Source organism: Calypte anna, chromosome 1 (genome assembly GCF_003957555.1).
Source record: "Calypte anna isolate BGI_N300 chromosome 1, bCalAnn1_v1.p, whole genome shotgun sequence".
Classification (NCBI taxonomy): Eukaryota; Metazoa; Chordata; class Aves; order Apodiformes; family Trochilidae; genus Calypte; species Calypte anna.
In genome coordinates, this window is record NC_044244.1 from 54,679,459 (window position 1) to 54,740,406 (window position 60,948).

General features: G+C 43.1%; 3 protein-coding genes across 3 annotated transcripts; 1 reads left to right on the forward strand and 2 right to left on the reverse strand.

Annotated features, from left to right (window-relative positions):
* Positions 1-13,376: 13,376 nt before the first annotated feature.
* On the reverse strand, positions 13,377-13,943 carry ASCL4 (achaete-scute family bHLH transcription factor 4). The gene has a single exon (XM_008505135.1). It carries the CDS (start codon positions 13,941-13,943, stop codon positions 13,377-13,379), a length of 567 nt encoding a protein of 188 aa, XP_008503357.1.
* An 8,360-nt stretch (positions 13,944-22,303) lies between these two features.
* Positions 22,304-37,966, forward strand: PRDM4 (PR/SET domain 4). Its single transcript, XM_030448944.1, is given in 11 exon segments — positions 22,304-22,342; positions 22,345-22,498; positions 23,137-23,322; positions 25,078-25,872; positions 28,008-28,157; positions 29,368-29,486; positions 30,219-30,304; positions 31,457-31,584; positions 32,123-32,437; positions 35,256-35,424; positions 36,789-37,966. Coding segments are annotated over 11 exon segments (2,448 nt in total). The 3' UTR covers positions 37,096-37,966.
* Positions 37,967-38,546: 580 nt separating this feature from the next.
* On the reverse strand, positions 38,547-58,459 carry PWP1 (PWP1 homolog, endonuclein). Its single transcript, XM_030448952.1, has 15 exons — positions 58,190-58,459; positions 58,020-58,078; positions 55,076-55,230; positions 54,612-54,697; positions 52,562-52,658; positions 50,919-51,029; positions 50,043-50,170; positions 48,644-48,717; positions 46,484-46,580; positions 45,564-45,625; positions 43,739-43,850; positions 42,693-42,783; positions 41,467-41,588; positions 40,906-41,011; positions 38,547-40,176 (listed from the first exon to the last, which is right to left on the reverse strand). The coding sequence occupies exons 1-15, from the start codon at positions 58,253-58,255 to the stop codon at positions 40,061-40,063; spliced, it is 1,482 nt and encodes a 493-aa protein (XP_030304812.1). The 5' UTR covers positions 58,256-58,459; the 3' UTR covers positions 38,547-40,060.
* Positions 58,460-60,948: the final 2,489 nt, after the last annotated feature.

Sequence of the window (60,948 nt, forward strand, 5' to 3'; positions counted from 1 at the left end):
AGTACAGAAACCCACCCAGAGAAGGGGTCTGAGGGGAAAAGGGGAGCTGCAGCACCTCTAAGGCAGAGAGCCAGGCCATGGAGGGGCAAGCAGGGAGGGAGTGAGATCCTTGCTCACAGGCACACGGTGTGCCAGGAGCTGCATGCTGCTCTGAAGAGGGCTTGTCCTTTCTGTTCCCACCCTCCCTTCCCAGCTCCAAAAATCCCATTAGTTCAGGAGACATGCAGGCTTCTGTCTGCTGTTCCTGCCAGACCCCACGAGCAGTTCCTTTAATGGTCAGTGGATGAGGCAGAAGTTTTATCTTGATTGAGAAACATGAAGCCGTGTTTATGAGACAAATATTCGTTTCCTTGTTTCTTGGGTAGGAATTCAAACTATTTGATGATTATCAATAGCAGCCAAGAGCACCACTGCTGTGTCTTTTCCTGTGTTCCTCTGGCAGAAAGTGAATCCTCCATCACAAACCAGTGTCTGGAGAGAAAAGTCATAAGACTGAGGCACTCAAGAACACCTCTTGAGAGCAGCTTTCAGCACTCTTACTCACCATGGACTTGCACCAAGTCGCTTCATCTTCCAATGTCTTGGTGCCCTATCTGCTCATTTCCAGATATCACTTCCTTTACTCTCACTTTTTAATTGGTCTTTTCTATTAAAATACAAAGTTCTGATTCTGTACCTCTGCAGGGCATGACCCAGATGTCCATGCTCAGTGCCAGCCCTGCAGGCACGCAGCAGCCCTCTGTGCCTGTCTTCCTTTGCAGCTTGTGGTACCACTGGAGGGGCTGGTCCATTTGTGTGATAATCTAAACTGAAAGCAGAAGAGCTTGTAAGCTGTTCAGAGTTTCAAGTAGTCACTTCAAAACTTAGAAAAGCTTTTTATAGTCCTCTGGCTACAAAGCGGAGCTTCTGAGTGAGCTCCTAACCTTGCGTTCAGTGCCAGTGAGGCACCTAAATTCCTCTGTGCTGTAAGGATACAGGATCTAGACTTGTGTGAAATGCTAAATGTGCCACCTTGCTTTTGCTTCCTGCATGCATTCATATGCTGAGGGACAGAAGCTAAGAGAGCATCACTTTGCTCAAGCTGATATTTGGGTCCCACTGTCTTCATCATGAGGAGGGTGAAAACACAACCTCTGGTTCCCAACATACAAAACCCCACTGAGCAACTCTGTCTAGGGGCAGCTTTGACTTCTCTTTGCAAGAGGAGACAGCATGCTAGGAGGATAAAGCTTTGAGAGGTTGAGACATGGACAAGAAGTGCTAGGAGGGCAGTCTACGAGACCCAAATTGTCCTCTGTCACCTGCAGTGACATGCAATGCCCAGGAGATGAGCAAGCTGACAGGGAAAGTCACTGTCATCCAAGAAAGTTCTGACTGAGCACCCAGGCTGTGCTGCTGCCTGAAAAAGCAGCCATGAGGCAAGTAGATCAGTGAGGGAGAAATTTGAGCTCATAGCCAAGTTATTCCTAATATTAATGCCACCCACAGAAGCAAGGAAGTCTTCTAGGGGTCTTCCCAACATAATTCTACAAGGCTGTCTCAGCAAAGACCAGTGTCACTTGGAGCAGGACATTCAGTAGAAGGGTCTAGGGCACTCCTGGAGGATTTGTGTCCACCTTTATCTAGATTCCAGATATGTTCTAGCAAGTTAAAGTTTTTGGACATCTTCAGTTGTGCAGACAGCCAGCAAAGGCTCTTGGAAGAGTTCTCCTGAATATCCCGGTGTGAGGCCAGACTTACCCCTGTCTCCTTGGCCTACAAGACTAACGTCTAGTGTGGAGGAGTGGTGACTAGATTGGATGCTGAGGTTTAAAATGATAATTTGATACAATTAAAAAATATAAACTGTAAGAGAAAATAATCCAGTGGCAGCTCCTGGCTGGTTCCAGCTCGCTCTACATAAAGGGATTCAATTTGTGCCCAAGGTAGCCTTAAGCAGGGATGTTTCCACCAATGGCCTAAATCATCTCCCTCTTGCAACCCTCTGGTGATAGAGATTTCCAGGGCAAGCTGGGGTGCCATGGGGTGATTTTATACCAGCAGATTTTTGTTCTTTCTTTCTGATAATGCGTATTTGACTCATCCAGACTTCACATCAAATTCAGGTTCAGTTGGGAAGGTGGAAAAGAATGGTGGACCAGAGAAAGGACAGCATTTTACTGACATTTTCAGCAGCAAACATTTCATCAATGTGTATCAGCACATGGGGTTTCACTTTGCTTCACTTTGTGAGGAACTTTAAAAAATCTGGAGATCAAACCAAAGCAGTGCATTTCAAGGGAAGAAAACATTTCAGGGAGGCCTTTGGTTCCAGTGGGAAGACAAAACAAAACCCAAACCCTTGTGGATCAACCGGAAATGATTTTCTTCTCCAGCTATTCCTGTTTACCAGGGAAATGAGAAATCAATATTGCACCGTAAGGAAGGAGAAGGGAGGCCCTGAGTCAGCTGCTGTGTGAGGGCAAGAAGACACCTCCATCATCTCCCCAGCAGGTAGGACCCCCCCCATGATGGTTCTCCCTCACAACAGTGTCCCCTCAGCTCTGCCTTCCTCCCATCACCAGAGAAGGCCTGGGCTCCATGGCACCCCCAGGGATGAGAGCCTGGATCCAGTTTGTTTTGTGTTCCACCCACCTCTCACAGCGCCCGGCGGACCCACCTCCCCCTCTCCCCTACTTTGGTGACTCAGCCAAAGAATTTTAATCTCCGTGGTCTGTCTGTAGTTGTAAAATATAATACCAATGGACTTGGGCTTGTTTATCCCAAAAGCCATGAAACTGTTGTCAGAAGAAACCGATACGTACTACTGAGGGGAAAAAAAACCCGTGCTCCTCCTGGGGAGGATTTGACTGGAAGGCGGCACTTCAAATGGAAATTTCCCTGTTTGAAGTGGATCTGGTTTTCATCTCTACACCTCTCTTTTCTTCTGCACGGCGGTAGCGAGGACCCACAGGTTGATTCAGTGAGGGGGTAAAAAGGTTTCCAGCACCTGGCTGCAGGTGCTCTCAAATGGTCCTGGGAGCCCTGGAGAAATGGTGGCTTGGGATGGAGGGGCTCATAAGGCCCAGTTTGGGAAGCACCTCAGCCTCTGCCCTTCTACTCCATGTCTGCAACCCCATGTCTGTAAAATGGTTTCCAGCACCTGGCTGCAGGTGCCCTCAGATGGTCCTGGGAGCCCTGGAGAAATGTTGGCTTGGGATGGGGGGGCTCATAAGGCCCAGTTTGGGAAGCACCTCAGCTTCTGCCCTTCTACCCCATATCTGCAACCCAGGAACCCTCCACATCTGACCAGCACTGAGCACGGGGGAATCTGCTGCCCAGGCAAACACTGAGCATTTGGTAGGCACTCCTGATCGAATCACAAGGTCTTCCCCTTCCTTCAAAGACATCTGAAGCCTAAAAGAAGCAGATCAAACATGTACATTTCAACTGAGATTAATTATACATTCGCAACTGGAGGGAAAAAAAAAAAAAAAAAAAAAAAAGCCATTAAGGTTTGACTGCATTAACTATGCCCGTGGGGGTCCTTCTTTGTCTTTGCATGTGATGATACTTCATGAGATACTAGTTCTGGTTCCACCAGATCTCTAGAAAACCCTTAGAGGCTTCAGGAAACTCTGCAAATGCACTTCAGGAGGAGGCAGACAAGGAGAAGGGAAGTGTCGGCACCGCTTCCTTGAAGCACTGGAGCAGCCTTTGTTGAGTGGCTGGAGGCTACTTCTTGGCTCTTGGATTTCAAACAGGTATAATTATCACTTGGATAGGGTTCAGGACTCAGAGGGAGCCGCCAAACCTTTCATGAGAGGTTTGTCCCACTGAATCTAGGATTAAAAAACTAGAAAGGAAGGAGGGGTACAATTTAACCATGTAGGTGTTGTCTCTCATCCATAATGCGCTAGGTAGAATATACTCATAGCACTCTCCAATATCCAGTCTTATGCAATCTTTCCCTTTGGAGCACTTGTGCTGTATATTTCTATATATAACCTGGCTGAAACCAAGAAGTACTGGAAATTTCTCTATAAAATCTAGTCTTCCAAGAGTTCCTTCCCATCAGAAAAAAAATAGCATATGATCTTCCAGGGATCTCACTGACTTTCCAGTGCTTCTGAGCTTTTTTACTTTACCTTATGAAGTGCCTTTCCTTAAACCACTCCAAGTAAATCCTAAATCAAATGGATTTTTAGTTGCAGTTTTCATTGTGTGAATGCATTAAACCTTCAGATCTGCCAAGGCGCTCTCCTAATCATTGCAATCAAATCACTGTCATGCTTTCAGTATTAAAAGTTAGGGCCAACTGCGAAGAGGTGAATGTTTTCAGGAGGAAAAAAAAAAAATCAATTTTGCCTCCATTTTGCAGGCATAGTCCAATACAAATACATTTTCATGGTGTATTCAACTGTATCCTTTCAAACTGAAAATGGCCTTCAGAATTATTTACATCATAAACATCGTCTTATATCAAGGGTTGGACTTGATGATCTCTGAGGTCCCTTCCAACCCAGCCAATTCTATGATTCTATGATTCTATATGTAAAAATTCAGGTATAAAATACAGCATCCCAATGATTCCTGGACACTAGTTGTTGCTGCCATTGTCATGCTGGAGTGACACATTATTCTAGATGTCCTTCTGCCATGCCCCATGGTGCTCCGTGGCATTTGCCCCGTGCACATCTGTTCCCACACTTGCATTCTGGACTTGATTGCTAAACTCTTACTTTATCCTTTGCAATTAAAAACAGTGAAGAAAACTTTCCTAGAGGTGCTCTTCTTACCACATGCTTCAGCCACAGAAAGTTTGGCCAGAGACCCCACTTTAGACTTCCTTCTTGGGAAAAAAATCCCTGACACTGCGCATGTGCTCTTAGTGCAGCCTTCCTAGTAGGCCTACAGGGATGAAACCTTGGGATCCTTTCCCAAGATGTGCATTTGCCCCGTGCACATCTGTTCCCACACTTGCATTCTGGACTTGATTGCTAAACTCTTACTTTATCCTTTGCAATTAAAAACAGTGAAGAAAACTTTCCTAGAGGTGCTCTTCTTACCACATGCTTCAGCCACAGAAAGTTTGGCCAGAGACCCCACTTTAGACTTCCTTCTTGGGAAAAAAATCCCTGACACTGCGCATGTGCTCTTAGTGCAGCCTTCCTAGTAGGCCTACAGGGATGAAACCTTGGGATCCTTTCCCAAGGAATGTCAACAGGCAGCTCCTTTAAGTCAGTCTAAACTCTTTTTTTTCCAACTGTTCCTATCCAGCTGCTATCTGCAAAAGCCTGCTCCACATGCTGCCACACTGCCCTCTTGCTCTCACCTGATCCTCATTCTGCATGACCATCTCCTGCCCAGCCACAACTCCTGGTATCCATCACTATAATTACACAATAGCTTTAGGAGGTTTTGTGGTCATGACTAGGTGATGAAATTACCTAAAGTATGACTATTTTTTTTTCATCAACGATGCAAATGTGAAATATGCTTTTTAAGACAACGATTTCAGTAAATTCCAGTAGTTCACAGAAAACAACTAATCATAAAAATGGCTTACAAAAAAAAAATTTAAAACATTTAAATGCAACAATTTTTTTTCAGTCAGAAAGCCAGCATATTTCATTCATCTCTGGAGACAGTTATAATTGCATGATGATGGCATCACCACCGTTTTTCTTGCCCTTTCAACACAAGCTCCCCAAGCACAGGCAGATACAACTTGTCACCCTTACAAAGCTTGCTTTGAGCAAAAATCAAGCCAGCTGGTAACTGAGTGACCTTCTCAGACAGGGTACTGTAAACAACATTTAATACCCTTATGCTTTATGGGCTTGTTAACATAAATGGAACTTCTGAAGCTTTCATAGCACTGCAAAATGCAAAGCTGTGGAGCATGCCACACACAAACAGAGGCAAAGGCCCTGCAATTGAGCAGCTTATCATGCCAGCATCCTGCAGGTGCTCAGCTTTGATCTGTCCTGACAGTGCCACCACTGCTTGCAAGGGGCATGGGTGCTGTGAACTAGGGGTTCAGCATTACCCAGCCACGTTGGGAGTGTATGGCTGGAGCACTGCAGGCAGTGATGGTGGAACTGGAGAAGGCTTTTCCTGGCTTTTTGCCTGGCATCAGCAACAGTTTGGATTAGTTGGCAGGAAGGTGCTAATGGCAAGGAGGATGCTGGTGGCATCATTGGCGAAACAGACTGACAGAGGGTTTCTTTGTCCCCTTGTTGTACCTATAAGGTATGAGAATGGGGTGGGTTAGGATGGAATAGAGTAGCGTAGATTAGAGTAGAGTAGAGTGGAGTAGGGAGTAGAGTAGGATGGAGTGGAGTAGAATAGGGAGTAGTAGGAGGAGTGGAGTGGAATAGAAATAGAAATAGGGATAGAATAGAATAGAATAGAATAGAATAGAATAGAATAGAATAGAATAGAATAGAATAGAATAGAACAGAATAGGTGCAGGTGCCAGCTCTGCAATATCAGAGCTGGGTAAGGTCCAAGGGAGATTTCTCCATGAGTGCAGAGGACTCGGGCACCCTATGAGGAGAGGCTGAGAGAGCTGGGGCTGTTCAGCCTGGAGAAGAGGAGGCTCAGAGGAGACCTCATCACTCTCTACAACTACCTGAAAGGAGGTTGTAACCGGGTGGACGTTGGTCTCTTTTGCCAGATGACTTTCAACAAGACAAGAGGGCATGGTCTTAACTTGTGCCAGGGGAAGTTCAGGTTAGATATTAGAAAGAATTTCTTTACAGAGAGGGTGATCAGGCATTGGAATGGGCTGCCCAGGGAAGTAGTGGATTCTCCATCCCTGGAGATATTTAAAAAGAGACTGGATGTGGCACTCAGTGCCATGGTCTGGCAACCGCAACGGTGGTAAAAGGGTTGGACTTGATGATCTCTGAGGTCCCTTCCAACCCAGCCAATTCTATGATTCTATGATTCTATGATTCATACAGGGGACAAGAACCCAGTAAGATCCCAGCAGCACCACAGCTGCAACCAGCTCCTGGTGAAGTGGAATGGAGGCAGCCTGGTGAGATATTCCAGTGCAATGGAGCAGCATCTCCTGGTGTTCCCAGCACAGAGGCCAGAGGAGGGCCATGCTGTTGTTGAAACAGAGGGAAAATGTGGAGTGAATTGATCAGGTTTTATCACTTGGCTCCTGACTGCAGGTGGGCTGAGCTCTGTGATCATCTCCTTGGCTCCCCAGCTAAAGCACAGCCTGTTCATAACTGCTCAGCACTTTGATAAGAAGTATGCCTGGAGGTATTTTAAAATGATGAACAAGAAAAGATGAATGAGAAGAGATGGGAGGCAGATAAATGTGGTGTGTTTGAGGCAGACAGACTCACTCACCATAATGCAAATGCTGTGGTCTCAGCCATTTCTGCACAATGGCTGGTGGTAAAATCATAATTCTTCTTTTCTGAATGTGCTGGGTTGTTGGGGGTTTGATGTTGGTTTAGTTTTGGGTTTTTTTCAGTTTTGCTTATTAAAGAGTTCCCTGCCCACCTCCTGCCATGCTGCTGGGAGGCATCTTCATCAACAGCTGTATGTAGTGTGATTAACAAGATGTGTATTAACAAGATGAGATACTAAAATCAGGCTGCTGTATGAGAAGGACAGAACATACACAGCCAGGAGATGTCCTTTACCTTCTCCTTGACAGGAGAGAGAGAAGAATAATGATGACTTATGGAGAATGACAGAATGTAAAGAAAGTGGGCATTATCACCATCATGTAAGTGAGCAAAGCCTCCAAGAGGCAAAGCTGAGGCCTCCCTAAACTCACGGCATCCCTGGGCTAAAAGTGCAAAGCTAGCCCTCCAAGGGCAGAAGCACTCCTCCCTCTCAGTGGAGGTTAAATATGGCAGAAGGAGGGAGGGAGCAGACTCTAAGCATTGTTTCCATTGGAAAGCAGAAAAAAAAATGCTAAAGGACTTTGTCTGAGATTTTCAAAGTGAAGGATTGCATGAGGCTCCTGGTCTCCTCAGGAAACACAAACCATCAGGGCTCTGCTCCAGCACTGGGTAGTTGGTAGCCTGACCTTTCCAGCAGGTACCCGTGCACTTACCATGTTCCTTAGGGAAGAATAGTTCTTGTATAAGCTACGACAAATAAAGAGAAAGCAATCAAACCAACCTATTCTTGTGGGGTTTTTGTCTGAAGTGTATCCAAGAAACTCAGTCTCTGCACATCTCTAGCTAGGAAGTTATTCTAACCCACTCCTGAGTTGGGTTTTAGTTGTTGCTCACTTAATTTTTCAACTTAGTTACCAACTGGGCAAATGTTTTTTTTCTTCTAAGGTTGCACCTCACTGTCAGTCTAGAGTTCTCAATCTTTATTCTCACTCTCAGCCCAGGCCTGATGGAGGCAACTATCCATTCCCTTCAAATACTCAGGTACCTTCCATGGTGCTGGCCATACCCTGCGTGCACGTTGCATGCTCAGGACAAGTTCTGGCAACAAGTGTGATAACCAAGTTAATTTGATTTCAATTAGAGATTTGTACATGTAAAGGCCCTGTGGTAAGCCCCCAGTGGAGGAGAGTGCTACATCACTGCAAATATCACCTTGTGTCTTTTCCTGGGCTCACTTTTTGACTTGGCTTTTTTAATTGAATTTTTTTTTTTTTTTTTTTTTTTGAGTAATAGAAGGGGGCAAGGCTACTGAAGTGTGAATGCTAAAACACGACCTGTTAAATCCTTTCTTTGAGAGGTAGTTTCCACCTGAACATCCACCTAACCAAGCATCTCTTTCTCAGAGTGAAGCAACAGCCCTTCTCCCAGCTTGCCATCATTGCTTCTCTAGGAGCCCACAGCTGGGTGCTGAGTCCCAGACTCACCAGGTAGCTCAGACCTCAGGCTCAGAGGCCTGATCATGCAGCATGGGTATCCTTAGGCAGGGAAAAGGCCACACCAATGACAAAAAGACATGTTTTTTTCACTCCTGAAAAGCACTACCAGTCTCTTGCACAGCACACTAAATGAACGTGCTGGTCCCTACAGTCTTCCCAGGTTCTTGCCTCATGGTAGCTGCCTCATAACATATTCAGCCAGCTCTGGAGCATCTTCTGAGCAGTGCCACCTTATTAGCCTGCTGTGAATTCCATGTTTGGCACTCTGTGTTACATTCCCCAGCATCCTAGCATGACCACCCTGTGTTGGATCCACCATTAGATCCATCAAATAGAGATACACTGAGATACGGAGAGAGAAAAATCTGACTTTACAAACACCTTCACTCCTCTAATTTTTTCTCCCAGCAGGGGCAACATGAAGAATTTTCCATCTGCCGTTGGCATCACTTGACAGGCTCTCTTCCAAAGCTTTTGGATCTTGTGTTGCCTCCTTCCCAAGCACGCTGGTGACAAATATTTTCAAAGATGGCATCCTGGCCTGTATCTGGAACAGCGTCGCCAGCAGGTCCAGGGAAGTGATTCTGCCCCTGTACTCAGCCCTGGTGAGGCCACACCTCGAGTCCTGTGTCCAGTTCTGGACCCCTCAGTTTAGGAAGGATATCGAGGTCCTGGAGCAGGTCCAAAGGAGGGCAACCAGGCTGGTGAAGGGACTTGAGCACAGACCCTATGAGGAGAGGCTGAGGGAGCTGGGGCTGTTCAGCCTGGAGAAGAGGAGGCTCAGGGGAGACCTCATCACTCTCTACAACTCCCTGAAAGGAGGGTGTAGCCAGGGGGGGGTTGGTCTCTTTTCCCAGACGACTTTCAACAAGACAAGAGGGCATGGACTTAAGTTGTGCCAGGGGAAGTTTAGGTTGGATATTAGAAAGAATTTCTTTACGGAGAGGGTGATCAGACACTGGAATGGGCTGCCCAGGGAAGTAGTGGATTCTCCATCCCTGGAGATATTTAAAAAGAGACTGGATGTGGCACTCAGTGCCATGGTCTGGGAACCGCAACGGTGGTTCAAGGGTTGGACTCGATGATCTCTGAGGTCCCTTCCAACCCAGCCAATTCTATGATTCTATGATTCTATGATTTTTCTGTGGACATTCCTTGTTCACTTATTCCAGTGAGATAAACTGGCCCTGATTGTTTTACTACCTAAACATGACTTTTCTACAGTGCCCTCTGGCTTTCTTTGGCCATGTTATTGACACTGGGTAATATAACATAAAAGGAGTGTGGATGGGCTTTTACAAAGAAATCAGCTACATAGCTATTAAAGGATTAAAACCAATTCCGTGGCCAGGATTACACATCTCTAAAATGCTGATAATATCAAGGAGCAAATGGATTTGTAATTTAATGGCAGAAGAGGGAGGACTTCAGGTGTGTGGGTTTTTCCCACATTTGATAGAAAGAAAATGCCCACATTTGGTGTGCAGGAGTTTGATAAAGCTGTAGCAGGGGTGCCTATGGATATCAGTGTTCCTGTACACAGTAACTGTGCCACATGGAAAGAATTCTTCTGGTCAACATTTTTATTTAAACTTTAATTCTTAGGGTGACAACCTGGATCATTTTCTGCTTTCAGAGTCTGGTAATGATACACTTTAGAAGCTTTGAAGAAAACCTTTGTCTAGACAGAAACAGCTTAAGAAAGCTTTTGAAAGGTAGCATTCACTTGAAACACTTGTTGATGCCTTTAGGATGCACCGATCTGTATTTGGGAAATCCTGAGCTGTTTTCTACTTCCAATGTGCTGAAAGTGTGCAAGAGGGTTGTATGACAACAGGAACTATCAGAAATAAAATGTACACCTTTCCTATGAGTCATTCAACCTGTGACAGATTTTCCCCAAAGACAGAATTTCCTTCTCATTGAGAAATGAATCTTCCCAGGAGGTAACAACCATTCTGATAATTTTTTTATTTCCAGTGGGTTGGTTTGATTTGGGTCTTTATTGTCATTAGATGTGTATTAGCTGCTTTTCATCTTCAAATCACTTTACAAACAACTATGTGCTTCACAGAGTTCACTTCAGGTACTCTGAGGAAATGTATATTTTTCATAGTAACAAAGATTTAATCTCTGCTTTGAGAGAGAAATACAGTTCAGGCTTACTGACACACTTGCCAGCAGCACTACCACGTTTCCAGAAATCTCAAAACAGAAGCACAGATCTCTTGTCAGAGACCACAAAGGGAAGGAGAAAAAGCCAAAAATAATGGATAAAAATCAGTCATTTGGACCACTACCTTGCTTTTTCCCCCTTTCTTGGATAATCAATACAAATACACACCCAAAAACGAAAGCTTCATCTCTGGATCCTTTGAGATAACTGCCCAGGTAACTACACCTCTACGTTTTTGGGGCTGGGAAACAATCCCTGCAAAAGTAACAGCCCTTAGAAAAACAAAATAGTCATTAGAAAAGGAAGCTTCTCACTGGGTAAATAATAAAGAACAAAGCCTGTGACTGATATTGTTATTTTCAACATATACTTTCATATACTTTCATAACATATATTTTCATATACTTTCAGTTGCTTCTATGTGGTCAGGCAGAGCAAATAATTTGTGGCAAGTTGTTTGTACAACTTATTTAGGCTTTTTCCATTTCTCGAACTGTGAGTACTTTGCCTCAGTTAGTTTGGTTTTCAAGGTTGTAATTTAAGAAAAAATAATTAGGTTCAGAGCTCCATCAATACCTAGACCCACATTTGGACTGCAAGTACTTGAAGGCAGCAGCTAAAAGCTAAATAGCTAAATATAACAACATTATATAATGCTACATATAATTTATAATAATATTCTATCATAAATACCCAAACACTAAAATTGTTCCAATATTCAGAGTTGGAATCAGTAGAAATCAGCAGAGTAATTTTAACTGGATGCTCACAGCCCAAACCTATCCCTTATGTAGATTTAAAATACAAAATTAAAATTTAGTTTCATGGATAACAGTGCACATTTATTTCCTACCCATCTTCTTTATTCTTCCTGCAAATTCCTTACTTCTACAAAGAGGGCTGTCCCATTTGTTATCAATTTAAAATGAAAAAAAAACCAAAACCCAGCCAGGATTCATTCAAATTTTTATTTAAATGAAATTTATGGACAAGTTTTGAGGTATTTGATCAGTATTTGTTCTTATTTATACATGAGAAATTTTTTTCAGGTGTTCAGTCATCACAACATGAAGGAAAGACAAAAAGATGCAAAACCATTTCATTGGTGTGAGGCAAAAAAAGAAAAGTTTGAAAGGTCTGTGGAAAGTGTATGGGTAAGAAGCAACTTATCCCACAGTCAGAATGTGATTCAAGCACACAGCTAAATGTTATTTAATTATGGCCTTGAAGAAAGGAAGATTTTAGAGAAATTTGAAGACAAATTCATATTTTAAGTCCAAATTAAAGGTATTTCATAGATTTTGAGATATTAAGAGGTCCTTTCTTTGAAAAAGTAATGCAATATTCTAAACAGAAGAAGTACCTACATTTCCATGCAGATGTAAATGGATATATTTAATGTTCCCCTTTTTGTACACACAAGTATCTAATCACTACATGAGCATATCTCTAGGCATATAATCTCTGAGCTGTCAAAAAGACACAAGAATATTTTGTCTATGAACTCAATTTTCAGAAGAAAAAAACAAAAAACCAAAACACACAACAGCAACAACACTCGAATAAACAAACAAAAAAAACCCCTAAGAAGGCTGACAACATTTTTTCAGTGTCATGAGTGGAGCTTTGCTTTTGAAAGTATAGGTTTACAGAGCTCTGTTTCCCTCTTCCTGGCAAGAAATGTCAGATTTTCTTTTCTTGAAAAATTATCCTTTAAATAATCACTAAATATCTAGTGTCCAATGTATGAGTTGCTTCTTTAAGAGTTGCTGCAAAAAGAAATTAATTCCCAAATATAACCTTATTTATATTTTTAAAATTGTCTTTTTGGAAACAGAAGTATTTCTGTGAGTTTTTCTAAATATTTCAAGGAAAGCTATTTTATCTAAATCTTACCTTTCCCAGTCCAAGAGTTTGCAGCCCAGTGCATCTCAGGTTAGCAGTTGGGAAAAACAGGAAATAAAATTTACAGGAGAAATCAGGAGAAAGGGAAGGGGAGTTTCCCAGAATTGATCTATCTTGTTTTGCTGTCTCATTGAGAGAAAGGCAAAATACAATAGACAGACAGAATAAAAGCTGCATAAAAAGTAGAATGCAAATGTTGATCCAGTTTTACCAATCCAAAGGAACTTCAGTAGTACAGCTGAAGAATCCTGAGACTGATTTGTTTATATGAACACCACTTGAAGTCTTTTGACAGACTGAAAATACTCTTTTTTTTTTTTTTTTTTTTTTTTCAGCTGTTTTTCCTTTTCCTTGTATTCATTTTCAACTGTAGAAAAATCCCCAGGGTTTTAGATTAGGTTTTCAGCTGAACTTGAAGGCTTCTGTCTCCGGTGATGCCATTTCCTAGCTGCCTGTCTCCTCAAGCTCACTGTAGGGGGATGAAGCTGAAGAGGTTTTAGACTCTCCATCACTGTTGCACTCCCGCGGGGGACCAGGACCGGGAGTTTCCGGGAGCTCCTTGGCAGAGAGCTTTTCCTTACTGTTAGTCCCTAAGGGATGGCAGTCCAGCAAGCTCTGGAGGTGCTTGATGTAGCTTATTGCAGCCCTCAGGGTCTCCACTTTGCTGAGGCGTTTGTCAGCAAACTCCTTGGGCAGGTGCTCTCTCAGGCGCGTGTAGCCCTCGTTCACGCAGCGCACCCGCTGCCTTTCCCTCTCGTTCCTCTTCCGAATGAAGGCAGGCTCAAAGGAATAGTCATAGATGCCCACGTAGCCAGGGAATGGGATGTAGGAGATGCGACCTGAGTGCCCGCCGTAGCCTTGCTCCCAGTAAGAAGGGTCCAGGCGGAAGGGAACCCCAAAGGGCTCTCTCAAGGGGATGCCGTGGGGATGCGCGTGGCTGTTAGACAGGGACGTCACTCCTGGAAATGCAATCCTGTTTCGCAGTCCATCATCATCTTTATTGCTGTCCATGTTGTTTGTTTCGTTGTTTTTTGTTTGTTTTTTTCCTCACCGGTGAAATCTGGCTTCCAAACCTTGTATCAGTCCAAGCAAAGGGGAAACATTTGTACAGGTACCCTGCCCCGCGGGCTGCAATTTCCTCCTGTGGTGGATAAAAACGCGGATCCCAAAGCACTCCTAACAACACATGAGGTCCACTCTGTGCCTTGAAATCAGCTCTAAGCCTTCTTGTTTTTATAGATGTAGGATGTCAGCTAATTTGCAGACAGGTTGTGAGGACCATCACTCCGCACTTTAAACACTTTTATTCCTCTGATCTTCATATTTCAAAAGATAATAAGAGGGTTCCTGTGTATTCCTTTTCTCCCCACTGAAAATTATGACCACGAGAGTTAATGCCAAACATAAATAATCTTCCAGGCTCTAAACACTTCTCATGTATTGTAATCCACAATATTGTTTGATATAATTGTCTCCAAAAGATGGGTAATTTGCAAAGTTTACAGGGATCTTCAAAGTTTTGGCAGAACTCCTCCCTTTCAGGAACCAAGGATCTTCTGTCATCTGAAAACTACCCAAAGGCTTTTCACAATGAAATCCAAAAGACAACTGCAAGCTTTGTTGTTTCGGCTGCTCTGGTTTAACTGAAACAGCTCACAAGTCGTTTGCAAAAGTTATATGGTGTGTCTCTGGCTTTCTGAGGAAACTGAGAAATCTTCAAAGGAAAGAGTGCTCTCTTGTGGTTGCAAGTCAACGTCAGATCGAAAATACGTATGTGCAAGAATAAGAGGAAAACTCTTTTCTTTGCCCAACGAGAGTCTTTCTCAAGAACTGTGAGTTTCAAAATGTGTACATGAGCCTTTAAAAAAAATCTTCAACATCCTGCATGTTTCTGCTCATGACATGAATGTTCTGGTCATCACTATGAGCACCCGCCTCAAAGAAAAAAAAAAATTAAAAAAAGATAACACAAAGCGTATGCCCTGATTGCCTCCTGTGTAACTTTTACTAGTTGTTTACACAGATATTGGCTTACCTTATGACTGGCTTTCAGTGCTTTAACTGGGGAGCTGAAAATCCCTGTTGAGTGTGCCAGATCTGTGCTGCATCCTCCAGTTTACGTCTTTTGCTTATGAGAAGAGATGGACAAAAGATAAGGACTTCTGGCAAGACACGGGCATAATGTCCTGATTCATGCTTTTCCCCTAAAATATCCTGTTAGGATCTGCTTCTGCAGTAACTGGAGGTTCTTTGACTTCTCCCATATTGTTTTTCAAGAGCCTCATAGTTATACATTTTTTCTGAAAACACATCTTTGCAGTTAACTAGATTTCTTCTTTTTTTTTTCTCTTTTTTTTTTTTTTTTTTTTTTCCCAGTTTAAGGAGTTGAGCATTTGGTCTGGGAGAGCTGCAGGAAGGGACAGGTGGATGTGAAAAATTACAGGCGTGTAGGCTCTATTAAAACTGTTCTTTTGCTCAAAGTGAAAGTTTCCACCCTGTGCAGCCTTTGATGCCAAACTGCCTCAGAAGCATGAGTGACTGGAACAACATCCTCCACTCTGAGAAAAACATCCCTGTCTCTGCTGAGTCAGAAACCAGCAGCAATGATGTCAGTGTGCATTTTCGAGCCTGCCTTTCTATCTTTGCTGGACTATTCTGAAGCTTCAAAAAACTGCAGTCATCTTCAAAGCATGATGAACACACTGGCAGACCATCCCAGACAGACAGGAGTGAGAACAATCGTGAACTCTGCTTTAGGATAAGCAGCAAAATGTCTCAAAAGCCAGGGCAACTATGCATCTACTTTTGCTTCTGTTGGTGATATTGCCAAGCAAAAGCTGATGTTTGAAGCTGAAGGTTTTGTATCATTACCCAAGTGTTACCTAATGTGTTTCATGAGGGGTTGAGATCTTTTCCAGTCATAACTAAATGTCTTCCTAAAATAATGTGCCATAGCTCAGGTGGAAGGTGTGGGTGTGAGGCAAGAATTCCTGGGGAACACCCCAGATATGCAAAACTCATTTCAGATCAAATAATCAAGGAAGTCTTTCTGCATTTAAAAAAAAGTCTTTGGCAATGGTTGAACAGTATGGGTTTTTCACTTGTACTACAAACTCTTGTCCAACAGAAAAGTTTTTCAGAAACGAATGCTTAAATGAAAAGAGGTCATTCATTGCAGCACTAAGGTAGGCAAGGACTTAACCTTTTCTTAAAACAAAGAGGACATTGGCCTCTAAGCAAATAGCAGAAATAGGAAAAGAACATTTGATTTGTGTCACCATTAGATTGAAACCCCTGCCCTCTGGCAGTATTTCTCTAAGGGAGTAGAAGCATGCCTCCTGGGGAGGCATCTCAGGTGCCAGAATGTACCACAGCTCTCCATGACCTTGCCAGAAGGCTATCCATGTTCAAAAGGATAGGATTACATTTCAGTTCTGTCATGCAAATGCACCATTCCATGCTGCCAGACCTCTTTTCTGTGTTTACTGTAAATGCAGGTCACTGTCGCTTCCCAGAGTGTCAGAACTGCACCTGTGCTAAACAGACACCCACTCTTCCTACAGAAAAATCCATGTTGTTAGTCATTTAGAGAAATACATGAAGAAAAATTACAGGTAAATGTTATATGTTAATCTGAATAACTGAAGCTCATCTTGTATCAAACGGACTCGGCAGTCTGATTTCCTTCGTGTGCAAGAGAAATAAGAAAACATGTCACAGGTTTTTGTAGAGCATCATATCTTGTTGACAATCCAACACCACTGCCTCAGAAAGGGACTCGACCCTGGCAGGGCACCAGCACAAGGCCAACACACCTGACATCCCACTGATGGTCCTTGTCAGGAATGTGAGCAGGATTAAAGGAATGTGACATTCCTGTACTGACTTCTGCAGAAAGCAGGCTCCTCTCAACATGTCTGCACATGCAGACTCAGTGGAAGGAGCAGGACAGGCCAACCAAAGAGAAAGGTTAATACCCATTCTTTTTAATTTTAAGAGTAAGTTAAGCCTACATGGATAATTTTACTAAGACAAGCCTTTGATCTTCTTTCTTACACCATTTTTCCAATTAACTCCTCTTCACAACTTTGCCTGGGTGATGCTTCGACCCCAGAACACAGTGTCCTCCAAGCTGATATAAACCAGATGGTTTGGTTTGCTTTCCAGGTAGTAAAATTCAGGTGTTATTCACTGCACAACAAGGACAGTTGTACTGTTTCTATTTATATTTTATATTCTGCTTTGGTTTGTTCTTTGGGAGGGTTGGGCTTTGTATTGTTTACAAATTTGTATTGAAAACAAAGTTTAAATGGGGACACTAGGAGGTTCCTTACATACTCCATTGACTGTCATTCAAACAGGTTCCCTTCCTTCTCTTCTTCCTTTTACTTCACTGTTTGCACTTGCACTTCACTAATAGCCAGACAAAATGAACAGAAAATAATTCCAACATACCTAAAAATAAGACACTGAGGCATCTTCCTTCCATATATAGCTCAGTTGTGGTTCCAGTTGCATATCTCATAACACAATACCTACAAGAATGTAATCTTTGTACAAAGGAACACTCAGCTTGTTCACACTCCCACAAGAATCATGAATAACACTCCTGACATTACATAGTGATTGCTCTGAATGACTTTGAATTAGTCAAAGCAACAGATTCTCCTTGACAGCATGTCCTTCTGTCTGAAAAGAGAGTGATGAGTAGAAATATTGTAGTAGAAACACACGAGTCAGCTGAACACATGCAAGTCCACCTACTTCACAACAGATGATGTCTCAACTATTTTATCTGTGAACACATTACTGAGAAGCAAGAAGAAAATACATCAGGAGTTTCAAAAGAAACCTTCTCAATATTGTGCATTTGTTATATTTTACTCTGCAGTAACTATATGAAATTCTAGTATTTATTACACATAACATGTCTGAATTGCTGCAATTTATTAACAGATACAAAATTTTGAAATTAACAGTTTCTCTTGTTAACTGCACACTGCAGACTTACAGTCATAATTGCAATTTAGACAGAGATCCAGGGAATCCAGGACTGAATAGTTTTGTGCCTCTTTGCTCCTGTTGTATCCCTAAGAATGGGCCATCTCTTTCCAGATCTTTAGCTAAAAGTGAGAGCTGCACCTAAACCACCCAGGTTTCATCCATAATATGGGCCAGTGAAGTGCTGACAAGACAGTAAAGAGTGGTGACAAATTTTGATTTTTGATGTTGAAACAGCTGCCTTCAGCCATTGCATTTTGTGTAACCTTTGCTCAGTTGAATTATTTCCTGAGAAAAGAACCTATGGGCAGGTTTGCAATTGCAGGAGAGAACACAGAGTATGGAGGTGCAGGCAGGGCCCAGCAGGGACTTCTGCTCATGCTACAGAGAATGACTGAAGGGTGCTTAAGGCATTTCTTTCTTCCCATGTTTTCATGAGTCTCCCTTACCTTTCAGTGCATCTCCATGATCTGAAGACAACTTGAAAAATAGCTCTGTAATTTGTTCCACACGCAGAAAGTACTGCTATAAATGTCAATAAACTAAGCTTTCAGGGGACATTGTGCAGTTGGATTATCAAAACACTTCACATATAATACAAGTGTCTGGTATATAAAAAAAATATCCTCCCCTGCAGAAGGAGCAAATGTCTTTTATCCCAGTACCTTGGGCATGCAGAGTACATCTCTGTAGACAGAGATTAACTTCTTATTCAGTGACACTTCATATTATCACTTTCTTCCTTTGATACTTGTGCTTTAAACTGGTAGTTAAGATATCAGTTGTTCAAGGGAGTAAAGTAACTACAAAAAAAGCTGGAATCTCGGAGGACTCATGTTTGACAGTAGGAAAAAACACTCTTATCAGCATACGACTACATAAAATCTGGCTTATACGCTCAAAGTATTATTTCCAGCTCATATAGTTGAACAGCACAAGGATTTCAGTGACAGGGCAGTGGTGCAATTACACTATCATAATTGGCATTAAGACAAACTGAGGGATAACCTAGGCTTTCAGGACAGAACTGAGATGTACTGAATATAACTGTAAAATGGTAAGGATCAAAACTGAAAATGGAAAGTGTCCATCTCCTGTGTGTTGGTGAATGCAACGTGAAGAGACTTTTGAGACTGTAATCATTTGTTCATGGTTAAAGACCATCTGGCTTAGTGGAGAACAGAAGAGATTGTGGAATATGCAGTAAACTAACTCTGAGGACCTTCTTTTGATCACAAATGACAGAGACCTGGATTCACTTTCCCTAGGTGTAGTCCTCTAGAAGTTATCTTTTTAGACTAAACTAATTACACAGGTCCCAGACACACAGTCCCCATTGACACAGAGAGGCAGCTCCAAAGGGAATTCTCACACATCTCAGACACCTTCCTCAGGAGAGGATGAAGCCTGCTCTGCAGCAGCCCATTCCTCTCCTTCAGCTACAGACAGAGCTTGAAGAACTAGCATATACAAGGTGCCTAACTTTCCCACAACGAAAGCCAAAGGAGAAGAGCATTTTTCCACACCTGGAGGAACTGATGCATTTGTACTGAACTGAAATGACCCTTCCAAGTCCTACACTCCAGGTCTTCAGATCAAAAGGTAGCAGGCAGAAAAAAATACAAGTTTCCTTCTGTGCAGGCATCTTGTCAAGGGATGTCTCATTTAATGAGGTATCGTTTAAGTGTCAGGCACGATCAAGTTACAGAAGTGCGTTAGGGTGTTTCAGGGAACAGCTGTTCAGCCCAGCACTTAGGGAACGTGTGGATTGATTTGAGCAGTCTACGTGGGGAACATCCACATGTCACAGGCAGTAGCGAGCTAAAAAACTACTTATGCACATCAAGAGATCCCTTTGTGATGTAGCCTTAGCCAGAATTGTACGGATGAGCCATAAATCATCCATAATTGAACAGCAGCTGGTGTTCAGAAGGTAGATGGGGAAGTACGGGCTGACAGGACCGGAGGCCATAAAATGTAACCCTGTAATGACAAGGGCACGGCGACAACAGAGAGATGGTCGGGCCTAATGTGTGGAAAACCAGGAGCAACCAAGAAAAGAGTGAAACCAGGGAATGAACAGCAAGGGCTTTCTGCCGGCCAGGCAAGCCGGGGATGACACCTTAAGACAGGACAGAGATGCTCCTCCGAAAGGGGAGAACCACCGTGATCCAACCCGCCGTGTCGGTGTCGATGTTCCACCAGCAGAAACAATCTGGACACATCACGGGGAGGTGGCGGTGAAAGGGACTCGGTCACCGCCGTTCTCGGCGGCCGCAGTACAGGGAGCTGGCACGGGCAGCGGGCCCGAGGAGCCGCCGCCTTGGCGGCCAGGGAGTGAGAAACAGCCCGGTCTGACGCGGTACCGGGAAGGCCTCACGGGCACCCCTCCGCCCCAGCACAGCAGAGGCGGCCAGACCCGGCCCGGCCCCCGGAGCTGGGCCCTGTCACGGACCCCGCCGAGAAGTTGCCGAGCCCCGGGGCGGTGGCGCCGCTTCCTGGATGTGGCGGGCGGCGGCGGAAGCGGCCGCCGTCCCCCTCCCGCCGCCATCACCGCCTCCCTCTCCCGCCTGCGCCTCCTCCTCCTCTCCGGGCCCCCGCCCGCCGCCGGACCCGCGCCGCTCGGGGCCCCGCCCATGAGGCGGTGGCGGTGCTTGCGGCCGGGCCGGGGTCGTGGCTGGGGCCGGGGGCAGGAGCCTGCCGGAGGGGCGGCGGCGGCGGCGGGCCGGGGCTGAAGGGCCCTGATGCGGCTGCGGCCGCGGCCGCTCCGCCGCCGGGAGAGCCCCCGCCCCGGCGCCGGGCCCCATGCACCCCAGGTGAGCGCCCTCGGGGCCTGGGGCGGCGGGCGGGGTGGGAGCCGGACACGTCAGGCCTTGGGACGGCGGCCCGCACCTCAGAGGAGGGGGCGAGGAGGGGAGCGGGGTCCCTAAAAGCCTTCATCGCCTCCCGCAGCCCCCGAGGTTTGGCCCCGATGCTTCGCCGCTCCGCCGAGCCGGGGCGAGGGTGGGGGATCCCCCGCCGCGGGCATCGCCTTCCTCGGCAGCCGTTTGGGTCGGGGGGCGGAATGGCCCTCGCCGGGTACCCGCAGCCCTCGCATCGCCCCCGCAAAGCGTCCCTGGGGACGGGCGGGGCTGTTGACAAGGGTGGGAGTGTGGTTGATGCAAAACACTGGGCAGAAGCGAGATGGATGGAAGTCAGCGGTTCCATTTGTGCGGCTCAGGCCTTCGGGTTAACTTGGGGGCGAGTTTAGCGTATTTGGGCTTGGGTTTTTTGGGGGTTTTTTCGGTGCTAGCGGTATCTTTCGGTATCGGAGTGGCAGTCCAAGCCCCGGGTGTCTCCATCAGTACTGCAGAGCTTGGGCCTGCTGCTTGCAGGGAGGATCCCAGAGGCTGGGGTCACTGTGGCAGCCGTTCGGTCCTATTGCCGGGGTTGTGACAGCTGTGGGGGCAACCGGGCTTCCTAGCCCTGAGATTTGGCGATTGAGAGCCCTCCTGTGTGCCCAAGTGCCAGGATGGGCAAAGCTAAGGCCAGGCAAGAGCTTGCAGAGTTGTTGACAAGTGGGAAAGTGACCCTGTCTCCATGGTGTCCCCATCCCCACGAGGCGGGTTAGGGTGCGTATGCAGCTTGAGACCCCTGAGGATGAATGTGCCCAAAGTTGGCTTGGTTTGTCCCAAGGCTTGAGGATTTGGGTTGTTGGGCAGCCCTGTGTTTTTTTGCAACTCTACAGCCATTTGTGATGTGAACCTACTTGTGTGTAGCTTGAAAGGTGGAGGCACTCCAGAGCTACTGGCTGATTGCTCTGAAATAACATGTCATCCACAATTCCAGTTTTTGATACGATAGGAACATGTGCCTTGTCTGCAGACCAGACTGAGGCAGCCTGTTAAAACTCTCTAAAATGGCTATTCGGCAGGGGTGACTCTTGTCACTGTTTGCCTGGTTTGAATGGATGTTGAATTACAGGTTTGGTGTCCATTAGCAGTTGTATGTAATGTTTACTCCTCCCCTGACTGATTTTTGAACACGAATGTGGTGTCCAGAAGTCACAAAATAAAAACCAGATGCTGTTGTTTGAGTAGTTGTGACATTCAGCTTTCAAATTGATCTGTGTTCACAATACTTCAATCACAGTGTGTTTGACTACAAGGAGTGAGACTTTGTTCTCTGGATAACGAAAAGGCTGTGGTCTGACATGTCTTTTGAGCAGGCTTTTAAATATTGGTTATTGCTATCTAATACAATCAATATGTATTGATCATTATAGAATCACAGTGTCACAGTGCTTTATGCTGAGCTTTTATATATCAGTATCTGATTTTGAGTTTGTTTTGCTCAGCCCTTCCTCTCCACAGTACAGTCAGTAATCAGGAATGCCCTTGCTTCTGTTTTTCTTTCTTTTTCCCCTCCCCCTGTCTATTCCCTGCTCTCCAGAATGAATGAAATGAACTTGAGTCCTGTGGGGATGGACCAGCTGACTTCATCCTCTGTGAGCAATGCCTTGCCCATCTCTGGGAGTCACTTGGGACTGGCAGCCTCACCCACTCATAATGCCATACCAGCACCAGGTAACGGGGTAAAGCTCCCACAAAGGCTCATGCTGTGTTTTACTGTCACAAGAATATTTGTAACTGTGTAGCAGTGCTTGCTCTGATATCAGCTCGTGTCTTCTCCAGGTAATGAGGTGATGTAGAACTGGGGAGGGTACACCATAAACTGTTGCTTATGTGGGCAAAACAAAAGGGAGGTGTGTTTACAAGGCTTAATGGAAGTCTCATTTTGTGCTAATGGGGTGGTTTCACTGTGGGTGGTAGCAGAATACAAAACAGTATTTGGAATACAAACAGTAGCTGCAAATCTATCTTCATCTATGTCTCTCACTCAGGTGAAAATAATGATTTTTTTTTTCACTTGTACAAAGCCTAGCTCTTTTTTTCAGGGGGCCATCCAGACAAAAGTCCATTACAATTGTAAAGTAGAAGCAGGCCCTATATATTGTATCCAGAAAGGATCTAACCCCATCAGGGCATGCCTGTCAGTGCTGTGATAGCTGTGATTCTTCCTTTGAAGCTTGCCACCTCACTTTGACAGTGTCATACTCTTCTTCCATAGGGAGCTCCTGAGGAATTAGTAACTTCTTTGTTAGCTTGTGTGTTCATAAGCTCAGGTAGTTCCATTGACTTTAAATGGGCATTTTCTCTTGCAGGCTTACCTGTTGCAATTCCAAACTTGGGCCCCTCCTTGAGTTCCTTGCCCTCTGCTCTGTCTCTGATGCTCCCAATGGGTATTGGGGATCGAGGAGTGATGTGTGGTATACCAGAGAGAAACTACACCCTACCTCCACCACCATACCCCCACCTGGAGAGCAGCTATTTCAGACACATTCTACCTGGTAAGTGGTCGGGTGCTGATAGATGGGAACAGAGAGAGAAATTCTTTTAAGAGCCACCTGTTTCTTTTCTGAAGCAGGCAAGACTGACTGGTTTGTAGAGCTATAAATTCCTGGGGTTTGGAGTCTGTTGTGTCATTTACACACCTTTACCTTCAGGTCTCTATTTCTGTATATGCGTGTGAAGAGAATTGCAAGGTATTTTGTACTTAAGCCAAGCCTCCTGGTGCTTTGTTTTAAAGATGAACAGGAAGTAAAGCATGCCTGGTTTCTATCTCAAATTTCTTTTATTTGGAAACAGCTGGTTGGTTTTGGTTTTTTTTAATCCTGTAGTCTGAACCAGTACTGAGTATGTATGTCTTCCATGTCATCCAGTGAATGTTGTTGGTACAGCCTAGGTTAGGAAAAGAAATACAGCAGCCTAGATATTGTCAGCTACCTGGTGACTAGTGCCAGCTGCTTAGGAGTAAACTTTCCTACTGCATTTACATTCCTGTCCATTCTGTGGGCAAAGACTAGAGGAGGGGACAGTGCATTTGAGGACAAAAAGTATTTGAGATTCTTCTGAGCTGCAATACTTTATGCATAAATGTATTTTTTTTTCTAATCTGTTTGATGTGTAGGCTGGTGTTTCACAGGACTCTTCCATCATTCATGTTACTGCTTTCAAATGTCCACCTTGTTGAAGCCACAGGGCAGCATAGCATGCAGCAATATTTGATGCAGCTGATTAAATTAAACTGTCCATTTCTTGGCTAAGCCATTTTCAGAGGGGTTATGCTGTAGATGGAATGTCCATGCTGCACACTTGCAATAATGGATGTGTTTGGGTAGCAAACTTTTTCAGAACAAATGGCTTACAGGGTTCAAGGCCAAAACGAAATGTGCTGACTCACATCTCACAGAATCTGCAAGATCTGTCTTTGCTGGAAGTACTGTTTACTTGAATGTGCCGATATATTTCCTCCAAGGATTTTTTTTAGTTTTGTACAACAGGTGAAGTTAGTAGTAAGTAAATACGGATTAGTGTTTCATTGTATCTTTAATTCCAGGGTTGTCTGATATTGAGAGTCTTTCCAGAATTACCATAAAAGATGTTAGGACTTGTGATTTAAATTTAACTGGGTTATCATTTTAGGAGAAATAGCATGCTTTTCATCTAAGGAAAGAGAGCAGATGACTCAAGATACCTTTGAAAGACTTTATCAGTGTCCTTCAGAATTGCAGTTGATGGTCTCCAAGATGGACACAAGGATGTGTCACTTAGAGGAAGGAATTAGTCATTGTTAAAACTAAAATACCAGATTAAAAAAGGTGTAGGCTGGAGAATCATTTCTACTTCTCCTAGAAAAGATGGGCGAGGGGGTTATCAAATGTTAGATTTCACTCAAAGTCTTTTATGCATCTTAATCTGTTTCTTGAAAAATTACACCTAAAACATGAAGAGCCTCTTTCAGATTCAGTCTCTGTACTGAGCATCTTAGGTTAGATGCTGCCAGAACGTTGGCTGGTCAGAGTTTTACAAATAACTAGAGACTTGTTCTGTGTTTGTTGTCAAATGATACTTTGACCCGACTGTTGAGTTGGCATGTTTGTGAGCTGTGTTAAGAATTAGGGGGTTTTAATTGGACATAATTGAACATGTCTCCAGGGATCTAGATCTTAGTGTTCTGTGCTGCGGTGGTGGGGAATTTCTGTTCAAGATTTGAAAACTGATGTCATCTCATTCTCTTCTCTTTCTCCTTCTCCTTTTATTAGGTATCTTATCTTACTTGGCTGACAGACCTCCACCTCAGTACATCCATCCCAATGCTATAAATGTCGATAGCAATCCGGCACTGTCAGTCTCCAGCAACCCCTCGGCCCTAGATCCCTACCAGCCCAGTGGAACTGTAGGGCTGGAAGCAGGGATTGTCTCCATGGACTCCCGCACAGTGAACACGCATGGCCCTCAAAATCTGCATCCTAGTGACAGCCACGAGGTTGCACTGGATTCTACAATCACTATGGAGAGTGTTTCGAGGGTGACTAGCCCCATCTCCACAGACGGTATGGCGGAAGAGCTTACAATGGATGATGTAGCCGGGGATCACTCCCAGCTCCCGAACGGCTCCCGGAGCCACGAACCTTTATCCGTGGACGCGGTGGGGGGTAACCTGACGTCAGACGCCGTGGGACATGGCGGCGTCATTCCCATTCACGGTAGCACTTTGGAACTCCCTGTTGTCATGGAGCCTGACCACATGGCCGGGCGGGTGACGGGGATCTCCGACAGCACACTAAATGACTCCATTCATACTGTGGCCATGAGCACCAACTCTGTGAGCGTGGCTCTCTCTACCTCACACAACCTTGCTTCCCTGGACTCCGTAGCCTTGCACGAAGTGGGCCTCAGCCTCGAGCCGGTGGCGGTGTCTTCCATGAATCAGGAAGTAGCCATGGGGCCGAGTCACGTGGATGTGTCTGCAGACAATCTTGCCTTTGTGCCATCCTCTCTGCAAATGGAAGACTCCAATTCGAACAAGGAGAACATGGCAACCTTGTTTACCATATGTGAGTGGGCATTCCCTGCTTTTTTGGGGGAGGGTTGGTCATGTAGCTGTTGTCTGGTTGGCTGTTCTGGTGTCATTCTCTCCATCTCCCATGTTTGTAGTGAAATGAGGCAACCAGGTGCCACTAATTGCCAGGTAGTGGGCATGAGCTTGTTAAGCCCACCTGTGCCTGATTAAGGTGGGCCCCAACTGCGCATGAGCAGGATTAGGGGGCCAATAAAAGGCCTTTGGGGCCCGCCTTAATCAGGCACAGGTGGGCTTAACACAAGCTCATGCCCACTCCTTGGCAATTAGTGGCACCTGGTTTCCTCATTTCACTACACATGTTGCTTTAAATTTGGAAGCTGCATTCATAAAGTTGTAGACTCATAGAATGTTAGGGGTTGGAAGGGACCTCTAGAGGTCATCTACTCCAACCCCCCTGCCAAGCAGGACCACCTAGGGGCAGGACACACAGGAATGCATCCAGGTGAGTTTTGAAAGTCTCCAGTGAAGGAGACTCCACAACCTCTCTGGGCAGCCTCTTCCAGTGCTCCATCACCCTTGCAGTAAAGACGTTTCTCCTCATGTTGAGGTGGAACTTACTATGCTCTAGCTTAAACCCAATATTCCTTGTCCTATTGCTGGGCACGTTCTTTGCCTTTTATGAGTATTATGATACTGTCATTTGCAATGAGCCTTGTTTTTCAGTCACGTCACAAATGAGTATCCTTGCTCCATTAAAAAAATGTCAACAAACACCACCAGCAGCCATACATTTTACCAAGCTAGTATAGTTGTTGAGTATGATGCTATGTGATTTTGCAAAATTTTTATTGAACCATGAACAATCATCCTGAAAATGTTGTTCCTCAACAGGACCTGCTGGAAAAAAGAGCAGAGAGAGAGAGGGCAGTTTTTAGTATTTATTGTTTTCAAAGGACTTAAGCCGAGAGGTTAGTTCATCTCGTGTGAAGAGAGGAGTACTGGACATCCCACTCTTCTCAATCCTATAATTGATAAAGGGGTGGTGTTTGAGACCTGTGTTGGAGAGATTTGAACTTCCACACACAGCATGTTTGGCTTCCTGCCACTGAAGCTTGAGGGCAGCTTTTGTATTTGATTTTATTAATTGTGTGAGCTGCTTCTGCACCCGGTCTGGCTCTACAATAGCTGGAGCCTGTGGAACTTCTTTAAGAAATGGAGAGAATGAGTACCTTGGTTAGCAATGGGAGAGGTTCAGTGTAGTGCAAAGTGTCTTGTGAGACATTTGAATTCAACTTTTATTCTGTGGGATAAAATATAACTTAAAATCAGGTGGGTGTAAAACTGTGATGAGTTTACAACACGTAGGGGAAGAGTTGATGCACATATTTAACAAACCCTTGTTGCATGTTGAACAAATAATTTAATGGTCAAAATACTGCAACAGCCAACATGCTTGTGGTGGAATCCCCACTCTTACTCATATAAATGAAATTTGGTGTGTCAGTTTATTGTCACTATATTTAAAATTGTCCTAAGCTGTTTCCCCAGAGGATGCTCCTCATTGGTAGGGTGTTATAATGGCTTTTGCATGGCTAATGCTTTCGCTTGATTTGCAAAACAGATCTTTGACTTGGAAATGTTTAAATTTTAACTTTTTATTGTTGTTTTTAAACTTCTCATGAATAAAACATGAATTTGTGTCCAGAGAGGTGACAGCAATGCGTAGGAGTTGTTTTAGAACCTCTGGGTTGTATGGCTTGGATTTTTCTGCCAATAAAGGTCATTTCATTTATGATCAAAGAGAAAATGGCTCATCGTCAGTATTACTGGCAGCTCTGGGGTGACTACCATCCCTTTTGCATTAGTTTTGATGAAGAGTGAGCTCTGTCCCATTGCTAGGTTGCCCCTTTAGGGACAGACTGGAGTCTAGGAGGTTAATTTCCCATCAGGAAGGCAGGTGGAAATCCCGGTGTTTGGTCTGAATTGGATACACTGGTGCCCATCTGACTGTAATAACATGGTTCATATTTTCCCAAAGAGAAGGTAGCTAAACCAGATAGAAGCAGCCTTTGGCAGGACCTGACCTGAATCATACTGGCAGGGGGCTGACTGCACTGTGGGGCCTGTTGCATATTTTTGAATCCCTGTTGTGCCTTCCCCTCTCTGCAGGGTGCACACTGTGTGACAAGGCGTATCCATCGGACTGCCCGGATCATGGCCCCGTCACCTTTATCCCCGACACCCCCATTGAGAGCCGAGCCAGGATTTCTCTCCCTAAGCAGCTTGTCCTCCGGCAGTCTATCATGGGAGCTGAAGCAGGTAAGAATCAGATTACTATGTATTTCTATGCAGCAGTTTAAAATACACTCACTGCCTGAAATCCAAAACCACAGGGATTTCAATGTGGGAAAGAAACACTGCAATAGAGAGGTGGTGTCCTCTTCCGTAATCACCCTGACTTACATTATGCAAGAGCTTCTTGTCCTCTGGTTATTGCTTAGACTTCAGCTGGACTCTAGGGGTGCTGCCACAGAGAGTTACTGAAATACTTCATAAGGTCAAGCACAAGCAAGGTATGGTGTTTATTTTTATCATGTGCTAAACAGCCCAGGCACTGCTTCGATAAGAAAACATTACAGGAATTTGGAGTTTGGGGAAAGGTAACAATTAGAAATAATGGATATTTCCATCTGCTTGTTCATTAGCTTGGTTTGTTACCTATGGGTCTTCTGGATGCTCTCCTTGGAGTACTGATCACAAGTGCTTCTTCCCCCCTGCCCCTATTTACATTTGGCATGCGACCTTGTCACTGGATGTGGACCACTGGATGTGGTATTTCATGCCACTGTCACCTGGAAATCGAAGAGTGCAGTGCAATACCCTAAGGATCTGAAGGCTAGAGAAGAATGTGATTATTGGCTTGCTTAGTGATGCTTCTTGTTGAGAGTAGATTACATCTGTTCTTTTCCAGCTGCACTAGTTTCCAGTTTATTCCTAAAAGCTATTCAGTGTATTCATGTAAACCTCCATATATAAATGTTTAATAATAAATAATATACACGCAGGAATCCCTCTGCCCATGACAGAAATGCAGCTGCCTCTGGGGAGAAATGCAGAAGCTGCTTAACAATGCCCAGCAACAATTCTGGAAATTCCTGGGGATTAGGTAGGCGAAATGTAGTTCCTGAAACTAGTATTTTCTGCTTCTGCAGAAAGTGCCATGAAAACTTGAATTGGTTCAAGTGGCTAGGATCTTAGTTTTATAGCTTACTGGAAAGTAAATTACTTGCTTTTGGCAAACAAAATAAATATTTGTAATTACAACAAAGCGGCTCCCAATAGTGTCATGTGGTGGTGGTGGTTCTTGTCTCTGCCTTAGGTGTGTTTTACATGTGAAGTAGAAGCTTTGATGATCTTATGCCTAGATATTACCCCTGAAGCATTATCTCACAAACCTCCCACCTCTTTGTTATGCATAATGAGTTGTTTAAATTATTGATTTCTGCAGATTTTGGTTTTCTGCTGATAGGTGTGTGGACACGAGAAACCATTCCTGTAAGGACTTGTTTTGGACCTTTGATTGGGCTGCAGAGCCATTCTCTGGAGGTGGCTGACTGGACAGACAAAGCAGCCAGTCACATCTGGAAGGTCAGTGGGTATTATGACTTGCATAGGGTCTGCAGCCATGCCCTGATCTGGTGAAAGCCACCGCATGATGCAGCAGCTTTAGCATTATCATCCTTGCCAAAAATCAAAATTTATGCAGTTTGATTGTTTAATACTTCAGAGCAGCACGGGAGAGCTGTATACCATGTGATATGCTGGTAATCAATCCTGAAGTACAACAGACTTCTTTAATGCCTTTTCTTTTAAAGGCTGTATGTGGTTTCCAGTATTTGTGTGGAGTTGCAGCAGAGATTGTATGTGAATTACCAGGCAGCAGTTGTTTGTTTTGTACCATTGCTTATTGAAAGTTCCCCAGGTGATAGTTTGTTGTAGGAATGCTGCTTTAAAGCCTTCTTTTTCACACCATTTTGTGCTGAGAAGGTAAAATTGATCTATATATGTAGAACATTTACTGTTGTTTGCCCAGATATTATTATTCACAAAACTTGTAAGAAAAGCAGCCAAGTGCATTTTTGCTGGGAGCTAAAGATGTTTTGTGGCAAAGATGCTTATAAAGGGCTTTCCAAGCCTCCTGGGTTGCAGAGAGGTCAAGACTTCTCTGTGAAGGGCAAAGCAAGGAGTAAGGATGTGGTCTTGGCAGTGGAGACCTCCTGGCTTGTTCTAGGTAAACAGGTCCACTTAAAGAAAGAAGCTTGCTTTTTCTGCATTTATTGCTGTGTTTTTTCCTACAATGGCATTTGTTTTTCCTGGTAGATCTATCACAATGGTGTCCTGGAGTTCTGCATCATTACAACTGATGAAAATGAGTGCAACTGGATGATGTTTGTACGCAAAGCCAGGTGAGAACCTCATGTACTGTGCTAAGCAGCTTAAGAGTCTGATCTGCAGGCTCACAGGAGACTGTGCTGGAGCACTGCTGTGCTGACTGCCCAGATAGGAAATGAGCTTGGGACCAAGGGACCTTCAGAAGTTGTTGTTTTGACTTCTTGGTTTGAATGGCGGGGAGAACAAAACAGCACTCAGTAGAGAATGTTACAGGGGAACCAGTGTGCATGCAGTAGTAAAACAGCCCTAAACCTGCCTGCATACTTCGTTTCCCATCTTGTAAAGCTTTCAATGAGGTTCTTCTTATATGAGCCTGCTGTGTATTAGCTTGTTATTGCCTTCTCTGTGTCCCATTCCTTTCAGATACATCTGTGGAGATGATGTTGACTGTCTTTTTCATTTTAATACTTCATTATCAAAGTGTCTCTGGTTTCTTTTGGCCTAGTTCCAAGCTCTTAAAGCTCTCAAGAGCTGTCCTTTTCAGTCTTTCTGGAGCCTGTCATGAAAACTGTCCAGACTAGCTTCAGTATTTTCTTCATACCTGGTCCACTGAGAAGGCTGAACCTCTGTTATTGCTCTGTGACACAAAGTAGGTTTCCCCTGCAATTCGTTTCATTGCTCCCAATATGCAGGAGTCAAGAAGTTAATGCTTGAGTTCTTACTGCAGCAGGGCAGAGCTTTTTTTCATGTCAGATACTGGGAACAAATATATGGAAGCTATGCCTTCAGAGGATGAATTATCACATCTTGGAAATGCTTTTCAAGAGTTATTTGTTAAGATAATTTTACTGCTGTTTATTTCTCCCTCATGTGTTCTCTATTTCTTAAGGCGGTAAATATGAGAAATATGTATATATTTGTGGTTCCTTAAGGGATCATAAGCTCTCTTCTCTCAGCCCACTCCAATATCTATTAATTTTCTCAGCTAGATATCACAGTAGTGTGAAAAATGTATCGTTTGGTGCAGCAGCTTTGTTCTCAAGGTCCAGATCTCCTTTCCTTTAATAAGGGACAGAAGTGACAAGCATGGAAATTTTTTATGATGTGCTGACAAGCATCAAGGTTCTCTCATTACCTATTGACAGGAATTTGCTGGGTTTTTTTCTCTCTCAAAAAAATACATTATTTCTGGAGGGCTTTTTTTTCATAAGTCATTATTGCTATAGGACCCGAGAAGAGCAGAACCTGGTAGCTTATCCTCACGATGGAAAAATTTACTTTTGCACCTCTCAGGACATCCCACCTGAACACGAGCTTCTCTTTTATTACAGTCGGGATTATGCACGACAGCTTGGTAAGTAAATGCTCATCTTCCCTGGGTTTGGAGGGAATGCTTAAGTTTGAATTCTCTTCTGGTGCCATCTCTGGGCACAGTGACTTGGGAGTGCATTATGTTCCTTCTGTGCTCCTAGTAGTGCACATCACAGTTGTATTTCATGACTGCAGAAGTACCATCGTTTTAAACAAACATTTCACTATCTAACTCCACTGATCAGGAGTAAAAGATGGCAGCTTCAAAGAAAAAGGGTTGGGTTTCTGTTGCTCATTCATCTGGTGCCAAGGGAGTTGGGCTAGCTAAAGATATTCCTGCCCTCCTTCACCTTTGATGGTTTACATTATGGTGGATCTGGGCTCAAAACCATTCCAAAGTTTGAGCCCTCACCAAAACATTTGAAATGACCAACCTGATAGAGTTGAAAAGCACTGGAGCTGAAAGGAGCTGGGGTGAAAATCTCTACAGCTGGCTTTGCTGCCACAGACAAAGTGTTACCATGGTTCAGACTCTTAGGCCTTGCTGTGCCTCATTAAAAGTGACACTTTTATGCCCAAAGGTGTCCCCGAACATCCGGACGTGCACATCTGCCACTGTGGGAAGGAATGCCCTTCTTATGCTGACTTCAAGGCCCATCTGAGCAGCCATATTCACAACCACCTCCCCAGCCAGGGGCACAGCAGCAGCCACGGGCCAGGCCACGGCAAGGAAAGGAAGTGGAAATGTTCCATGTGCCCTCAGGCTTTCATCTCCCCTTCCAAGCTCCACGTCCACTTCATGGGGCACATGGGCATGAAGCCGCACAAGTGCGATTTCTGCAGCAAAGCTTTCAGTGACCCTAGCAACTTAAGGACACACCTCAAGATACACACAGGTAAGAGTTGAGGACTTTGTAAGAGATGCCTGTGCTGCCTTCTCTGATCCCTTGGCCAGCTGGCAGGGCATAGCTTGTGTCCATAAATCTAAGCTCTTAGAATCATAGAAGGGTTTAGGTTGGAAGGAGCCTTTCAAAATCACCTAGTCCAACCCCTCTGCTGGGGGCAGGGACATCTTTCACTAGATCAGGTCCCTCAAAGCCCCATCCAACCTGACCTTGAACGATTCCATAGCTTCTCTGGTCAATGTGTTCCAGTGTCTCACCACCCTCGTTGTAAAAAAATTTATTCTTTATGTCCAATCTAAATCTGTTCTCTTTCAGTGTAAAACCATTGCCCCTTGTCCTGTCACTACAGTCCTTGGTAAAAAGTCTGTCTTCCTTACAACCCCCCTTTAAGTATTAAAAGGCCACAACAGTCTCCCTGGAGCCTTCTCTTCTCCAGGCTGAACAACCCCAACTCTCTCAGCCATTCTTCAGAGATGAGCTTCAGCCCTCAGCTCATTTTCATGGCCCCCCTTTGACTCACTCTTAACAAGTCCATGTTTTGTACTGCGGGCCCCAGTACTGGATGCACGAGTCCACATGGGATCTCACAAGATCAGAGTTGAGTGGAAGAATCACCTCCCTTGACCTGCCTTTCTAAGAATGGCAGCATCCTGATTATCCATAGGAATATTCTCTACTCTGTATTGATCCCAACTAAATCCTGGGCACTGCCTGAGGGAACTGATGGCCATAGGATAGGACTGTGCTGGGTTCAGTGATGTGGATGATTACAGAACCATATGTAGACCTGTGTTCTGGCTGGTTGTGCCATGACTAAGCCTTTGATGAGCTGAAGTTTATTATGGTTGGGAAGAAGTGTCAGCCTTTGTCTGGGAGACAGAGACCCTTTGTTCCCACACAGCAGATCCAATGCTGGGAGCTGTAATAAAACACGGGTTCCCTTCTCCTTATGAGATCTGAGTGCTTGCAGTGTGGACAGCTGGACACTTAAATATGGGGCTGAGATCTTGCCCCCCTTTCCTACTCTATTTTTCATCTTGAGCAAATGGCACAAGACTAGTGATAAGATTGGTGACTGTGGTGTTAGACTTACGTAGATAAGGATTAGCAAATTTAAGTCTGAACATGCTGTTGACTTTCATGGTAATTTGGATATAGAATTGTAGAAACAGAATGGTTTGGGTTGGAAGTGATCTTTAAAGGTCATCTAGTCCCAACACCCCTAAGAAGGGTGTCTTCAACTAGATCAGGCTGCTCAGGGCCATGTCCAGCCTGACTTTGAACGTTTCCAGGGATGGGGCTCCTACCACCTCTCTGGACAGCATGTTCCAGGGTTTCTCAGCCCTTGTTGTAAAAAAAAAATGCCTTCCCTATGTCTCCCATCTAAGTTTACCTTCTTTTAGTTTAAAACCATTACACAATGTCCTCTCACAACACACTCTGCTAAAAAGTTGGTCCCTGTAAGACACAGAACCTGTAGAGATAATTGCCAGAATATCAGTGAATGAGAGCGAACAGAGGAAAATAGTGAAAGATTTTGCAGTTGTGTAAGAAGAGGCATAGATTTAACACAGAGTGAAGACAGGAGAAGAGGGTGAAAGTCAAGTACATTCCAGCAACAGACAATGTATTTTTGCCTTTATTTTTCTTCTTTCAGTAAGGTTGAAATAGCTGTTGGGAATCAAGGAATACAAATCACAGTGCTGGAAGGGCAATAAAATTGGGAGTTCAGTGCACTTGAGTCATGCACAGGAAGCTGCAGGCTCAGTATTGAAGAATTTCAGTAAAATGACCAAGTACAAATGTAGGACACATTTGCTATGCTTGCCAGCATAGAATACTCAATGGGATGGAGATTCAAGTGGTTTTCCAACTTGGTGCAAATTCAGTGGTTTGCAACAGCTGTGAACTAATAATAGAAGAGTTGCAGATAAGTGGGAAATGGGATAAAACAATTTACCAAAGAGCCAGTGAGCTTTGTACCTGTGTTTTTTGGATAAAAGACCCTGTTTTTGCTAGATAAAGGCAATGTAGTGTATCGAGTGTGGTTGGGCTCTGGTAAGGCATCAGGTAGAGTTCCTGTGCTAAATTAGTGGAGATGGGCATGTACTCATTCATGTGCAGTAACTATATGGCCACTGGTGGTTGCTATTAAAAGGGAGGCTATAATTATTTTTACTGAAGAATTATCTCGGATAAGCCTGATCTTGTTAAATGTTTGCCTTAATTATGGAATCACGGAATCATTAAGGTTGGAAAAGACCTCTAAGATCAGCCATCAACCCAACACCGCTATGCCAGCTCAACCATGGCCTGAAGTGCCATGTCTACACATTTTTGGAACACCTCCAGGGATGGTGACTTCACCACTTCCCTGGGCAGTCTCTTTGCTGGAAGATTTACAAGACTACTGGTTGGTGTAGACAAGAAGCAGACATTCTGTCTTACAGGAAGGGTGGAATCAGTGTTTAGAAGGACAATATGCAGAACTGTGCATCACATGAAGGGCTCACTGGTTTCAAGCATTAGTGTGGAGTTTTTAGCTTGGGGGCGTGGGGCAAGGGATGGAAAACTTTGGGAATGATGAAATAATTTCATGTGCCTGTTTCTTTGCATAGCTACATCTAGGTTGTAACTAGGCAGGGTTTGACACTGAGTCTGAAGGAGCTGCAGAAGGGAACAAGTCCTGTTCACAGAGAATCCGCCCTCAGAGTATATCTTACTTTTTCAGAAGTGGTCAGGCTTGTTTGCTTACTGTACTTCTTGGGACACTGACTGTCAATTTGTGGGTGTACATGTGCACTCCTAGGCCAGAAGAATTATCGCTGTACCCTGTGTGACAAATCATTCACCCAGAAGGCTCACCTGGAATCCCACATGGTCATCCACACGGGGGAGAAGAACCTGAAGTGCGATTACTGTGAAAAGCTGTTCATGCGGAGGCAGGACCTCAAGCAGCACGTACTTACTCACACACAGTAAGTCATCTCACAGGGTGTGCTGGGATCTGGGTGGCCAGTGCCATAAATAATGAAGCTGAACAGCCCCAGAGAGAATCTCCAGGTTGCAAATAGTTTGGCCTAGGGAACGCAGGTTCATCCTCTAAAATGACACTGAAGTCTATCTGGGAAAATTCTTGGTTCCTGGCTGAAGTTGTGCTCTTCTGGTGTTTGCAGTATTTTAATGGCACGGTAAATTCCAGGTGTGCACCTTGTCTTGTGAAATGGCATTCCCCAGTGTTCCTCACTCCAAAGAGTTTAGCTGATTTAGTTAGTTCTCTGCTGAGAAATGTTCCCACAGCCCAACATGACCACAAAAACTCATGAACTCTTCAATGCTATTCTCACCAAGCAGCTTCTCAGTGAAGTCTCCTGTGTTTGCACCTCTTTGCAGCCAGCCCCAGATCCTACCTCCTCCCAGGCCTCTCTTACGCACTTGGTCTTTGGTTCCTCCTGCAAGGGAGGTGCCAAAAGTCAGGGCTGATCCCACCCCAGGTCTCTCCCAACCCCTCAGTATTCTGCTGGGCCAGATCTTTCCTTTTGCTGCAGCAGTCTCTCCATCCTGTTTAATTATTCCCAGCCCAAGGTACTCCCTTAAAGGTCACTTGTCTGGAGCCAGTCCCTCTTTTTATTTTGCTTTCAGCATCTGATTCTTCTGCTCTGCATCAATTGCTGCTTTTGTCACTACCTAGGAGACAGCACAGTGCAGCTTGCATGAGCAAGAGGCAGACTTGCTCTGCTGCTTGTTCTTGCAGCCAGTGCCAGGAGCACTGCTGCTGGGAGGTGTTCTGCACAGTCATCTACAGAATGTGACTTGCAGTCTGGGAAGCCTCTGCTTAGGTGTTACAGACAGGGATATTAACACTCAGCAGCTTTGTTTTCTTTTTGTCCCATAACTCCCCACCCCAGTTCATACAGGGTGGGAGGAAGGAGCCTGGTCTTTCCACCATGGCAACATCTCTGCCCTTGCCAAAACATGGAGCTTAGCCACAGTTTGGTCTTACTCAAAAAAATAAACAAAACCCCTGTAGAATTCTTCAATAATTTACCAGCAGGAAAGGAAAATGGTTGCAAACTAGCAGTTAATCCATAAAACCTGCTGGTTTTGCCAGCTGTATTGGAGGGTGGGGGCAGAGAAGAGGGGCTTTGTGAACATGAGAGAAGGCAGCAGAATTTACACTTTAGTGCTGCTATTTCTGTTCTGCTTCTTCTTCAAGTATACTGAGAGTAAGACAGGAGTAAAACTGACCCTTTCACACTTCCTGGCTCCACCACACCACTAGTTAATGCCATATCAGCTGCCTTGCTGCTGGAGCAAACTGTAACTTTTTCATGTCTTGCAGAGAAAGGCAGATCAAGTGCCCCAAGTGTGACAAGCTGTTTCTGAGGACAAATCACCTGAAGAAGCATCTCAATTCACATGAAGGAAAGAGGGACTATGTCTGTGAAAAATGCTCCAAGGCTTATCTAACCAAATATCACCTCACTCGCCACTTGAAAATATGTAAAGGCCCCACATCCAGCCTGTTAGCCCCAGAGGAAGAGGACGATGAGTCAGAGGAGGAATTAATAGACTCTATGAGGACTGAAGGATGTAGGATTAACAACGGAGTCTATTCAGCAGGTGATGCCCTCTCTGGACACAAATGAAGAAAAAAAGAGAAGGAAATTTTCTTGGATGCTATAATTAAGGAAGGAAAAAAACCCTGCTTCCTTCCTTCTCCAAGTAACAGCACATGTCAAATGAGGTTTTTCCTTCTGTTTCAGACTTCACACTACCACTGCTTAGTAAACTCTGTAGCCAAATCTCATTGAATGAGAACGGGTCAGGCACGTACATGTGAAGAGTTGTGAAGAAGGAAATGCAAGGCATGAAGATTTTTTTCACAGCGTTCATACTTCTTTTCCAAATCACTCAGATTAATCCATCCAGTGCTGATACATGACACATCTTGCATAGCCCTTTGTCTAAAGAGCCACAAACCAGAAGAGTGACTGCAGGGACCTGTAAGCCAACTATCCTGAACTGCCAAACCTGTGACAATAAGAAAAACAAACAAAAGATGGTGGTGGCAGTTACGTATTTTGCTTTTTAACTGAAGGATGTGGTTTGACACAAAGCAAAGACTTGCCAATGCTCAGGTTTCCTTCTTTGGAGAGTTAAAAAAAAAAAGAAAAAGCTTTGGTTTTATGTAACAAAAAAGCCAGTGAAATCAGCATTTGCAGACAAAGCACTTACCCACTACAGAAAATCAAACACTGGCTTTTGGAGAACACTTACTGCCTCTTCTCTCTCTAGTTCACTAGTACATGTAAGCAGGTGAAGAGGTAAAGACTATAGATTCAGTAAGGAAAAGGCTTACAGATGATCAGGCAGTGTTTACAGTATTCTTGTGCTGTAAACTTTTTACCACCTAGAACGAGGGAAGGGTTTGCTGCTAACATTATTTATGGAATGAAGATGATGTATTTCATTCGCTTGTTTTCTTTTGAAAAAATTAAAAATGTGGCTCTTTTCTAATGTTCTTTTTTACAATATTTACACATTATGAAACAAAAAGATTCCTATTTCTGGTAGTGATGCTGAGAGAAATAACACTGCTTTCATCATCTGCTTCTCCCAAGCTTTCCTGGGACAATGTATGTGTTGGAGCATCTCCACAACCAGTTGCAGCGAAGAACCAGTCTTTAAACCTTGTAGATTTGCTGTATGACCCTCCTGGTGGTGCTGAAAAAGAACAGTAAATCAAGCCCTGTTCTCTGAGAAGGTCGTTGGAGGTTCCCTTGTGAAAAAGAGGCTTCAGTTCTTGCCATAAGTGGCCTAAGGTCAGCTGTACCTCTCCTTGTACTGTCTGCTGTACATAGTCCACTGTATGTCCTAGAGAGCTCCCTGGGACCTTCAAACCTGAAAATGCACAGTGTTTGTCCTCTGAGATCTAAGTATGTGAATAAAAAGCTCCAGAAAGATAGGCTGAAGGATTTTACTTAGTCAATGGGAAGATGTGTTGTTTGCAGTAACACAATTTTGTCTTAAAAAGCCACTTCTAGATCTGCAGTGGGAAATAATACCAGAGGTAACAAAATGACTACCCTCAAAGTGTTTAACAAAAAACTTTTATTTCAAATGAAAGCTTTGAAAACCTTGCAGATTTTTAATGGAGAGCAAGTTAAGAGAGGTGGTTCTGATGCCTTCACCTTCTTAACACAAACAGTTGCTCATTTGTTGTCCAAACATTGCTCTAATGCTTGGCAGACAAAGGATTGAGGCAGGAATACCAGTACATCCAAAATATTCTTGGTTCCTGCAGAGCCATGCTATACATCTGTCACCAGACTAGAAACAGCTACTTAACTTCAATGGACAGGGGGAAACCCTACAGCCCTGCCTTCTCCCTCTCTGCAGTTTGTACTCCTACAGGTGATCTGCTTCACCTCATCAGGATGGGTCACATTCAGCTAAGGATTGGAAGCAGTGGTTAAGATCTTGTCAGCTATTTGCACTAACACTTCAGATGCTTTGATACCAGATGCATTTGATACCAAGGGCAATTTAGCAGCAGCAGCACTTCAATAGACAGACACCTTCCAGTATGTGCCAAGGGAAGCACTTCAGGAGAACATGAGTATCATTGAGTATCATTTGCCTTCTGGCTTGGGGAAAGGCACGTGGGGTGTTAACTTTAAATGTGAAGAAGTTGTTCAGAGTCACATTCCTTGACTGGTTTCCTGATGCTATTATCAAAGCATTTAAGCCAGTGGTTAGGCTGATACTCAGACTTCTGTGCCTTCAGGAAGAAATGCCTGGGAGGAGTTAAGTAACATGGGCAGCTTTTACTAGTGGCAGTGACCAGATGACATACCTACCCTCCCTACCTCGTCCTGACAGGCTCTCACCTTCCTCACTTCAGTTCAAATTCTCTTTGAAGAAAAACCCAATGCACATGTAACATCAATAAGCTTCAGGTACTATAGAACCAGGGAAGAGGAATCCTGATGGGATAGAGATGGGATATTTCTAGTTTGATATTGATTATCTGAAGTGTTACAAATACATTTCGAGATTCTGTTTGGGGACTCAAACTTACTGCCCAAGAAATACTCTTTAAAAAAAGTTACATAGAAGAACTTCTAAAATCTGTATTAGAAATCTGAAAATCCAGTCTCAAATTAAGGATAAATACCTATTTACATTTGTCATTTCATTCAGCATTTGTTTATTTACTACACAGCTGCTGTCTGAAGTATGTTTTCTGATGCCCTAGGAAGATTTTACCTTCTTTGCAGTATTCAAACTTCAGGTAGCAACAGAACATTTTTTTTTTTTAGTGCCTATTTGATTTAAGATAATCAACTTTACACACAGTAGCCCCTGTTTCAGGGATAATCGTGGCAGGCAAAAGCAAGTGATTTAATCTTTCAAAGCTGGAAACAGGCAGGAACTTAGAACTACTGAGTTAGAGTGTAACCATATCACCCTGTTTCTTTGATTGAGATGAAGCAGCTTGCAGACTGGAGGACACTCAGGTACTTCCTATGAACTCTCACCAAACAGGAGGCCTTGTAAGATGTACATTACAGTCCCATTAATTAGTTGGATAAAGTGACGTTTGGTCCATCATGATTCCATTGGTGTCTCTGAACTGTTGCTGCTGCTGCCGGCTGTGGAGCTGGAAGGCACAGAGCTGGCACTGGCCAGAACGAGTCTCTCTCTGTTTCCAAACACTTCATTCACTGCAACCAAGATCAGAGATTGCTCATGTCTTTATTGTGCCAGGACAAGCACGGTACAGCACGATGAACACCACAGAATGGAAATCCTAACCTGGTGCAGTTTCAAAGTTTTTCCCCCCTTGCCCCAAGTAGGGAGTCAAAGCTTTACCTATCAGGACAATCTCCTGCATATGATATTTAAATTACAAGTCCTGTTATTTCTCCCATAGACTACACTAGAGTCTGTGCATAATTCCTGTACCTAAGTACTGTGAAGCGGATGAGTCCTGTAGAGCAAAATAATTAAGTTTAAATAATGTGTTCTAGTTTTAGCCTTTCTGGTTTCCACCAAACTCTTAAAAGCCTTCTCCAAAAATTCATGCCATTTAGGTTAATGTAGATATGACAACTGATCAACATCAGTCCTCTCTTCTATTCCTACAGGCACTCAATGTGATATTACACCAGGAACGTTAAGAAAAAAGTAAAACATAGGTACTATAGGTACTATAGGTACTATAAGAAATCAAGTATTATATATACTTCAGCTACAGGAACATAAGTCACGTGACAAAAGCAACTCCAAAACTCCCCATTTTTTGAAGCAGAAAATATGAACACATTTGCAGTCTTGGGGTATTTAATAATATTAACCTACAGTTTTTCTCAGCCACAAGACATTACTGAATATACAAGTACACTCCAGAGGCATGGGGAGAGAACCACAAGAGTCAAAGAAATGAGACTTACCTGCAGAAACCTTGCTTATATCCCAGACACGAAGCCCCTCTTGCTCTCCTCCAAAGGCAAAAACAAATGGGAAGTCAGGGCAGCAAGCAGCGCAGAAGAGAACACCCTGGAGGGAGGCAGAAAGAGGAGGATTTTTCTAAAATTTATCATCCAAAAATGAATTTGGCATCTGAAAATACTTCCACCAAGCAAGTTTTAACAAGTGTAAGCTCTTTAAGCTTCCTGAAACTTATTCTGCAGAGGCACAAAATTGAAGTCAAGATCTGTAAATTACAAACAGTAAAGCACATCTTGGCCTCACTGATGCACCTCAGAGTACCAACAGTTCCACTCAGAACATTGCATGTGGTATTTAGGATTGAGGCTTTGAAGCAGCCAATTACACATTGGATTGAATACTGCACGGTAATTAGCATGATTTATCCAGAATACATAAATGCAATTTTTTTTTTCCCCTAAATGATATTAGAGTATGTAAACCAGGATTCAAGTTGGACAGAAAAGATAATGCAGACACAGTTTATATAGGCACCTTCTTGGAATCAAGAAATTACTATTTACCATTTTCATATTCCTGGAATGGATTAAGCTTGGTCTGTCACCCAGGATATCCCAAATTTTCACAAATTTGTCAGCAGATGATGTCACAAGGCACCCTTTGATCTGACTGCTTAGTTGTAGCCCTGGAAGATTTAAGAATGCAGTAATGTGAGAGCCCCAGGTATCCAGCGTTTCACAGAGATGAGGATACATTCTGAAGTGAGTCAGGAGAACAAAGCTAATACCCTCCTTGCACTAAACTCTGTGCCAGAGCAAAGAAGTAAAAAGTTACAGAAGTTTCATGCTGCCACTGTGCCCTGTAGTTGAGAGCAAACTGACTTCATGCAGGCCTATTTTAATTCTCAATCCTACAACAGTAGCATTGCGAAGATGCAATAGCAAGTTCTGCTTCTTGCTTCACATAATCTGGTTTCCCCAGGTAGTTCTTGTCATTAGTTTGCCAAAGAACATCTCTTTTGCACAGAATATGAATCCCGAAGTGGCTTAGGTTGGAAGGGCCATCTACTCCAACCCCCCTGCCAAGAGCAGGGATGCCTCTCATCTAGACAAGGTTGCTCAAGGCCTCATCCAACCTGGCCTTGAACACTTCCAGGGAGGGGACAGCCACAACTCCTCTGGGCAACCTGTTCCACAGTCTCACCACCCTTGTACTAAAGAACTTCTTCCTGATATCCGATCTAAACCTATTCTCCTTCATTTCCCCTTGTTCTAATGCTGGAAATCTTTGGGCTGGACTCTTATGAAAAGTCTCTCTCCAGCCTTCTTGTAGGGAAGGCATATTCATATACCATTGTGTATTCATATGATCTCATTTTAGACACCAATCTGTGCTTCAAGTTACTATTTAGAAGCTTCTACACTGATCAAATAATTCAACCAGCCTAAAGGAGGCAGTGTGAAAACCTTACCATATGCCATACCTAAATCATCTCCAGAGTAAATGTCAGTATAAAATAATTATGGCTAGAGGAAATAAACATTGTAGTTCATTATCCTGGATGAGACTGCATAGTGTTTGTTCTTCCTCACTCAAAAAACACATGGAGTGTGTCCCAAGAGAACAGATCTGTTTTGACATGTTTATACATGGTATTCACTGAGAAAAGCTCACTGCTGTTAAAATACTTCACTTACAATGGCTTCTCAGCAGAGATTCATTTCATATGCCAGCTACCCCTCAGCTGTGCCTCACCACTGGGGACAAACACAACACACACACAATTTACCTGACACCTCTTCATCATGAGCTTTCAGAGTAAACAGCGGTTTATCAGAACGAGCATCCAGACAGTACACAAAGCCATCCTCTGTGCTTGCCTAAGGAGACCACAACATTTGAAAAACAGAGGTTGTCACTCATTTGGCAAAAAGTTTCTATGAAATAGTACTCGTCCCCTAGTAAATCCCTGTGATTGGAGACAGACTTCCACTGCTTCTTGGCAAGACATATCAGAGTACACAGTTCTGCATCCCTGAAGTCAGACTCCATCCAGATGCTGCCTGAGCTATTCCATGTACCTAAGCTATACTGCAGGGACTTCCATGGAAGTCATAATCCTATACAAACTTCCCAAATTGTATGTTGAAGATGGTTGCACCACTAAGCTTGGCTTTCTTATATGGCAATGAAATACAGAGCCTTCAGTCTCTTAAAAGTCAGCTCAAACTTTCTGGAGCCATCCTGTGGCTTCATAGTCCTTTACAAAGCTAAAGGTGATTCAACTGAGAGATGTACAGCACAAACTAAAGAGAAATGAGTGACTGCTTTTGTTGGCTGCATACACAAAGCAACAGAGAACTAGACAGACAGCCACTGAGATAATAATTCTGGGGTTTTTTTTATTATTATTCTGATAATAATATAGACAAACCAAGACATTTTTAACTCTATACCAGAGAGGGGCCTCTAGCACTGACTTGAAACACTAAATTAATATTCAGGCTCTTAGTTCTAATCAGCTACTTCTCAGATGAATAGGAAATATAACCCAGCCACAGAGCACAAACAATGCAGCAAAGAAGCCACCTATGGAATTAAAATCTATCAGCATAAATTGCTTTTCTATTGTAACAATGAAGACACCTAAAAAGTAGCTGGTCTTGATGTACGTATTGAAAAAACTACCTAAAACCATCCTCCCACACACTGCATTTTTAAAATAAGCAACACCAACAGTCCCAGCTGTCCATCAGGTCCATTATCTGATTCAGCAACATTATGAACATAGTAATACAGTGTAAATGAAATGGCAAGACAAGAGCATGTACTCACTAAGAAATTACAAGGGGAAAAATTATTCCAGATAACTCTTTCAACCTGACCACTAAACCTCCACGTTCGATGGTTATCTTCTGGGTTTCTGCAATCATACAGCACAGCTGATCTATGGGAAAAAAGGGGTGGGAAATTAAGATAAAATAATGATAGAATACTTTATGAAGTTTATCACTGGCATCTACAGAAGGTCCATGTAAACTACTAATTAAAAGCTAAAAAGGAAACACTTTCACTATTTCGTCTTCTAACTCAGTAACAGAAGAAAATTTCTCAGATAAGAACAAGCTTTTTACATATGATTCAAAGTTTCATCTTGGCTACAAAGAAACATTCTATTTAACTGAACAAGGCTCAAATTTGCTCAATACACGAGATACTTACCATACAGGAGACCATAATTATGCAAATGTATCACTTAATTATGAACAGACTTCAAACTTCAGTAAAGTCAAGTAATGACTGTTCAAAAAAGCCACACTAATGAGGAAATGAATTTGTGATACATACGCAAACATTTGCAAATATGCTTTAATAAAAAAAAAAATAAATTAATCTTTACAAGCAGTTAGGGAAATGCTACTCTAAAGAGGAGAAATAGCAGATGGGAATTAGTGAGTTCTTTGGCATTTTTTACAGGCTTGTGCTTAGCACAGTGATGGCAGAATCTGTCCCTACTTAGGAAGCTCCTGGATGCAAATGCAAGAAAGGAGCAGTGATGTCACTCTTGCAACATCTCACCACAATTTACAACCACAGTGTGACCCACTCCCACTCCCACTCTATTCTATAATTAAAGCCAAGGAAATGTGATGTAGATTGCTCAGTTCTTTTCCCAGTCATTTTACAACAACTTTCAATGTCCAACTTTTAGGTTACAAAAGCACCTGCTAGAGTTCATTGAATAGCCTGTGGTCCTGGGAAGATTTACAGGAAAAGTCCACAAAGGCAGTCTACTAATTTATAGATAGTTCCCTGGTTTACAGGTGACTGTGGGACCAAAGGGCTAGCTAAAAAGGGATCAGTAAGTTGGTCTCAGTGTTTGGACTGTTTTCTTATTTTTAAAGAAGGAAGCCAAATGGGAAGAAACTGGAGAGAAGCAGGTTCCTAACAACAGAAGTGTTTTGTCTGACACTTGGACTTAGGCAGATGCAGCAAGAGCATAACACAAGCCAGAGAACATAAAGGCTTGAATAAAGATTGACAAGTCTCTAAATACTTTAAGAGAAGGACAAAGCCTTAAAAGCAAAACACAAAAAATCATGGTTCTAGAATAAAATTTAAAAGCTACCCCTGGGGAGGTGGGAGAACAGAGGGGAAGTTTTTTGGCTGGCAGGGCTTGTAAACACTGGCACTGGCAGAGCTACTCCAGCGTGCAGACACAAACCACTCCAGCATCTCCAAGCTACAGTCACAGATGATGTGTTAGGCTTTGGCTACGGCACGCCTATCAGCAGAGGCTGTTGGGAGTGGACTGAGATTCTGAAGGTCCCTTTTGCCCCCACCCTGGTCTTATTTGGCAAAACCTGGACAAGTTTTCATGGGAAGGAACAGTTACACCTGCCTGGCAAAGAAAATGCCAATCCAGATAGTTAAAGGATTTGGCAAGTCCTGAGACAGAGGTAAGGAAAACTACATTTTGGCCACATACAAACCTGGCTACCTTACTGGAAATAAAAACCAACAACATAGCATTACTCAAATTTGGCACAGCTGTAAACAATAAGCATGAAAAGAAAAACATGAGCTAACTTAACAGGCTGAATTCAATACTAATACCCCCTCCCTACATGTAACAGTTGACAATATTACCCTGACATACTTATCGTAAGATCCAGAAATAAGGGTCTGAGTTTCAAATGGATGAAATTGCAGTGTCTGGACCTAGATAACAGAAGATTTTGATTTTAAAAATAAGCATTTAGATATAACACACATATACAGGAACTTTCTTTCAACAAATAGAGCATAACTTCTCCCTCTCCACAACCAACACATTTTCCCCAAAAAGCCCTCCTATTGGTGATACTCATCAGATTTCTCATAAAACCATGTAAAAGATGTATTTATTTTTATTTCAAATACCCCCATCCAGTGGAAACAAGATATTTTCCAATATAATTTAACTGAACAGAACCACACGCCCCCTTTCTGCCCTAGAGATTAAAATGTTAAGCTGGAGGAAGTAAAAATAGTTGCTTCCAGTTTGGGGGAAAATGCAGATGATGGAAAAAACTGGAAGTCAGGAGGCCAGTGACTCTGTTAATAGCAAAATAAGGTTATATCTATTAATAACTAACTTTCACATTTTAATTATTATGAGATGAATTTCTGAAGTATACATCACTATGGTATTTTAGTATCATTCATTTTAAACCCTTCTTACCCAGAACAAACTGTTAACTGACACCCATGTTTCTTTAAGAGAGTGTTTGACCTATGCTCAGAGACCTATTTGTAGCATTTAAGCACTATTAGCATTTCCTACCATCAGGGCTTTCACACAACAGACACTTTAAAAATGGCTGTGAATATTTTCAATCTTTCTAAAGGATTAGTCAAATAACATTTTTAAAAGCAAATATAGTGTTCACCAAAGCAACTAATTCAGAAATTCAAAGAATTCTGCACAGTTCTTAGAAAAATTACAGAGTTGTTGTTCTAAGGGTTCACTACTAAGCAGCTAATGAAATACTGCAGTTATTTTCCTCTGTTATAAGAAACACAGCAACTATTTTATACCTTGTCTGTATGTAGCATCAGGCGGGCTGCTGGCTTACCCACAGACATATCCCACAGAATCACAGTACTGTCAGCAGATGCACTTGCTAAAACATTCCTGAAAATGGATTAAAAAAGTGGGAAAAAAAAAGTGTTAAAAATCTTTATGCAGCTACAAATGGTCAAAAATCCAAAATGCATACAAAATCTGGCTCTGAGATCAAGTGCACTCTGGTACATAGACAGTCTATCTCCCTGAAGGTAATTCTAAGTTACAAGTAAAGCCTACAAACAGGCTTATTACTTTATATTAGTACAACACTTATAATAATAATTGACAGTTTTGCTTCTATTTCCCCCACACTTCACCTAAAATACCATCTACTGGAAGATTTCTTGAACAAACAAAGCATGAAAGGCTTTTAAGTGCTTCCTTTCCTTTGACATTAAGGTAGTATTTTTAACCCTTAGCCATGCAACTTATTTTTATTTGTATACAGAAACAGCCAAGGGCCAGACAAACCTGGTTTTAAATATTTTGCTCTCTAGTATCTGAGTGTTTATATCTGTCATAGAATGCTGAAACAGCTTCCATGTTAGTTACACATGCACAGACCCCACATTTCAACTCGACCAGCTGTGCTCAAGCAATACACACACAGTTTAGGAGTTTAATCAGAAAACACTCAAAGCATTCCCAAAGGGCTGTCAAATACACACCACAGTTGCTACCACTGGTCTTAAAAACAGAATATGTGGTTTCTGATTGAAACTGCTCCCCCCATACTACCTTTTTTTTTTCTTTTTTAATACTGAAATATTTCTGACTGAAAGTGCTAACATTCTCCTGGAAAAACTGTTCTCCCAAGCAATGTTGTGATGAAAAGTAAAGCAAATGCATAGTGAAGACTATGAGAACATTTTACAGTAAAATCATTATGACCTACAGGCAGGAAGTTGTTTGTAGAGAGCTTTCACAATATGCCTTGCTTAAAAAAAACCAACAACAAAACATTGAAATAAAGCTGCTCCAAGGAGTTCCTTACTTTGCCCCCAAGCCTCTCACTTCAAGGCTGATTTTATTTCCTGAAAGACTGACCAGTATTGATGAGTTTGTAACTCAGCACATTGCAGAATTCCAGACTGCTGGAGCCGTAATTTTTGTGACTTGTGTCTATATTATCACCAGACAACCATAACTAGGTAGATGAAAGCTACTCTTTTGTAATGCTAATGGAATGATCATAACTATACTTTTAAATTATGTATAATTTAAAAACAACAGACAGTGCACTGTGAAGTAAGAGTATATTTATATACATTTATTGTATGTCTATGTGAGTGTTTCCTTCTTCAGTATCTAGATAACAAAGCTTATAATTTATAAGTGAAGGCTTACAACTGCTGATCCAGAAGGAGTAAGCACTGTTGATCGAGTGTATCTTCAGTAGGAAAAAAAATACTAAAAAAATACTAAAAAATCAGCCTGTGTCTAACTGGAACAGTTTCACTGTCCATGCTGAGGATCCTTTGATGGTTGAACTGTTGAACACCACCCAAGAGACAAGAGATAAAAAAACAGCATCATCTTTATTTTAGTCAGGACATTGTCCTTGAACTCTCCCCCAGGATGGACCAGCTTTGTGTTGCTTCAATAGCAGCATTTCATTGCTAGTTAATTCAGGCAATGGGTAATTCTCTCTGCCTAGGAAAACCCAGAGGTCAGAGACATTTCTGTAACTGTGCTCTTGAGGCTCTTACACTCCTTTTTCTGTTTACAGCTCTGGGGCAAAAGCCAGGGAAAAAAACCAAAACAGCATAGCAAGGACTTCCTTGTATAAGTCTACGTCTATCCATGCAAACAGTGTTTTAGGTCATTGGCAGATTGGCACAGACCAAAGCAGACCTTATACTTCTCCAGTTTGTGCATCTGACTAAACTGTAGCCAATATATCAAATGGCTTAGACCCACCTTAGTCCTGTCTAGGTTTTTAAAAAAATATATCAAGATTCCTAGTTACAAAAAAAACAACCAAACAAACAAAAAAGTAGAGGTGTCTGTGTATTTTTGAGAACTGCTTCATTTCAGCACAGCTTCCAAATTCAATCTACATAAGGACTTAGATTTGTGTTATAAGTATACAAATTTATCACCACCCACTGTTATTCAAGCTCTTTTACCTGCTTTGTTTATTCCATGAAAGATCAAGCACAGCATCAGTATGTCCTTTCACTGTCTCTTCAGAAGATAAATTCTGTGTATGCAGACACAACACTTGAAAATTACAGCTTCCACAGAAATCAAGCATTATAATGCATTATTATGAACTCCTTAAGGCCATGTTTTAAATTATCCTCACTTCCTGCAACAAGGCTTTTGATAGAACTTTCTCTGCAGTACCTGCACCTTGCTTCCTAAGCCACATCTCAGATTGCTCCATCCACAGCTGGTGGGCTCACACAAATGGTTACTCCCTTCAGGCTAGCAGAAGAAATGTCACAGTCTCCAACTAATGTGAAGCTTCTTTGGCTTCTTTCTGAACACTCCTGGCAGTTCCCTCTGCCTCCTCACAATTAACTGAGCGTTGGGTCCTGGTAACTGCCAGCTCCCACAAATTCTCAATTAAAATGGTCAAACTCAGTTTATTGAGACAGGAATTGGAAACCACCCATAAGCCACCCCACTCCTGTTCTTTAATTCCAGTGTTTAATTATCTACACAGAGAACAATTAACATTTCAAATTAAGGTAACATTTGTATCTTCAACAGCAGTTCTGGTAACTTGTTGATTTTCAGAAGCAAGTTTCACAGAACAAATTCCCCTTCCAAAGTTATCCTTCCTATTATTTCTAAAACCAGGTCTGAGAGCTCAGGAAGTAACCCCCATTCACAATTAAATAGGGTGGTTCCTTAGATGACTAATGCTTAGTGCTCCTTCATATGGAAAATCAAGATTAGCTGTACACCCAGCATGGACCTCCCCTACTTACTTTAAGCACTTCCTGAAGCATCTACTATAGGCAAAATCTAAAAGATTTGTTATTTTCCATGCTTATTTTACATGCCAAGGCCTGTTTACAAGGCCTGTTTTGGGGAAAACAAGAAATTCAGGAATACAGTGAAAGTCAGATTCATCTCACACAAGTCAGCATCCAGTCTATACCTCATCTTTCCTCTTTGGTAGTTTAAGTTTTCTCTATATTCCTCTAAAAGAAACTCAGCCATCCTCTGTGGCTGTCTTGGTGCATTCACCTCAGACAACCTTGATAACAAGCTTAAATTATGTTTAAATTTTAGACAGATAAAACTAACAGAGGTGAATCCTGAGTAAAAGTATTTTTTTTAGTGTCAACCTGATCCTCTGTTGCTCAATGCCTTTCAACTCTGAGTCACATTAAACACTAATTTTAACCTGTAACAGATTACCATGACATTGTCTTCTGCAACCTGTCTAAACACCATCTTTCACCATGACAGATGGAATTAAACCAGCTTATCTATGATTTTTTCACTGTGGGTAAGAAAAAGTAATAACATTGTTCCTTCATCCAGTAAAATAAACCATTCTGCAATACTTACTTTCTTTGCTTTCTTTTTCTTTTTCTCTTTCTTGCTTCCAAGAGAAAAGACTGGTTCTAAGGATTCTACTATATCAAGGTCCCAAATGTCAATAACTGGGGTCATGTTACCCACTGCAACATAATTTCCTACAAGGAGAAACCCAAATGCAGTCACATTTATTTAGTTACAAAGCAGCCTATATAGCAAGCCAGCTATTGCTCGTTTCTTTGATTAACAAAAGCTTGTATTTATATTTTATTTGAATATTTTATTTGAACATATTTGATGTTTAATACTGACAACAAATAATTTTAAAATGTCAACTGACAGCATATGTTGCCAGGAAAAAATTTTACTTAATCTCCAATACGCTCCTCCTTCAGCACAAGTAACTGTTCAAAGATACAAGTTCAACATTTTGTCTTTACAACTTTAAGAAAGTAAAATGCAAGCAAACCCCACGTCCCTTGTGCTATGGAAAAAATATCTATAAAGCGCAAGAAAAAGCTTAAAATTTACATTTATTTATATAAGATTTTTGGTGTATTTTGCAGTTAATCAATTGCATTGGCCATATGAGTTTGGAAAAAAGCAACCTTCATTTGCAAAGAAAAATAAGGCAGATCAGAGTAGAGCTAGCTCTGGTCTGCTAATTAACAGTAACTTAATTATTTGTAATAAAACCAGTGTTTTAGTCATATCATTTGCTATGGCTGCATCAGTTAGATTACTGTATCTCCAAACCAGAAAACAGATACTCAGTTTCCCATCTGAATATCTTGGGTTTATTTCTGTTTGTACCACTGGAAATAATTTAGTGACAACTTTACATTTATATACTTTTAAAATAAAAAAATATTTAACAGGACATTTGCAGTATCATTTGTAATTTACCTGGTGATTCATCAGGATTAGGATCAAAATTCAACCACTCCAGACTTAGAGGGTAAGCAGGCAAGAGAATATCATGATGTACATAAAATGAATTCTCTTCATGGTTATAAACTTGAAAAAAAAAAGGACATACAAGACATTAGTGAAGAGGAAAGCAAACATCTGTAAACAGTTCACTTTTGCAAAAAGGCAGATGTGGCAAACACTAAATTGGCAGGGAAATCTAGAATGCAAATTCACAGTGTGATCAGAGATCTAGAGCAAAGGCCAGAGCCTCCACATACTAATATTATGCCTCATAGAATTACACATACATTATCCCATGGATTTCAGATAAAGACGTGACAAGCTCAGCAAAGCTTACACACTTTATTCCTACCATGCCATACTACTTTGTTTGTAAGATCACTTCAAAACAGATGCTCCGTATCCGTAACACTCTATGCCAGGTTACGGTAAGGAAGGTTTAGAGGTTCCTTCTACAGAATCAACAATTATTAGCAATTAAAAAAAATATTGAAAAATTCCAGATGCAACCAAAGGGGAAATGAAGGTCAACAGTTTTCAAACTAGAGGAAGCCTGAGAGTTGAGATGAAGTTACCTTTAGCAGGCTGTAACTAAGACAGAGGAAGAATTTTATAGTACACGGTATATGGTAAAGCAACCATATGTCAAACACAGAACTCCCTTTAGCTTATTTTTCTCCTCAAAGAAAGGTAGAACTTACTAACTGGATAGCAGACAGGATGTATTATTTTAATATGATAGTATTATACACACAAAATCACTGTGCTGTTAAGTGTACATGACAAATGTTCAGATATTAACTAAAGTCTTCAGTTAACTAAGACAGAGCTACCCAAAGTTACAAACTGCAGAAGCTTCTGCTGTTGTTTTCTAGGTTTATACAGATGCTGCTATATGAAGAGATGCCTTCAAACAATTTGGTCTTGTTGTTTTCTTAAAAGAGAATAACTTGCTTGCAGAAACATGTACCATAGCAGAAGCAGACAGAAACATCCCTCCAAAGAGCCACCATAAGAAAAGAAACACACAGAAATATTCCTTTTCTACAACAGAAAAATCTTGTACATAGTAAACCTAAACCCATCTCTAGAACAAGTGGTACTCAAACCTTGAAAACTAAGGATTATCTCTTCTAAAACTAAGATGATGAAGGTGCTGATTCCTCTACTCCCAGCAGTGAAAAGCACACTTAAATGAAGCAAGGAAAAAAGGAAAAACAAGCAAACAAATCCCCCACAAAGCCAACAAACCACCAGAGGAAGCTTGCATGATAGGGAAAGCAACCATTTGAAAGAAAGATTGTACGCTCAGAGAATATAAATGCTGTAGTAATTTCCAAGTGTCACTAGGAATGAAATAAGAAAAGGAGATACTATACAGCCTGATACAGGCACCCTTTTGTTTAAATAAAAGCAACTCCACATTAAATACTCCTGGTTCTGGAAACTGGCTAAAACACTGTAATGCAGGAAAGAGGACAAAACACACAGGGTAAATGGGGAGACAAAAAAACTTTCAAAAATATGTCCTACTCCCTCTACACAGCCATATGGAACAGGATAGGCAACATATATTCCCTAAGTTCACTGTAAGGAAGAAATCCTGTATTACTTACCATGAACCTCCAAACTACAGTAGTCTTTATCAACTCTGCCACAAAGGACAAGATTGTCACTGGGCTTAATCAGAAAGTCCTCCTGTTCATATTGATCCTGAACAGCAAAAGGAGAGGACAACAGATGTTAGGCAAAGCACATAAATGTACAAAACTACACATGTTCAAAAGGTTGAATCAGCCACACCTTTTAACCAGAACTGAAAACACTTGAAACCCAACACCCTTTTGCCCACCTGCCTGAAATCTTTGGTGGTAAACAAGGGAAGACAGGAATTAGACTCAATCATGGGAAGACTGAATAGTTATTAAAAAAACTGAAGAACTAATTTTGTGGACCTAGGTGAATTTACAGCAGTGTTTAATTACCAAATATGAAGCCATCTTCTGAGGCTACCAGGATGCAGCACTGCATTCTTGAACCACTGCCAAGATCCCACATACAGAGTTTATTTCCCTCGTGCTCTCAGGCCTTCAGCACTTGATGTAGCATAACAACTTCTTTACACAATAAGCATGTTGCAACTGCTTCTCACATCCAGTAAGCAATTCAAGAGCATTAAAGCATTGTCTAGTTTCTGGAAAATATTTCCAGAAAAGTACTGCCCACAGCTATACTGGGCATTCAGCTGTACCTACCAGAACACATCACATCTGATTTTCATTGTTACTGAGGAATGGAAGGCATTCAGGGTATTTTTATTAGTGGAAAAAAATGCACATAAAAGTTAATAGCCCTACTCAACCAGAGTACCATCCTTCAATTAAATAACCCATACAAGACATTCTGGACTTCTTTTGTAAGCTTTTATTTTTTTATTCACTTCAAGCATCTTTTCAATATTTGAGTTCTATCAAATACTGCACTTCTTCAAAATAATCAGCTTAAGGCTGCACAGTATTTAGTCTTCAACAGTACTAGTAGTAAATACCAAAAGGCAACATAAAATGATAATGAAGCACTAAAAAGTATTCCCCTTCAGAATCTGAGGAAAGGACTTGTGTGTAGTGAGAAAAAGAGGTTTACTTTTTTATGTTTGGAAGAAAATTAGTTTTTCTGACACTGAATAAATGAAGCTCACATTCTCCCTGAACCCCCATGCAAATACCTCTTTGGCTTTTAAAGTATTTCTCTCCTCTCCTGGTACAAAGGAGCAAGAAAAATCAACCAGTTAGTGTATCACAGAGAAAACATACAGTCTCCCAAAGTGCACTAACCAAGTGAACTCGTTTTAAATATAAGACTTATGCCTTTCTCCTTGAGCTTTGTTACAGTATGCAAAGGCACCAGCAGAGATCCTTGTCTGAGATCAAGTTTGACAAAGTCCCCTGACACACCAACCAGCTGTTGCGGTAGAAACCTATAGCTACTGCTTTCTTTCAACCTCACTAGCTTTACAAAGTATCCAAAATGGTATTAAAAGGACAGGACCCAGAAAAATCTCATAATCTTTATGCTGAGGTCTTAAAAATTCACTTACTCCATCACCCTGCCCCAGAGGATCAGGCTCTCCTGGTTACATTGTCCCTCCTCATGCACCCTCCTCTGCAAATGATATCTGTCAGCTCTCCATACAAACTAAGTCAATCACAAACTACAATCTATCCTTCTGAACTAAACTTTGGGATATTCTCTGTAACCTCTCCATTGCTTTTCTGAGGAGGCACCCAATACTCTATCCAAGGCAGTACTGATGTTAAGTAGTGTAGAAGGATTACCTCTTGCCTTGCACGCTGCATCCCTGTTCACCAGAAAAAGAGAAACAAGCAGTTTCTGGGTCCTACTTGACAGGTGACAAGCTTTCTCCACAGACAAGCACAGGGTGTAAATAATGAGCCAGTTCGCCTTAATGTCAGACTTAAATGTAAAATGCACATATCGAGTGGAGTGCACAAAGCAACTTGAAGAGTTCTGTCTGACTGAAAATCTGACAAACCTTTGGAAAAGGACTGCAAGCACCTACAGACCCTAAGGCAGCCAACTAGGCAAAATTTAACTGACTTTTAAGTTTATGCTATTTAAGATATTTAACGTGTTTATAGTACTTACAGTGGTTTTCAGAGTGATGTAAGGATCGTGATCGTTGCTCCCATATACTGTCAAAGCAGCCAAAGAATCTCCAAGTTTTAAATCACCTAGATGGGATTTTCAGAAAATTTTTTATACATGTCAATGATAGGTGAAGTTATCCTGTACTGATACCTACATTGCAAAACATCAGAAGTGGGCTACATGAGCTTCCAAGTTCCAGCCATAAGAACCTCATTAAGCTGGACTGCTCAGAGCTCTCACCAATTTCTGCTTTGCTCCAGCACTACAGCAGGGGGAGCGACAGTCTTTCCAACACTGCTCTAGGTTCTGGTGTCAGGAGTTGGACACTGAATTGTTCCTTACTGAACCACTTAAAAAAACTGGGACAAGCAAATCATTCAAAATGTGAATTTCCAGCATCAACAAGAAGTGTAAAAGGTTCTTCACTTACACTGCATATCTGACATCTAAATTTTTCTTACCTGTGCGTTCCTCTTCATCATAATTTTCCAAATCATATTCATCCAGTTCATCATCAGACACGTCTTCATTTTTATGAGAAGATTTAGGTCTGTCAGGAGCAGCTGCATCCGTGCCGTGTGCCATCTGGCCTTCATCACTACCACCAGCACCATCCCTGTTTAAAGACAGGCAGCCCTGAGAAACGAAGTCATTCAGAATGCTTCCAGGCAACTGCTGAGGGGATTGCTAACAAGATTTCAGCACACATTTCAGGCTGTTCACATCAGTTTCAAGTCTTTATGGCAAGGATTTGGAAACCTATTCACTCCCTTGCTATCTTTTCCCAACATACAAGACATCACTATTACCAAGCTTCCAGAGTTTTTCCTTGAAAAGTATGACAAAATGTAGCAAAAAATTTGGCCTGACAGAGCTAAGCTGTCTAAATACTTTTCCCTGATCCTACTTTTGCAGATACAATGCCCTCAACCTCAATTCTGTGTGTTCACAGGTGTTCAGTTCTTTTATTTTCCCCATTCACAGGCTCTGTCATGCACGATGACTCTAGCATTTCTTCAAGATTTTTAGGACCTTATTTCCTCATACTTCCCATACTTACATTAGAAGACAAAAAACCCATGAAGTTCATTAGGTAGGGACCTACTGCATACGACTTCTTATAGGGTAAACTGTAACATCTAGAAAACTTGGAACTTTTGTGTTTCCATTAAATTAAACACTGGCTAACAGGCATCTCTGATCCCTCAATGAAGCATGCTCCAGAAGAACTCATTGCTGCTAAATACACTGTATTTCTGTCTTTCTGCACACAAAACACCCAGGCCACAATAACCCAAGTAATTTCTCACAGACATTTTTAAAAGTAAATATCAGAAACCTGTTTTTATAAGCTGTTAATTTTACTGAACACTTTGTATTATCATAAAAAAGATGACAAGAACTTTGCACAGGAAAAAAAATTACTGATGTAATTTTTTACTGATGTTGTAACAAATTCTATAAAGTACCAGATGTTATAAAGAGTTCATAACCCCTTTGGTTGTTATGGATGATCTCTAGATTTCCATGCTGAAGCTTAACAGAATGCATTATTACTAACAAACAACACCATAAATCTTTCTGTGTTTTTGAAATCTCAAGAGAAAGGAATTCATTCAAAAAATCAAAAGTTCACACCCACAAAGGAAAAACAAGTGACACCACAGAAAACAGAAATATTAAACATAATTGGTTAAGAAATGAACTTAAAGTAATAATCTTCAAAATGCTGAAGATTACTTTGGAATAACTGATAAACAGAAACAGAACAAACCACAGCCTGGAAAAAAACAGTGTGGCAATAAAGTCACAAATCCACCTAACAAAAATCGGGTGGATAATATACACCCAACTAGGAAAGTTATTACTGCTACCTGTTGCATGTGTTCAAGCAAACACACTGTGATATAATCACACAGCCTACATATCTGAAGCAGAACCAGAAGTCTAAATTTATGACCAAATCTAACTGAAAGAGTAGCCTCACTACATCATCTTTTTCTAGGCAAAAGAAAGCCATTTCTTTATTGTCTTCCTTGGATTATGTTTCCTAAATCTGTCACTTGTTATTCTTTTCGTAAGTTTACCTTTTCCTTAGAAGCAGAGCTGCAAAACTTGAGGCAACTACACAACTAAGGACATTCAACGCTGAGTGGAGAGTCATGATGTCTCCCATTTCACATGTGAACCATAAATACATGGTTGAGTGATGTTTTGGGTTTTACTGACAAAGCCTAAGTACAAAGACATTCTGATCTCCTCTGTGGCTGCCAGACTCAGCCCTCAGCATCCACTTTTTCACACTCAGTTTGGGACTTTTACCTGGCTTGCCTCATCTCCAAGGCACCCATGGTTACAAACCCAACTTCTTTCCTCGCTCTAGATGGGAACAGTAACTCCAGCGAGGACTGGGCCCTGAGCAGGTCTCAGCACCCTTCACCCGAACCACTGAAGGCACCCGACTGACGGCTGAGGAACCGTGTGGGAGCAGAGCCCAGCGTTGTCACACCCATGCCGAAGGCAAGATACACATTCTGGGAGCTGTTTCTCCTTTCAGTCTCAGGACAAACGACCCCCCGGGCGGTCAGCCTCACTTGACACAGTCGCTTCAGGAGGAACTCGTGCTGGCTGCTGACCACCTACCCCACTGACTGCTGCTTCCCAAGTCGGGCCGTCACCAAGCATCCCTGTACTCAGTGCTGGTGAGACCACACCTCGAGTCCTGTGTCCAGTTCTGGGCCCCTCAGTTCAGGAAGGAGATTGAGGTCCTAGAGCAGGTCCAAAGGAGAGCAACTAGGCTAGTGAAGGGACTCCAGCACAAGTCCTATGAAATGAGGCTGAAGGAGCTGGGGGTGTTCAGCCTGGAGAAGAGGAGGCTCAGGGGAGACCTCATCACCCTCTACAACTCCCTGAACGGAGGGTGTAGCCAGGCGGGGATTGGTCTCTTTTCCCAGGCAACTCTCAGCAAGACAAGAGGGCATGGTCTTAAGCTCTGCCAGGGGAGGTTTAGGTTGGATATTAGAAAGAATTTCTTTATGGAGAGAGTGATCAGACATTGGAATGGGCTGCCCAGGGAAGTAGTGGATTCTCCGTCCCTGGAGATATTTAAAAAGAGACTGGATGTGGCACTCAGTGCCATGGTCTGGTAACTGTAGCGGTAGTGGATCAAGGGTTGGACTTGATGATCTCTGAGGTCCCTTCCAACCCAGCCGATTCTATGATTCTATTATCCCCGGCCTGCCGGTGCCCGAGCTCTCCCGATGCTCGGGGGTAACCCCTCCCCAGATCTATCAGCGCCGAGGCTCGGGCAGGCTCCAATCCCTTCTCCAGCAGAGCCCGGCAGACATGTTGAGCCGTGCCCGGCCGTCCCCGCCCCGCTCCCCAGTCCCGGCGCCCGCAGCTCACCCCACTCTGTCCTGGGCCTCCTGGATGAGGCGGTTCAGCTCTTCCTCGTTCAGCTGCACCTGCAGGGCGGACAAGAAGAGGGGTGAGGGCGGCGGGGGTGAGCAGTTGGGGGGGGAAGCGGGAGGTCCCTCAACCCCGGCACTTTCCCCCCTACCACCCTTCACCCTCACCTTATCCGGCGTTTCCTTGGCAACGCCGCAGCGCACCCAGGCGGCGCACGTCACGGGGCAGCTCATGGCGGCGGCACGCGAGCCGGACGGCGCGGTACCGGGCGGCACCGAGAGGCACGTGCGACGGGCTCCCGGCGCGCTCTCAGTGACGTCACGGACCGAGGGGGTGTGGGACGTGTATCTCCGCCCCTGCAACAGCAGCGGAGATCGAGAGGGGCGGAAACGGAGAGGGGAGTGAGGTCATCTCCGAGCGCCGGGAAAGCCCGGAAGGAGGAGAGGGGAGGGGCTAAGGGGTAAAGGGACAGCGGGCGTTCCGAAGGGCTGGGCCGGGGGGGAGGCGGAGCCTCACTAGGGGGCGGAGCCTCACTAGGGAGAGGAGCCTCAATGGGGTGTGGCCTCAAAGGGGCGGAGCTTGGGATGGGGGGGCGGAGCTTGGGGTGGGGGCGGAGCCTCCGCGGCAGTTGAAGAGGAGGCGCGAGAGGGGCCGTTATCTCCTCAGCTCAGTCGCCGTCCCCTGCTGGGATGAGGTCCCCTGAGGCGAACGCTCCTGTTCTGTGGAGGTTGAGCACTCTCCGCGCCAGTTGCTCCCGTTTTTTATGAAATTAATTCATAGAATCATAGAATCATAGAATAGGCTGGGTTGGAAGGGACCTCAGAGATCATCGAGTCCAACCCTTGATCAACTACCGCCACAGTCACTGGACTATGGCACTGAGTGCCATATCGAGTCGCTTTTTAAATGTCTCCAGGGACGAAGAGTCCACCACCTCCCCAGGCAGCCCGTTCCAATGTCTGATCACCCTTTCCGTGAAAAAATTCTTTCTAATATCCAATCTGAACTTCCCCTGGCACGATTTAAGACCATGCCCTCTTGTCTTACTGAGAGTTGCCTGGGAAAAGAGACCAACCCCCACCTGGCTACACCCTCCTTTCAGGGAGTTGTAGAGAGCAATGAGGTCTCCCCTGAGCCTCCTCTTCTCCAGGCTGAACAGCCCCAGCTCCCTCAGCCTCTCCTCATAGGGTCTGTGCTTGAGTCCCTTCACCAGCCTGGTTGCCCTCCTTTGGACCTGTTCCAGGACCTCAATATCCTTCTTGAACTGAGGGGCCCAGAACTGGACACAGGACTCAAGGTGTGGCCTTACCAGGGCTGAGTATAGGGGCAGAATCACCTCCTTGGACCTGCTGGCCACGCTGTTCCGGATACAGGCCAGGATGCCATTGGCCTTCTTGGCCACCTGGGCACACTGCTGGCTCATGTTCAGCTCCCTGTCAATCCAGACTCCCAGGTCCCTTTCTGCCTGGCTGCTCTCCAACCACTCTGTCCCCAGCCTGTAGCGTTGCATGGGGTTGTTGTGGCCAAAGTGCAGGACCCGGTACTTGGCCTTGTTGAACCTCATCCCGTTGGAATCAGCCCATCTCTCCAGTCTTGTCCAGGACAATTGCTGAAGGGTGCTCGGTCGCTCCTCTGAACTAGCCCATGCTGTTGCGCTGGATGCCTGGGTCGTTTTTATCTGGGAGCAGCTGGAGCTCCGAGACCCGTTTAATAGCAGAAATTAATGCTTTGCTATGGAATAGGTCCTTGTGCAACTTCTTCTGGGTGCTCGGGTGAAGCAACGCCCTGCCCCACCTCCAGACTCTGCAAGTCCTTGGTTTCCCACACTGGGCCATAGCTTCCCTGGCTTGTGAGGAGAGACCTACTCCCACTTTGGCTCTGGAATATCCCAGCAGAGTTCCACCAGAATTTAAGGTTTAAAAAAACTTTTTTGTTACTGTGTCTAAAATTTATCCCAGGCAAAGAAACCAATGCCCAGAGCCGATGTCATAAGGGAGCTGCAGGAAGTTGTGGTATCTTCACCGGTGGTCCTGCTTTTTGCCCTGGAAAATGTAAGTGCCCTATACTAGCTACCTCATTAAAGCAGAGAAAATGGATAAAATGCCAGCTGGAATATGCAGGAAGGGAGCCTCTTACTAACATGCAGAATCACTGTTGCCATCACTGAAATCTTAATTCGGGGCATGGGTGGGAAGCTGAAGTTACAGGAAGAGGCATTTTTCATGGTAAAGCTCAAGGACTTGGCAACCAAACTTCAGCTCAGCAGATAGGATGTCTACATTATTTGAGCCACAGCACTGCATTACTTTATCCTGATTCTTATGTGGTACTGCTGTGAGAAATAAGTGTCTACTACAATATTACTACCTGTTCACTACCTTGTTTATTTCACACGTTTGCTGCATTTTCTCTTAATGCAGATGCAAACATACCAAGGCAAAAGCTGTATCTATCTGTTCCTTGTACTGCCCTGTAGCATGAGCATTAAAATCCTATCTGGGGTCTAGATAATTACCAGTCTTGTATTTCGGTGTGTCTGCTTTTTTGTTGATCTGTTATTATTAACTTTTCTGGTCACCTTCTCTTACAGCATTGAAGAAGTCCTTCTTGTCCTCCCATACACAAGTTGGCTACGGTCTAACTGTAAGTCTTCCTTCAGATTCTGAGGAAAGTTTTGTGTAAACACATGCTATTCCCAAAGGACAGGCAGAGGGAAGTGGTTACTCTGCAGTGAGTGTGGTTCCTCTGTATGTTTGGTGGTTTTTTCCTTTTTTTTTTTTTTTTTTTTTTTTTCAGAAATGTACATTTTTATAGCATGGAGGTTTCCACAACAAACATTTGAGCCAGATTTGGTTTTTATCAGAGGAATACCCAGAGGGGGCACACATGCTCTAGCTTTCCTCCCACAAATGTACATAATCACAAA

Bases quoted from the DNA above. Each gene is read 5' to 3' on its own strand.
- ASCL4 (XM_008505135.1), bottom strand. From the start codon at position 13,943: ATGGACAGCAATAAAGATGATGATGGACTGCGAAACAGGATTGCATTT.
- PWP1 (XM_030448952.1), bottom strand. From the start codon at position 58,255: ATGAGCTGCCCCGTGACGTGCGCCGCCTGGGTGCGCTGCGGCGTTGCC. The intron at 58,079-58,189 runs GTGAGGGTGAAG...TCCGCCCTGCAG, and splicing joins CCAAGGAAACGCCGGATAAG to GTGCAGCTGAACGAGGAAGA. The intron at 42,784-43,738 runs GTGAGTACATGC...TGGTCTCCTTAG, and splicing joins TTTCCCCTTGTAATTTCTTA to GCAAGCACAGAGGATGGCTT.